Source organism: Schistocerca nitens, chromosome 5, assembly GCF_023898315.1.
Source record: "Schistocerca nitens isolate TAMUIC-IGC-003100 chromosome 5, iqSchNite1.1, whole genome shotgun sequence".
Taxonomy (NCBI): Eukaryota; Metazoa; Arthropoda; class Insecta; order Orthoptera; family Acrididae; genus Schistocerca; species Schistocerca nitens.
In genome coordinates, this window is record NC_064618.1 from 729,246,572 (window position 1) to 729,318,660 (window position 72,089).

Here is a 72,089-nt window from a genome sequence, read left to right on the forward strand (position 1 = left end):
TGGGCGGGGACGTCGTGTCGGACCCGCCCACCCCCCGGAAATAAAGTGGTTCAAAAATGGTTCAAATGGCTCTGAGCACTATGGGACTTAACATCTGAGCTCATCAGTCCCCTAGAACTTAGAACTACTTAAACCTAACTAACCTAAGGACATCACACACATCCATGCCCGAGGCAGGATCGAACCTGCGACCGTAGCGGTCGCGCGGTTCCAGACTGAAGCGCCTAGATAAGTGGGTCTGACAATATGTCTTCTCCGTGTGCGCTGGTTCAGGCTGACGTTCCAGCTCCAGTAGAAGTGTTGTAGCGGCGCATTTGTTTTTGCTCCAAAAGTTTGATTCAGCCAATGAGTTTGCATTGGTTCGCCTAGTACAGGGCGCGGACGAATCGACCAATCGAAAATAACTCGGTGTTAGTCCAGTGTAGGACTGCTGATATTTTTAAAAATATCGTGAATCCGATTTAAAACGTACCACTTCAGTCTCCCGATGTATCGAGACGATATATCGATATACTGCAGTGGCGGACACAGAAAAACCTCAAGGAGGGGGCGCTAAAGATATCTTGAGCTACCTTTACTTTTACCGTAATAAAAAATAATCAAGTCACATGCAAGTACGTGTTAGCTATCTATATGTCAGACAGAAACGTATAAAATACGATGACGGGGACGCGTGTGCTACATAGGAAAGTACAACTATTCGATAACTCGATTCAGTCGAGTCGACTAACGAAAGAAACGAACGAATAGCGTGCGGGCTGAGTGGCGGGGGGCGGCGCGGGTGGCCCCGCAAGGGAAGGGTGAGCGCCCCGCGCACCCCCCAGATGTATCCGCCACTGATATATCGTCAGAAAAGGTATTGACGTACGAGCCTATAAAAATATCGGCTGCACATTGTAAATATACTGCCTTCTTTAGAGCTGTATGTTAAGTATTGATTTATTATTAGATATTCTGTGCATCAACAAGTTAACAGCTAGCTTATCCACCTTAGAGCAAGAATTGAAAGGAAAACGATGCACGTTCACGCTTGGCGATAATTACATTGCTAACAATGGTCTGGACTCGCATTCGGGAGGACGACGGTTCAATCCCGCGTCCGGCCATCCTGATTTAGGTTTTCCGTGATTTCCCTAAATCGCTCCAGGCAAATGCCGGGATGGTTCCTCTGAAAGGGCGCGGCCGACTTCTTTCCCCGTCTTTCCCTAATCCGATGATACCGATGACCTCGCAGTTTGGGCTCTTCCCCCAAACAACCCAACCTAACAATGGTAACAACATGTATGTGGCACAATAAGAGGTGTCCGATGTGTACGTCGTTCGGTTTCGTCACATATCGAATTTGTCCTGAGCACTTCATGTCGACTTCCCCGTGTTGCATTTCTGAAACACCAGCCAACTAGCAGTTGTGGTGTCAAAATTGCGTGGTGAATTTAAACGTTGCAGTTTCTTTTGGTAGCGCCGAGCGCCGAATACGTCAGCGTTTCCCCTCACACGTTTCCGCCCACCGCAAGACCAACCTCATCATTCAGATTTTTGTTCATCAGTTGCAGCAACTGTTTTTCAAGAAAGCCGATGTGAAGTCATAGCACACTATTTGTCTTAAAAACTGTTTTTATCGCAACTGGTGTGCTATTTTTTCACATCGGAAATCTTGTTATTACATTCACACTGCCACCCCACAATGCAATCGGAGTTCTTTGTGGCACCTACACTTGCTTCACACAGTCAAAGAGAAAGACGCGATAAAAGCTCAAACGTAGTAAGACTTCTAGTTAAATTATGTTCTATTACAATTTCAAAAGAACGAGTTCAAATACACTCCTGGAAATGGAAAAAAGAACACATTGACACCGGTGTGTCAGACCCACCATACTTGCTCCGGACACTGCGAGAGGGCTGTACAAGCAATGATCACACGCACGGCACAGCGGACACACCAGGAACCGCGGTGTTGGCCGTCGAATGGCGCTAGCTGCGCAGCATTTGTGCACCGCCGCCGTCAGTGTCACCCAGTTTGCCGTGGCATACGGAGCTCCATCGCAGTCTTTAACACTGGTAGCATGCCGCGACAGCGTGGACGTGAACCGTATGTGCAGTTGACGGACTTTGAGCGAGGGCGTATAGTGGGCATGCGGGAGGCCGGGTGGACGTACCGCCGAATTGCTCAACACGTGGGGCGTGAGGTCTCCACAGTACATCGATGTTGTCGCCAGTGGTCGGCGGAAGGTGCACGTGCCCGTCGACCTGGGACCGGACCGCAGCGACGCACGGATGCACGCCAAGACCGTAGGATCCTACGCGGTGCCGTAGGGGACCGCACCGCCACTTCCCAGCAAATTAGGGACACTGTTGCTCCTGGGGTATCGGCGAGGACCATTCGCAACCGTCTCCATGAAGCTGGGCTACGGTCCCGCACACCGTTAGGCCGTCTTCCGCTCACGCCCCAACATCGTGCAGCCCGCCTCCAGTGGTGTCGCGACAGGCGTGAATGGAGGGACGAATGGAGACGTGTCGTCTTCAGCGATGAGAGTCGCTTCTGCCTTGGTGCCAATGATGGTCGTATGCGTGTTTGGCGCCGTGCAGGTGAGCACCACAATCAGGACTGCATACGACCGAGGCACACAGGGCCAACACCCGGCATCATGGTGTGGGGAGCGATCTCCTACACTGGCCGTACACCACTGGTGATCGTCGAGGGGACACTGAATAGTGCACGGTACATCCAAACCGTCATCGAACCCATCGCTCTACCATTCCTAGACCGGCAAGGGAACTTGCTGTTCCAACAGGACAATGCACGTCCGCATGTATCCCGTGCCACCCAACGTGCTCTAGAAGGTGTAAGTCAACTACCCCGGCCAGCAAGATCTCCGGATCTGTCCCCCATTGAGCATGTTTGGGACTGGATGAAGCGTCGTCTCACGCGGTCTGCACGTCCAGCACGAACGCTGGTCCAACTGAGGCGCCAGGTGGAAATGGCATGGCAAGCCGTTCCACAGGACTACATCCAGCATCTCTACGATCGTCTCCATGGGAGAATAGCAGCCTGCATTGCTGCGAAAGGTGGATATACACTGTACTAGTGCCGACATTGTGCATGCTCTGTTGCCTGTGTCTATGTGCCTGTGGTTCTGTCAGTGTGATCATGTGATGTATCTGACCCCAGGAATGTGTCAATAAAGTTTCCCCTTCCTGGGACAATGAATTCACGGTGTTCTTATTTCAATTTCCAGGAGTGTATTTACCAAAAATTGCGAAAAAAATATAATATAAAATAAAAATATCGGCACTCGATATTGCTTCTTCAGTGTCGATATATCGATATATCGTTGAACTACCGACATATTTAGGGGAAATATGAATATTGTAAGAAAGTACCAACTTCGTGAAGGTTAAATGTGACAGAGAGGGGAAATCTGCTGTTCTTTTCTCCCATTTCTCGAAACTTTTGAGTCATTTCTCGGCCTTCATGTTGGCTTTAGTACAGAGTCAGCCCCTCCATTTGCGATTTTTGAGAGGTTGGTAGCTTGGCAGGAAGAAGTAATGTTTTGCGGTAACTGGGGACGGAGGTTCGAACCGCGCGGTCGATAGTTGATAGAGGCGGGAGCCATTTGTGGCCGTTTAGCAGCACTCTGCTGATTTGGAGCCAAGGTAAGTTTCTGCAGTCTGCGGTAGCGCGATCTGTAATCTGAGTACTTCGCTTCTCAGCTGTTTTGGATGAGCAACCTAAGTTTCTGACATAGCTCAGTTTGAATTTGTGTTCTCTACCCTTGAATGAACGAGCAGCACAGATAATGATATCTTGGTGCTATAGCGTTTGTGCAATCTTACTTCCATAACGTTCCTCCCACATTGTTAGTCTGACCCATTTTTCTAACCAGATTCGAGGTTTAATTGATTTTATTTCACTGCTAAATTTTGTCTGATATTTCCATTATTTAAGAGGGCCAAAGATTCTGCGAAAGGCACATTACTTTTTAGTAACTTCTGTGTCAAAAATAAAAATTCCTTTAAAGACAAATAATCTTTTACTCATCTTGTTCAACTTTAGGGTAAATAAATATTTTGTTAAAAGCAGACTTGACTTCCATTACAAGATCTTTAACTTGTCTTTAGGTTTCCTGGTTAGGCAATATGAAGGGAACCTAGTATACTGTCAAGTTATGCTTTCGTGTATCTGTGTCGGCCTTTGAGTAGAGTGGACGTATTAGACGAGTGGACATTATTGTTTAACTATAATCCGTTCACTGTAATAATAAAACTGAAACAAACACGGACGCGGTGATTGGTCAGCAGCCGTAGCAGAGGTATACTGGCGTAGTTACGCTCTTGGAAGGAGGTCCAACTTGTATATTAGATATCCTACTATTATGTCACTATACATGAAACTTTAAGATATTCTAATGTATTAGCAGCAATCAACGTTTTTCTTAATCGTAGTTTAGCTACATATTTTTTATTCCAAAAATCATGTAGAGTCACAGTCTCTGTAAACGCTAGTAATGCACAGATTGTCGCGCCGGTAACAAGTATTGTGAAAATGGCTGTCACGGCTTCCTGGTTCGTAGTGAAACACTCAAGCGGAACACCGTTAAAACTGGCGATAAACAAGTTATTTTTAATGTTTTTCGAAAGAGTACAGAGAAAAGTAGCTTTTAAGTTTTTCGAAAAGCAGTATTTACTAATTGTTAAATATTCGTGGCTATAAAAGCCGTGGCGCAATAGGTAGCGTTGGAGTCTGACACTCGGGTAATATGTGGAGCGCTGGTTCGAATCCCGCCCTGCTATTTTTTCTGTTCAGTTTTAACGCCTGCATCATTTAAATATGATGTTCATCAAATATATACTGACATATACATCTTCATCGTATTTTATGAAAAATGCACGTCTTCTTGTTTTGCAGTTACATGTACGCAAAATTCCCATTTTCATTGGAAACATAAATTTTTAGGATAAAATATTTAATAAGACATTGTGAAAGGTTGTTTAAGTGAAGGAAATATTACACAATTAAATTTTTGGGAAAAAATGAAAAATAGAATACCGATGTTCTTAATTTGGATATGTCCATTGTTTTATACCACAGGTGTGGCTTCACACGAGCTAGAGAAACATGGAAAACAATAATATTCAAGGCACTGAGCGCGCCGTACGAATGCTGCATTCTTACAGCTGCCACCGTACCACTGCATCTGAGCCCAGTACAATTGATCTAGAGCGAAATTAAGGGATTTCTCGTGAGAAAGGCATTAAACTGCAAACGTACTGGAACTAATGCAAGAACCTTTCTTACATGTCACTGCCAAACGCTGGCGAAATGGAGAACAGCACATCATAAAAGAAGGGGCGATACCTTTCTTCTTTTTTTTCCTTTTCTTTTTTTTTGTGGCTTTGGGGATTCTCTTGTTTATAGCCCCGTTATCAATGCAGCGGTGTCAGTTCCAGTACTGAAATGTATTCCTCGAAGTCGGATATGGAAGGAGTTCAGCACTTACCAGACGACTGACTGTAATTTCTTCAGTATGGCGAAATCCCTGCGTTATGCCTTTACGTCAGGCAAAGCTCACGCAGAAAAATTGCCCTTTGTTTAAATTAGAAATTTTCATTGCTCTTGTTCTTAATGACAATGCTGCGTTAGCTGAGATCGAAAACATGTTATTCAGCGTGTTTGAAGAAGAACTCCCTAGTTTTAATGTGTCCTAGAATATGTGCAAAGTGACATACACTATTCTAGTTCGTGGTGTTTGATTCATCAACTGTCCAAGATTGGCTCCCTTGCAGTCTGCTTGACCTTGAGACGGCACCAGTGCTGTTTTTTTTCCCCCCTGTTCTCTCAGTTCAGTCCAGGCATGCGTGCAGCGCAGAGCAACTCAGCAACAATGTGTACTCCGCAACAGAAAGCACAGTGCGTTATTTGGCTTGTGAAAACTGAGTCAGTTATAACAGTGCAACGTAATTTTAGACGTCAGTATGGTGGTGAACCACATACAGCCAAAACTATCCTTCATTGGCTAAAGTCTTTCAAGGAAACCGGTAGTGTCTTAAAAGCAAAATCACCAGGTAGACCTAGAACTTCTGAAGATGTTGCTGAAAAGACCCGTGTTTCGTGTGTTCGGAGCCCGAAGAACCTATTGGCCAAACGTTGTCTACAGTTAGGAGTGCCTAAAGGTACTGTGTATGATGTGCGTAAAAGACTTAAGTTGCGCGCCTACAAATTGCAAGTGTTGAATTTCTACACAGAATTGATGATGGTGTTAATTTTTTGAAAAAAAAAAAGATTCTCTTTTATGATGAGGCTACATTTCATGTCAGTGGAACAGTTAATCGTCATAACTGCAGAATTTGGGGGAGGGGGGGGGGGCAAGGCATTCACATGAAGTTATTCAGCATCAACGTGACTCTTCCAAAGTTAATGCCTGGTGCAGTTTGATGGAAGATCGTGTGATTGGTCCTTCCATTTTTGTAGCAAAAACAATAAACGGGAACATTTACTGTGACATGTTGACAGAGTACATCTTGCCCCCAAATGGACGATAGTGAGGCGGGAAAGGGGCTTGTGTTTTCCCTAAAAGATGACAAGATGGCGCCCCACGTCATTATAGTAACCATGTGCGTGTGGCACTTGACACTCGCTTTCCAGGAAGATGGGTATGTAGGGCCGGCCCAAAACCTTGGCCACTACGAAGCCCAGACTTAACCCCACTGGATTTTTTCTTTTGGGGCCACATAAAAAATGTTGCGTACTGTGAAAAGATCAGAGACATCAATCATTTACGGGAAAGAATGCAGTTGGGACAGTTACACCTGAAATGTTGGTGAATACGTGGCGAGAAGTAGAATATCGTCTCGACGTGTGCAGAGCAACAAATGGATCCCACGTTGACGTCTACTAACATTAAACAAAACTTGAAGGAATTCTCTTTCATGATATGTACTCATTGATGTAATTTTTCATTAATTTTGCCATTAAATTTATACTTAAAACTAGGGAGTTCTTTTTCAAACACCCTGTATTTTCCGTCTGGTCACTTAAGAAGTGTAATGCCGCAGTAATGCTACACTACTGGCCATTAAAATTGCTACACCAAGAAGAAATGCAGATGATAACCGGGTATTCACTGGACGAATATATTACACTAGAACTGACATGTGATTACATTTTCACGCAATTTGGGTCCATAGATCCTGAGAAATCAGTACCCAGAACAACCACCATTGGTCGTAATAACGGTCGTGATGCGCCTGGGCATTGAGTTTGGATGGTGTGTACAGGTACAGCTGCCCATGCAGCTTCAACACGATACCACAGTTCATCAAGAGTACTGACTGGCGTATTGCGACGAGCCAGTTGCTCGGCCACCACTGACCAGACGTTTTCAATTGGTCAGAGATCTGTAGAATGTACTGGCCAGGGCAGCAGTCGAACATTTTCTGTATCCAGAAAGGCCCGTACAGGACCAGTGACATGCGGTCGTGCATTATCCTGCTGAAATGTAGGGTTTCGTAGGGATCGAATGAAGAGTAGAGCCACGGGTCGTAACACATCTGAAATCTAACGTCCACTGCTCACAGTGCCGTCAATGCGAACAGGAGGTGACGGAGACGTGTAACCAATGGCACCCCATACCATCACGCCGGGTGATACGCCAGTATGGCGATGACGAATACACGCTTCCAATGTGCTTTCACCGCGATGTCGCCAATCACGGATGCGACCATCATGATGCTGTAAACGGAACCTGGATTCGTCCGAAAAATTGACGTTTAGCCATTCGTGCACCCAGGTTCGTCGTCGAGTACACTATCGCAGGCGCTCCTGTCTGTGATGCAGCGTCAAGGGTAACCGCAGCCATTGTCTCCGAGCTGATAGTCCATGCTGCTGCAAACGTCGTCGAACTGTGCGTGCAGATGGTTGTTGTCTTGCAAACGTACCCATCTGTTGACTCAGGGATCGAGACGTGGCTGCACGATCCGTTACAGCCAAGCGGATAAGATGCTTGTCATCTCGGCTGCTAGTGATTCGAGGCCGTTGGGATCCAGCACGGCGTTCCGTATTACCCTCCTGAACCTACCGATTCCATATTCTGCTAAAAGTCATTGGATCTCGACCAACGCGAGCAGCAATGTCGCGATACGATAAACCGCTATCGCGATAGGCTACAATCCGACCTTTATCCAAGTCGGAAACATGATGGTACGCATTTCTCCTCCTTACACGAGGCATCAAAACAACGTTTCACCATGGAACGCCGGTCAACTGCTGTTTGTGTATGAGAAATCAGTTGGAAACTTTCCTCATGTCAGCACGTTGTAGGTGTCGCCACCGGCGCCAACCTCGTGTGAATGCTCTGAAAAGCTAATCATTTGCATATCACAGCATCTTCTTCCTGTCGGTTAAATTTCGCGTCTGTAGTACGTTATCTTCATGGTGTAGCAATTTTAATGGCCAGTAGTGTATATATTACTTCATTCTGTTGCTAAATTAAATGGCATTCGAAGCTGCATTGTTTCTATAGTCACCTCTTTCTACGTCGTAATTGCGACTGTTCACAACACTGCAAGTTAGATCACTTGGCTTACCAGAGCTGTCCAAGTTAATTGTACCGGTCAAACTGTAGCCCTGTGTCATCGCTGAGTCGGTGTGCGCGTAACGCACAGCATAAAACGTATCCTTTTTATCGTATTTTACTGTACGCGGGGCAGCTTAGGTCCCTGTCCACGTAAACGAATTCCAGTGAGTTTCCACTTAACGCGGAAGAATGCATAGTGTAATATTTACGCCAGGTTTATGAATACGATGAACGAAGTTGGCTGCAATAGGAGCAGCATGGCCACGGACGCTCTACCGTGTATTCAGAAACTTCAAAGGCGACCGACCTTTAATGTAACTTTCTTTTCTCGAGGTGACAGGTAAAAGTTTATGACTACCCCTCGTAGACGTATATGTAGATGTTGAGAAGCCGGGTCAAGCAGTGTGTGTGTGTGTGTGTGTGTGTGTGTGTGTGTGTGTGTGTGTGTGTGTACCTGTAGGTGCCCACAGGCAAAACGGCGGAGGCGTGGCCGCGGTCGGGGCCCAACCGGGCCGGGAGGTGGCAGGCGCCAGCTGGAGCAGCCGCGGCACAGGAGGTGGGAGACGGGATCCGCGAGCGCAGACGGCGGCCGGTAACGAGGTAATGATCCGGCAATTGCGCCAGTGTCGGCCGGGCATCCTGCCGCACCCAGCCAGCGCGCCGACCGACGCGCATGCGCGGAATTGCCTGCTGGAGATGCACCTAGCGCCCTTGCCGCCACTGTTGGACGCAAACGGCGCATGTCATTAATGAACCTGCTCGTACGTAGCAGCTAACAACTAGAAAAAAATGGTTCAAATGGATCTGAGCACTATGGGACTTAACTTCTCAGGTCATCAGTCCCCTACTTAAACCCAACTAACCTAAGGACATCATACACATCCATGCCCGAGGCAGCATTCGACCGTAGCAGTCGCGCGGTTCCGGACTGAAGCGCCTAGAACCGCTTGGCCACCGCGGCCGGCTTAACAACTAGATTTCCTGATGCGTCCGATATGGTCAGTACCGACAGGCAGGGACTGAAACAGTGCGGTTGTTTTGTCTCATTAAAACATATTTTCTTGGCACTCCCATTATTTCTCAAGATTGAAATTGCAAGTTGCTCTGAACCATTTTTCTTATGTCAGTCCAAGTATTACTTTACCCGGTTTCCACGGCGGTAACCTAGTTCTTTTTTGTTACCTCGTCGCTTATGAGTGATCATAAGGAATTGCAGTTTATCAACAATTCCATTAGTTATAAGCTCTTCCCGCCCCTATAATTCCTTCGTTACAACTGTCCGTCACCGTGCCATGGTGTGTCAGCATACAATAAGCTCAAGTGTTTGAGGAATCTCACGAGAACACTCTTCGTTCGTGCGAAACTCAGCTTACCCCCTTCTTATGTCATACACTGATAAGCCAAAACATTATAACCACCGCCCATCGCAACGTTGGATGCCGCCTGCTTGCGTTGCGAGCACGTGACGCGGAACGAAAATACACTACTGGCTATTAAAATTGCTACAACACGAAGATGACGTGCTACAGACCGAAATTTAACCGACAGGAGGAAGATGCTGTGATATGCAGCATTCACACAAGGTTGGCGCTGCTGGCGCTAGTGGCGACACCTGCGGCGTGCTGACCATGAGGAAAGTTTACAACCGATTTCTCATACACAAACAGGAGTTGTGAAAAGTTGTTGTAATGCCTCGTGTAAGGAGGAGAAATGCGTTCCATCACGTTTCCCACTTTGATAAAGGTCAGATTGTAGCCTATCGCGATTGCGGTTTATCGTATCGCGGCATTGCTGCTCGCGTTGGTCGAGATCCAGTGACTGTTATCAGAATATGGAATCGGTGGGTTCAGGAGGGTAATGCGGAACGCCGAGCTGGATCCCAACGGCCTCGTATCAGTAGCAGTCGAGATGACAGGCATCTTATCCGCACGGATGTAACGGATCGTGCAGCCACGTCTCTATCCCTGAGTCAACACATGGGGACATTTGCAAGACAGCAACCATCTGCACGAACAGTTCGACGACGTTTGCAGCAGCATGGACCATCAACTCGGAGACCATGGCTGCGGGTACCCTTGACGCTGCATCACAGACAGGAGCACCTGCGATGGTGTACTCAACGACGAACCTGGGTGCACAAATGGCAAAACGTCAATTTTTTCGGATGAATCCAGGTTCTGTTTACAGCATCATGATGGTCGCATTGTAAGTAGGCTGTTTAGGTTTTTATGTTGGTTCAAAATGGTTCAAATGGCTCGGAGCACTATGGGACTTAACATCTGAGGTCATCAGTCCCCTAGAACTTAGAACTACTGAAACCTAACTAACCTAAGGACATCACACACATCCACACCCGAGGCAGGATTCGAACCTGCGACCGTAGCGGTCGCGCGGTTCCCGACTGAAGCGCCTAGAACCGCACGGCCACACTGGCCGGCTTTTATGTTGGTAACGTTACCTAGCGCTCTGTATGAAAATCACTGGCTGTGCTGTGTGCAGTCTGTGGCTGGTTGGCAGTGTTGGAATATTCGCCATTGTAGTGTTGTGCAGTTGGATGTGAACAGCGCGTAGCGTTGCGCAGTTGGAGGTGAGCCGCCAGCAGTGGTGGATGTGGGGAGTGAGATGGCGGAGTTTTGAGAGCGGATGATCTGGACGTGTGTCCATTAGAGAGACTAAATTTGTAAGACTGGATGTCCTGAACTGATATATATATATATATATATATATATATATATATATATATATATATATATATATATATATATGATGACTTTGGAACATTATTAAGGTAAATACATTGTTCTGTATCAAAGTCTTTCATTTGCACAGTCATTCATAAATTTTTCTAAGGGGACGTTTCAGCATCCGTGTTTGGCGACATCATGGTGAACGCACATTGGAAGCGTGTATTAGTCATCGCCATACTGGCGTATCACCCGGCGTGATGGTATGGGGTGCCAATGGTTACACGTATCGGTCACCTCTTCTTCGCATTGACGGCACTTTGAACAGTGGACGTTACATTTCAGGTGTGTTACGACCCGTGGCGCTGCCTTGCATTCGATCCCTGCGAAACCCTACATTTCAGCAGGATAATGCACGACCGCGTGTTGTAGGTCCTGTACGGGTCTTTCTGGAAAATGTTCGACTGATGGCCTGGCCAGCACATTCTTCAGATCTCTCACCAATTGAAAACGTCTGGTCAATGGTGGCCGAGCAACTGGCTCGTCACAATACGCCAGTCACTACTCTTGATGAACTGTGGTATCATGTTGAAGCTGCACGGGCAGCTGTACCTGTACACGACATCCAAGCTCTGTTTGACTCAATGCCCAGGCGTATCGACGCCGTTATTACGGCCAGAGGTGGTTGTTCTGGGTACTGATTTCTCAGGATCTATGCACCCAAATTGCGTGAAAATGTAATCACATGTCAGTTCTAGTATAATATATTTGTCCAATGAATAGCCGTTTATCATATGCATTTCTTTTTGGTGTAGCAATTTTAATGGCCAGTAGTGTATGTAAACGGAGCAGACAATAGCAAAAGTATGTAAGCGGAGCAGGCACGGACGGGAGATCACCCTTGCAAAGATAAGATCTGCAAATGGGGAAATCCAGTGAGATAAGTGACTTTGACTCGGGTAGATTGTTATTACGCAGAGCATGTGAACGAGTAGCTCGAAAACGGCGAAGCTGGTCGAATGACGTCCACGACTCTTTACAGAACGTGGGGTTCGGAGACTAGTCTGCTCTGTAAAGTAGGATAGATGGTGATCTGTGGCATCTTTGCCGAAAGAGGACAACGCTAGTGCAAGCACAGGTGTTTCGGAGCACACCATTCATCGTACATCGTTGAACATGGAGCTCGGCAGAAGTCTATGCCTACGTGTTCACATGTTGACTCAATGACATCGTCTATTACGATTACAGGGGCATGGGACCATCGGGTTTGACCTTCTATCAGTGGAAATGTGACGCGTCTTCGGATGAATCACATTTTTGCCACACTAGGTCGATGGTCCCTCGGCAAACGCCGTCATCGAGGTGAACGGCAGCTCGAAACGTGCAGCGCGCCACGGATGCAGGCTGGTGGGAGCAGTACTATGCTGTGGGGGATATTCTCCTTGCGCTTGCGTGGGACACGCTGACAGCTGCGAGCCATCTCTATCCCTTCATGCTTGATGATGCCTTCCTCGACGGCGATGGTATCTTTACTGACTGTGTCTCACAGCCAGAATCGTCCTGCAGTTGTTTGGGTAGCGTTATAGTGAGCTCATGTTTATGTCTCGGCGACCAAATTCGCCTGATTTAAATCCTATGGAACCCACCTGGGTTGTTATCGGGAGCCATCACCGCGTACGCAAAGCAGCGACCCGTTATTTACGCGAATTGCGTGAGCTGTGCGTAGACATCTAATGCCACACACCTTCACAAACCTACCAAGAAACTGTCAGATCCCTGATACGCAGAATCAGTGCTGTATGTCATTCCAAGCTATTAAAAAGATGGTCGTAATGTTTTGGCTCTAGCAATGTATACTGCGAACTATAGATGAAGGGCAACAGATTCCGTACTTCCAGATTTCCGAAAAGCATTTGACATGGTACCCCACTGCAGGGTGTTACCGAAGGTTCGAGCGTTTGGAAGAGGTGCCCAGATATCTGAGTGGCTCTAAGATTTCTTAAGTAATAAAACCCGGTATGTTGTCCTCGACGACGAGTGTTCATCAGAGACAAGGGTATAGCTAGAAGTTCCCCAGGGAAGAGTAACATGACCGTTATTATTTGCTATATACATAAATGATCTGGTAGACAGGGTGGGCAGCAATCTGCGGTTGTTTGCTGATGGTACTGTGGTGTACCGGAAAAAGCTGAAGCTAAGTGACTTTAGGAGGATACAAGATGGCCTAGACGAAATTTGCCGTCGGTCCCGTCAATGAGCTAGCTCTAAATGCAGAAAAATGTAACTTAATGGGGATGAGTGGGAAAAACAAACCCGTAATGTTCGGATACAGCATTGTGTGATTCACCTGCAAAGGAGATCGCAAATAGGACGCTAGTCGACCTATTCTTGAGTACTGCTAGAGCGTTTGGGCTCCGCACCAGATCGGATTAAGGGAAGACATCGGAGCAAGTCATAGTTGGGCTGCTAGATTTGTTGCCAACTGGTTCGAACAACGCGCAAGTATTACGGAGATGCTTCGGGAACTTAAATGGGAATCCCTAAAGGGCAGGCGACGTTCGTTTCTAGAAACTCTGCTGAGGAAATTTAGAGAACCGGCATTTCAAGCTGACTGCAGAACGATTCTACTGCCGCCAACATACATTTCGCGTAAGGAACACGAAGGTGAGATACGAGAAATTAGGGCTCATAGTCATTTTACCCTCGCTCTATTTCCGAGTGGAACAGGAAAGCAAGAGTCTAGAAATGGTGTAGGATGCCCTCCGACACCACCGTACTGTGATTTGCAGGCTGGGTATGTGGAGCAGATGTCGATGTAATATCGATAGACGTTGATAACAATGACGCTGCGAGAAAGTCGGTGAAATGTTACTTTGCATTGAAATTATTAAAGAAGAACCAAAGTCGGAATACACAATGCAGATCTACAAAAGACGCGTGTTCAAATATGAAGCCGTGTTTATAAAAGCAAGACCAGAACTTTGTTTTTGTGTACATGACGAATTGGTTCAAATGGCTCTGAGCACTATGGAACTTAACTTCTGAGGTCATCAGTCCCCTAGAACTTAGAACTACTTAAACCTAGCTAACCTAAGGACATCACACACATCCATGACGAATTCACAAGTACATAAATTCTAACACGTACGCTACATTCCATCACACCTGCAACAGTGCAAATGGACCTAGAATCCGAGAACCCAGTACAAAAGCGAAAATCTGTTTCCGAAGCAGTATCTGAGTAATCTGTACAAAATGGTCCAGAAAAATTCTTTCAGTTAACGGACAGTACGACTCCCCTTTACACTCTCTCATAATTCCTCGAGTCTTTCAGAATTTTGTTAAACTTTTCCATTAAATTCGATGAAGGCCCAGCCAGTCAATTGCAGAGGAGTCACGCAGATGTAGATGAAAATTGTAGTCCGTGTGACGGTCGCAGTTGGACATCAACGCATCGGAAAAGGCCGCAGGCGTTCCGTAAATTGTAGTAACCTGGCCTCTTCACTCCAAGTGGTTTGTCGTAGTGCAGTGACAGCGGCGCGTCGGTTGTCGATCAGATACTGCTGTGTGAAATGGGCTGTTACCGTATGTGAATCAGGTATTCAGGCTTCAAGTGAAAAAGACGTTACTTTATTCGCGACGTTTGGTGAAAATAACAAAGGTTGCATCACGAACCCGTATGCTTGCAACGATCAAAGATCTTCGATTCACACTAAAACATAATCCACATACATTACAAGAATACTTTTAGTGCACAATGGGTAATGACTGTCATTACTACTATCTAATTAGTCTGCATTGTTCGCAGACTCGCACTAACACAGCAGATCACTTTCTGAGGCTTTGTTTGCGACCACCCGATGTCGCACGAAGTGATCCGGCTGTGAAAATGGTTTCTTAATTAACAAGAGTTATCGTAAGGTTATTTTACTAAGTAGATTCTAATGAGTTCATTGAAAAGACACTATTTGTCGTTTGGTAATTTTTTATTTCACATCTTGTTTAAATAATTAGTGGTATTGAAGCTATAGGTTTAGGCGCGCAAGCAGTATTCAGTCATGGCGTAACATGCTCCGCTGCTTCCTCATCAGCTAACAGCGGGAGAATACTGAACTTCAATACTGTGTGGAGACCTTCAAGTGGCAACTTTTCTTGGTCGCAAACACCAGTCCATACTTCTGTGACATGTCAACTGCCTGATATAACGCGTAAGATGCTGTGGATAACAATAAAGCAAAAGCCAGAAACGTTACGTAAGGTTGTAGCCGACAGCCGATGTTTTTTCTCTGCACATTCAGCAATATACAGTTAGGTTACAATTAACCTCATGTAAAACTAGTGATCGTAGTACAACGAAACTTTGTAGAATTATTTGTAAGGATATGCGGAAGAGAAATAACGAGTAAAGCATTGAAAGAAATACATTTTAATTTCCAAATGAGAGGTTAACAACTGGTAATTGCGTAACATGGGTACGTGCCATGTTGCAAACGTCACGTGGCAGAAGTTGGTGAGTATGTGAAGTTCGTGCGGATACTATTTCACAGTTGTTCGCAGCATTTTTCGAACGGTGAACCATGGTGCGTTCAGCTCTCGTAATACACATCGTGCACTGCTTGAACATCACACATAGCGTCCAGCATTCTCAGCCATGGCAACAGTAACTTTTTCAACAATTTGTGGTGCTAAAAAATGCAGCGCACAGTCTGGACGTCATTCCTATAATGTTGGGTGCTCGTAGGGTAAATAGTTTTTAGGCTACACTGACTCGAGTACTGAAAGTTTCATTATAAATACCCTGTATGTTGCGTTTGCAGACGTGATAAAATCGTACCTACGGTCTTGTTTTATTGAGAAATAGTAGTAACTGTAGTCATCAGCTTAATCTTTCGGCATCTAGACATTTCTCTGCGGCCAATAAAAATGAAACATAAAATTACGTACAACTTTTACGTCGAACTTTTTCTTGCAACTACCGAATAAAACTTTTACCGCTGCTCCTGAAACGTATTGCACATTTACAAACAAAAATGTATTAAATTATGCTTCGCAGTTTCAGTCAGTTACAACACTTTTCACAACGCTAGCTAGAGGTACTTGTTTATTATAATTGGCGATAAAATGAAAACGAGACAGATTAAAAAACAAACAAACTACTTACTTTTTCAAAAGAAATCGCCGTAATTGTTAACAGGTTCGTCCCACTGTCGGACAAGGTGGTCAGTGCCTTCATAATAAATGTTTGCGGCTGCTTACGAAAACATGATTGTATCCAAGAATGCACCTTTTCGTTCGAAGCAAATTGATATCTACGAATATCTTTCTTTAGCCCTCCAAAAAGATGGAAATCGTATAGGGTGTATGGAGGATGGAGGGGACTGTATAGAGAATGTCTAAGGGCTCCCCAGCGAAACTTCTACGGCGCAGTCTTAACAATCTTGGCAGTATGTGAGCGGAGATTAGCCTGCGACAGAATGATGCTGTCCGTCATCATGTCTGGACGGCTGGACTTGGCGCACTGTAAGTTTTGCTTCTCGGCGCTGTGAAATGCTGTCCTGGACGCGGGAACTTAGTGCCTACTTCTCCGTCGTGCCGCGTGAAATCACGGTTACTGCAAATTTTGCTCCGGATCTGTTGTTCTCTATTGCTGACTTAGTCTCCTAGCTTCTGGATGTTCAGTTGGTGGTGTTTACCGTCATTCCTGGTGAAAATAGGTGCCATTCTTATTCACTGGAGGCATTTATTTTATACAACTGGGTTGTCATTTAACTGGCAGGCTAATCTCGGCTCAGGAACAAAGGTAGCAGCGTTAATCACATAACTTTAACGGATATATATTACTAAAAATTAATAATCGCCTTCAAGAATGAGTGAAATGATAATAATAAAAAAACCGATGGGTCACTCTGCCCGTGATATTAACAGAACTTGCCCAATTGTCTGTAAGACGACTATCGGCTGTGGCTGTGTGTAGAACATTCACCGAACGGAAGCTGCGGCAGTTTGCAGCAACTAAGCTGTTACACCCAACAGCCAACATACAGCAGCTGGACAAAAACCCATCCCGTTTCGAGCCGGCTCATCAGTCGGAGGCATCGAGCATAAAGAATGAATTGTGTGACCTGAACGCTGGAACATGTGGTGAGTTTCCACCTCCCTGTGAGGTCTATGACCCCTGATACGCGACGACAGTGTTTTTATGGAACACGCTTTTTGTTCCAGCATATGTCGCTAGGACAATCTACAGAGAACGGCAGAAAGAGGATGTAGATCAATTACTGCTCGCTGTAAGATAAAGGTACAGTGCCTAGGTTAATATTTGCTAAACACACTGAAGAAGTGTTCCAAAACTGCCAAGGTCTCGATCACCCACCGCTTGCGTATATTTGGTATCTCCGTACGGAGGCTTCTGCATTGATTAATATTTAACGTCTACAGCCCACGAATTCAGAGTTAGGAAACGGCCAATATGGTAATAGCATTAGTTAGATGCTGCGTCACCCGAGAGATGCTTCAGGGACCGACATGTATACTGAGTGTCACATAGTCAGTGCACCAACAAGTGACCAAGCTAAAATGCAGTTACCGTTGTTGAAAAACCACGCTTTTGATGATCTCAGGAAATAGTAATTTATTCCCACAAGAGCGCATCCTCCAATGACGTCCTAAATGATCAAACATAGTTGTCTAACAAAAGTTTTATAAGAAATTTACATAAATTACTTATGCAACCCACACATCACGTAAAGTTCTGTAAAAATCATAAAAATAATAATGCTCTTCTTCCCAATGTGAGAATTTAGTCACTTTGTACTATGTATCATTTCCTTCTTGCTTAACCATTCTAAAGTTTTAGTCTAATGTTTCAGTCTATTTACTGTGTATAAAATATGTGATGTTACCACTTCCATAATTTAGTTATCATTATATCAGTGCTAACCTGTCACTACTCCACGAGGTAAAAAACCATTCACATTAACTGATACTCTACTGATTTTACGTAATTAAAAAAAAGCTACCCTTAAATTAATCTAATTTGGCTCATTACAGTGCGTACGCTGAATATTAAGCAACTATAATCACACAGAAGAATGTATCAAATTTGTGATCAGAAATATTAAATCTGTAAACATGAGTGACTTCAAATGTGCAAGAAAATTGTAACTTCAAACACAATTTCCGATATAAACAAGCGCATTAGTAGGCAGCGTGGCGAATGCTGCAGTGTATCAGTGAATCGCGAACCTAAAAGTGTTTGCGCTATGCACGAAAAAGCGGAAATAGGAGATACAAATTGCAGAACAATAGGACACCGTAGTATTAATTAAACGTAAATACACGAGTACCATTCGAAAAGAATTGTTACTTCGCACATACCAGCGCAACGTTCAAAATGCAGTCGACAAAGACGCTGAAGACATAAATGTATTGTGCTAACTGAAGATGGGCGAATGTCTGCATAAATAAAGCTCTACAAAGAAAGTGGTTGGTTTCTGTATTTCTTGAACAATGTAAACTTCAAATCTCTCTGAGTTACGTAAATGAGTTGCAAGTCCTTAAGCTTGTTAGTCTACTCTGGAATACGGTATAACTCGGTCATTATGAACCGGACAACATGTATAATACAAATCGTATGCTACCGTGGACGATGCTGGCATCTGACATCGTGTACATCTGTATAGCGGAGAAAAAGTCTGAAATGTAAATAATGAAATAATTCATCGAATGATAATGACTGAATATTCAAAACGCGTATTCTATCGAATAAAAATGCACTTTGTCATTCATGTAACAGATTAGTGATAACGAAGATTATGGTGTGCTGTGTTACGCGTCAGGTAGCGCGCATGCGTGCTGCTGACTCGGGCGCCTATGCAGACAGCTAGACGTCTGTCAACTGTCTCCACTTGAGCCTCGTTGACCTAATTACGCATCACCGTGTTAGTCGTTAGCGGCTGCCTGAATTCGAGACGCAATGGGACAGCGCGCTACATCCCATCACCGGCAATTAACGACAATAGGCCCGAAGTGAGAGCAAGTAGAAGTGGTTATCTGAGGAGGTTATAACCCATAGACTTTTCATGGAGAGACACAGCACGTGGCGAAGCCACCCAGATCTCCCTTGCTAGTACCAGAAAACAAAGAGAGAAAGAGTGAAATAAAATTAATCCAGAAAACTCAATTACGGAGTCATCATCCTGACGAGGTAACGAGCTCATTGGCAGAAAACAGGGATTTATTAATTGCGTAATTAAATGCCTCACTAATTAACTCAGTCAGTTTGAGTATCAAAACTAATACTCACCGGCCAACAAATAGTACCATGGCGGACCATCGGTTGTATGGCACTAAACAATTTTCCCGTTTACCATTCAATTTATTTATTTATTAATTTACATAGTTTACACTCACACATTGGAGCACTAAAATCCAACATAATACAACAGAGTCTACAATAGAAAGAAAGATCCTTTATCGTTTAGCTACAATATAGCAGGTCAGCAAATGGAAGCAGTTAATTCCATAAATTATCTGGGAGTAGGCATTAGGAGTGGTTTAAAATGGAACGACCATATAAAATTAATCGTCGGTAAAGCAGATGCCAGTCTGAGATTCACTGGAAGAATCCCAAGGAAATGCAATCCGAAAACAAAGGAAATAGATTACAGTACACTTGTTCGCCCACTGCTTGAATACTGCTCACCGGTGTGGGATCCGTACCAGATAGGGTTGATAGAAGAGATAGAGAAGATCCAACGGAGAGCAGCGCGCTTCGTTATAGGATCATTTAGTGATCGCGAAAGCGTTACGGAGATGATAGATAAGCTCCAGTGGAAGACTCTGCAAGAGAGACGCTCAGTAGCTCGGTACGGACTTTTGTTGAAGTTTCGAGAACATACCTTCACCGAGGAGTCAAGCAGTATATTGCTCCCTCCTACGTATATCTCGCGAAGAGACTATGAGGATCAAATCAGAGAGATTAGAGCCCACACAGAGGCATACCGACAATCTTTCTTTCCACGAACAATACGAGACTGGAATAGAAGGGAGAACCGATAGAGGTACTCACAGTACCCTCCGCCACACACCGTCAGGTGGCTTGCGGAGTATTGATGTAGATTAAGATGTAGATGTAAATTAAGTTTAGGTCTTAGCAGTCAGCAATTTCTTCGTTTCCCAAAACTTCTTCATTCGCTGTGATCTGGCTGCTCGTCGTTCTGCAGATATGATATACTTCTTCCGTTCTGATTGAATGTCAGCCGTGTGTATTTGTTCTTCTCTGTGTTGAATTCAATTAATATTAAAATCCACCAGGCTTGCGAGTTTTCTTGAAGTTGTAGCCGTTACTTTTGAACTGGACAAGAAAGAATACCGGCGCATCGGGAGACCAACTGTCCGCGCATTCGAACAGGCGCGCAAAAAAGTCGCCCTGTAACCTAAATTTCAAACGACTGAGCTGCCCTCCGAATCTGAGGGCACAGGAACTATCTGTGCCATCTCCTCCGGTTTTGGTGACATCGGGCAGCCCTTCATCTCCCACGGTGGTGTAGTATGGGCTGGTGCCAATGTAAAAGAAGTGCGGGGTCTCAATTGTATGTGATTGCTTGAAGATGCTGGACCCGTCGCTTCGTAAGTAGCTGCAAAGTGGAAGTTGCCATCTCTTATAAGACGGCTGTCCATCATCTTCAAAGCAGCAACGTATATGGACCAGACAAAAGTCGAGAAACAGGACAGGCAGCCAGGAGCTCACAGCAGCTCTCTTAGCTATTATGGTGAAGTCACACCCGATTGCTTCGCTCGCAAGCATCCTTGAGTCGATCAACAGTAATATAGTAACCTTCAACGCAGCGCCCCTGTTCCTGCAAACGTATCTCGATTTACATGACTTGCATTTTTAGTTTTCGAGGTTCACCTCCCACAGGTAGCTCTCATTCTCTCTCTTGGCACTGGTCTTCGTTTTCATTGCCTTTATTCAACGTTTGAACGTCTTGATACGTTTGTCAAGGCCACTACCTGGCAGCTCACCAAATCATCTGCAGTTGTGAATGGATAATCGTAATAACGTGAAAGGGCTTTTTCGGTTTATGCTCCTTTTGGCTTACAATATACTTTCGTAATTAACTTCACTGAAGGCGTTTTACTTACTGTAGCTTGCCGCTGTCCCTTCTCTCTTGCTCTCTCTCCTTCGTTTTTTTTAAGTAATGATATCACCGACTAGGCAACAGACATCTGTTAGTAGATGACAAAACGGATGCCTTCGCGGTCTTGGGACAAATCAGCAGGTGAGTGACACTATCGCTGTCTGGTGGCGAAAAGTTGATAGATCATCCTTAATTCTTTTAATCTCAGTCGCCACATGAGAAAAGCCCCTGGAATGATAAATATAATAAATATATTTTTACCCCTTGAGTAAAATACAATTTCTCGCTCTTCACTATTTGCGCAGAGTGTTTTGTTCAAGGTCGAACACTCACAATTTGTTTTTCTCCTTTGCTAAAGCAAATAAGCAACAAGAAAATCGTCCGCAGCTCGTGGTCGTGCGGTAGCGTTCTCGCTTCCCACGCCCGAGTTCCCGGGTTCGATTCCCGGCGGGGTCAGGGATTTTCTCTGCCTCGTGATGACTGGGTGTTCTGTGATGTCCTTAGGTTAGTTAGGTTTAAGTAGTTCTAAGTTCTAGGGGACTGATGACCATAGATGTTAAGTCCCATAGTGCTCAGAGCCAAAAAAAAAAAAAAAAAAAAAAAAAAAAAAAAAAAAAAAAAACCGAGAAAATCCATAGACAATGAATAAACGGTTGAATTTATTACATAAACGGTAAAGAGCAACAGACGAGGGTAATTTAGTAAGTTAGTTACATTTCCAGGAAATTTTATTACTCTGTCACAGTGTTGGTACGTTTGACAGGTATATACCTTTTTTGTTGTTTTTAGCTTCAAATGGATGCAACATGTAGTTGTATTTTGGCCAGCCATATGAAGTGGTCAGAGTGACGGGACACATAATGAATATAGAAAAACGAGTTTGGTTCTTCTAAGTGTTTATATTCGGAGGCTTCCATAGATACGCAGAAAGCGTTATGGGATCGACCGCCATTTATTTGTTAATATATGAGTTGAACGTGGTTGTAGTAGTACAGAACTTCAAGCACGCCCGAAGGATTAGTAGGTGTCGTTACACAAGAAACCACCGAAAGATCTAAGACTCGAAGTGCTCGAGATTACCATCGTTGAAGGTGCTTCAGCTAAACGACTACGCTATGTCCCGCGCTTAAAACTACGCATGCGAGAGGTGCGTACGTCGTCGCTTGTGCAAACTGAGAGAGGAGGTACACCAATTGCGGCCCTGGAGTCATATTTGAAAGAGCGGAATTCTCTTATTCGCCCACCCATTGCGATTTTGTTTCTCTGCGGATCCTTAAATCGCAGCAGTGATTCCTTTGAAAGGTGGTTGATTATTTCCTTCCCCATACACTTTGTGTTCAATCTTATGCTCAGATTCTAATGACCTTGTCGTCGACTGGATGTTAAAAACTAATTATCGTTCCTTCCACTGCACCATTTACCGATATTTTCCTAAAACGGATACAGAAGAACGTATCATTGGAGAATCTAATAGCGCTTCGATGCAAACCCCAAGATTTTTTTCCACATATGCCTTATCCTTGAAGATACCTGCAAATGTTATCACTCTTCAGTGACAAATCAATAGGAAAATAATTTTAAAAAATTTTAGTGAAGAAGCACCAACGAGGTGAGGGACTTTTTGTTTACTGGAAAGCTCTTGCCCACCGCTGTTTGGTCGTGGAGATTACTTGATAAAAAATGAAACCGTAATTGGAACCTTCAATGATTTATTACTTAATCGTTTGTAGCCGGATTATTTTGAGAAAATAATAAATTTTTCACATAAAATAGTGTTCTCTTCCGTTACACATAGGAGCCATCGCAATGGAGAACCTGCGTCAGTCGGAACTTTAATGACTTCCTCCTCTACCTATTTTTTTATTGTCCTCTCAGTGCACAACTCTCATGTACCTTAATATTTTAATTTGCCCCCAAGGGATTTTACTCAATTCCTAACTTATCAGGCAAAATTTTCATTAAACAAGTAAGTTATGGCTTTTGTACTAAAGCCAGAGTTTGACAAAATTTATTTGTCTGATGGAATAAGAAAGGGGAATCACACTGGACAAACAGTATAACCTCGTAAGAAAATATATTGTTAAATGAAGTGGTTTCTCGTAATTATTCGTTAAATGTGTGTAAGACTCATCAGACGTTGCACATTCCAAGGGATTTCACTGAAGGGATGAGAGAGTCAGTAACCACCGTTACTTAATTTAGCATGTGTGTAATCAGACTTAGGCGAAAGGCGCTCTGCAGTTATAATACATCACTACTGATAAAAATACATATCTGTCTTCTTTAGCTTATCCATGACGAAGTCCTTTAGATATCAAGTACCAGCCAGGCTACACGTGCTGCTAGATTTGTTACCGGTAAGTCCGATCGACACGCAAGTATTACGGAAATGTTCCGTAAACTCAGACGGGGATCCGTGGGCGGAAGAAGACGTTCCTTCCGCGAAACACTACGGAGTAAGCTTAGAGACTCGGAATTTGCGACAGAGTGCAGAACGATTCTAGTATCACCAATGTTTATCTCCCTTAAGGACAGAGAAGACAAGAGAAGAGAAAACTGAGCTCAAATCGAAGGATGTTTTTTCCTCGCTCCATTTGCGAGTGGAACAAGAAACGGAATGACTAGCGGTCCAAGGTACCCTCCGACATGCACCGTAAGCTTGCCTTGCAGAGTAAGTACGTAGATGTAGGAACGGTACTCATGAACGTACGTTTAATGTTCCACAGCTGCACCCATCGTATATAAGACATTATTACTCCTGACGCCAACTGTTGGCTTATATAAGAAGAAAAAACATTAACGATCCGTCAGTACGTAAATTGTGCGGGTGGCATAATGATATGCACAAGTACAATTTTCGACTGACAATAGAGAGAGATATGGTCCCATCCTTGCGAAGTGATTTAATTTTTTCCTTTCGTAAGTTACCTCTAAAATGATGTACCAGATTACGGCGGATATAATCCAAGCCCTCGTCACCTGAGACAAAGTGCTTTGTAGTGATGATAACTTCAAACGATGACGGGTCGAAAGTTTTTGGTACTCCCATGCATATCATCTCAAGCAACAGTTGTTACGGCATCCTTCACTCTGATTATCTTGTGATCTTTTACTGGTAAGAGAATGCTGTTACTTCTAGAGTACGGCCTATGGCATTTTCCGTAGACTTTCTGTCATGCGAACTGTTGTTCAGAGCAGTCAAATGGACTGTGGGGGACATTAAGAAAGCATAATCGTGAGCATTCGCTCACGCGTACGCCGTATCTAAACTGATAAAGCGCCCGCACACTGCTCCATCACTCCTTTTGAGTATTTCATAGTTTATGGAACCGGGTATTAGTTCGGTTCCGTGGTGTAGTGGTTATCACGTCTGCTTTACACGCAGAAGGTCCCCAGTTCGATCCCGGGCGGAACCATGGTTTTTGTTTTTTTTCGTTCTCCTTTCATTTTTTTTTTCTTTTCTCATATATACATAGAAATTAGTTACACCGATACATACTCAGCATTAGATTATGAAATGGTACTGGTATCGCTGATTTCTTCGTACTACTTAGGAAATACACTCCGTGATACGTAATGGCGCATTCTTCTTAACTTAGCAAGTCTCTGGTAACTGCACGGAAGAAGATACGCCATGCTTTGATTCCATTCCTCCCACAGTAACTACTGTAACTTTGAGTAAAAGGTCAATGGACTTTAATGGTGAAAACACCTTCCTGCCGCGTTCAGCACTGTGTTATCCCGCCATCATGGATAAAAATAAATCATCTTCTTGCTATGAGTGATGACATTCGTATCGCCTGCACGGAAAGATGCACCATGTTCTTCCGTGTCTTATACTTTACGTATTTCTTTCTGGGGACGAGAAACAGTTCAGTGCTTCCAGAATAAGTGAAATCGCGCTTCCGAATATTGTCTGGTTGGCTATGGTTAGTTTCGCTTATCGAGACGAAGTTCGCTTTCTCTATTATGATGAATTAATTAAACTTTTTCTTTAAGCCCAAGACTGGTTTCTGATAATTTTGCCCCGAAACATGGGAATCACAACCAGACTTCACTAAGTTCAAGCCTTTCACGTGGACTGCTGTAGAAAGCCATGAACAGCGTTCCACGCATTACTAGCCTACTGCTTTAAGTGGCGCAATGACTCGCATTTAATACAGCTGGTCGCGCAGCTCGAGAAAGTCAGCCAAGCGAACCAAAAGACGATCATGCTTACCTGAAAAATGAAAATAAGTGGAGTATTTTTTATCTGAATTCAGAATCTTCAAGTTACTGTAAACTGTGTACCAGCGAGACCTCACAACTTCTTTCGCATATTGAGACGTCGATACAATGTTTACGCGAGCATTGTACAGATATTAGTAAAAATGCAGCTTAATTAATGCTAGTTAGTTTTTAAAATACAGTAAATAATAGTCGGGGAATTAATCAGTACCCTTAGTTTAGCGTCTGCCGATATTATATGCTTTCACGATTTCCAAACGGAATGGTGCACAGCCGCAAAAACGGAAGAAACTTCTGACTGTTTCTGCCATATTTTCCACCTGTGCGCATTATACATGTGCTAGCATTGCAGTAGTCTTCTGACCTGTGCTCCCCGCCTTAGCGCTAAGTGAAATACAGACAGTGGTGGGTGGACACTTCGACTTTATATCGTATAAATTATGAAATTGTGAAAGTTGTGAAACTTTGTTGATTAGTATGGTTTTAAGATAATTGCTTGACAAAAGTACTATTCAAATTTTTGAACAAATGTTTTTCAGATGATGTGTTTATATGAACTGCAATTTCTAGCAAGCTATGCTGAAGATGAACTAAGCACTGATGTAAACAACGAATACGAATGTTTTAAGACAATAATAATAATAATGTATTGTTATTATTTCTAACATCTTAGCCTTCTGCAGCTCGTTAAAGATGAAGGTGTTTTTAAAAAAGCGTCACATATTCCTGCAGGACGTAGTATTGGTCAAAATTAGAAGAAGAGTCCTAAAATTGTATGTCCGGAAACGAATATCTGTTCAGATACGTCTCGTTTTACTTGTGAAGACTGACGTGCAGTATCCGACAGTGTAGGTCGTCTTACTGTTGCAGTTCATTACGCGATGCAGAAAGTTAAACTTCCAAAAAGACAACGGCTCTGGTTTAAGCACGACAGGCTAATTTTCTATGGATCGTGCGACAGTATCTCACCGTAACGTGTCACTGGTGATGCATTGATTGATCGGGAAGTCCAGTAGCATCGCCTCCGCGTTCATCAGACATGAATCCGTTGGATTTCTGGCTGTGGGAACATCTGAAGATATGCCCAACCCGTCGACAATGTGCAGACATTGCAGGACATGGGATCTGTGTGAATCACTGCGAAGAAAGGCTGAAGGATATGTCAGGAGGCGTGGTAACCAATTGCAGCACTGTGTGTAATGTCTACCTGTATAAAGAAGACAGATGAGACCCATTTCTCAACATGTATCGGGTCCCGGGAATACTCTCGAACACAGAAAGAAAAAAAAAAAAAAAACAGCGAGGCACCACGAAGTAATTATCCAAATTGGTCGAAAATCGGTAGATGTCATGTAAGAGCTTCACAATTTGAGCAAGTGAGTAATGCGCTGGCCCACCTCTGGTCCTTACGCAAGCCGTTACTCGGCTTGGCTTTGTTTGATAAGAGTTGTTGGCTGTCCTCTTGAGGGAGTCGTGCCAGATTCCGTCCAATTGGTGCGTTGGATCGTCCAAATCGCGAGATGGTTGGATGGCCCTGCCCATAATGCTCCAAACGTTCTCAGTTGGGGAGAGATCCAGCGATCTTGCTGGCCAAGAAGACGAGCAGTAGAAATTTTCGTTGAGTTCGCGCGGACACTATCTTGCTTAAATGTATGGCCAGGGTGGGTTGCCATGAAGGGCAACACAATATATGTGGTCGATGTACCGCTATGCTGTAAGGGTGTCGCGGATGACAACCAAAGGTACTACTACGAAATGTCATCCCAGACCATCACTCTTGGTTGTCGGGCCGTATGAGACAGTCAATTCACTGCCGTCTGGGGTTTTTCCTGACAGGTCGTCGTTGGCCATTGTGGCTTAGTTCGAAGTATGACTCATCACAATTCTGCTCTAGTCAATGAGGTTCCAGGCGAAGACGTGTCTGGAGACGCCCTGGACAGTGGTTGGGTACCGACCTGACTGTCATCCGTCGTACGGCTCGACAACCAGGTGGCCTTATTCTACGCCCTCTTTTGTTGTCCTTCATGGCAAACCATCCTGGGCTTGCACTGCAGCAAGCTAATGCCCGTCCGCACACGGCGGAAGTTTGCACTGGTTGTCTTCATGCTGCCAAAAACTACATTGGCCAGCAAGGTAGGCGGATCTCTCTCCAATTGAGAACATTGGGAATATTCTGGGATGGGCCCTTCAAACAGCTCCGAATTTTGACGTTCTAACGCACCAGTTGGACAGAATTTGGCAAGATATACCTCAGAAGCACATCCAACAGCTCTGTCAATCAGTTCCAAGTCGAATAACACCTTGCATAAGGGCCAGAGGTGGACCAACGCGTTATTAACGTGCTCGACTTGCGAACATCTTTCTCTTGAATAAATCAATAATTTTTTCTGAAACTGTAATCATTTGTTGTCTGTATATGTATATCACATCTAACAATTTCCGTCCCATTCGGATAATTCCTTCTTTACGTGTCGTTCTTCTTGCCTCAGAGTGTGTCATCACGGGAATTTTCCTTCTATACTTGACGTCTAACTCCTATAGGAATATGCGATACTTTATTTTAAACCCTAGTATCTGGGAAAAGATGACAGTCAGTACAAAATCTGTGACCAACCCCAAAACCGATCTGCTCTGAAGGGTGTCGTAATGGAACAGATTAGATGAAATAAAATTTCTAGAAGCCATTTGGCAGTGCAGAGTTGAACATAGGTTGGAGAGATCTGCATCCAGCAATGGATGTCACATGGCTGAGGGTAACGAGTGTAGACGATTAATCACAAACTGTGGATCGATGCTTGGAGACCAGAAAGTGGAAGTTTATGGAGGATCGTGCTAAACCCTTTGCTCGCTTTAGTAGACCTCTGCAGCCTCCGAAATTAAGCAATCCTTCACAGCGCCGCGGACTCTCTTAGAGATTCAACGTGGAGACCAGCGGTCTGGCATTAGCATCGGCGTTCGCCGATCGGAAGCGTAAAAACTTTCGGCCACTAGGAGAGTCGACGCTGCGACGGCCAAAATTGGAATCAACTGTGCTGCGTTTAGCGGCTTTCGGCGTTTGACGACATATAAAGGCACGCGGAGCGACGACGTCTCAAAAAGACGGGCCCTCTGCTGATGCGGCCATAAATCTTTGCCTGGTGGCGACGACAGCCGTCGATGAAGCTCCAAAGGCCAATGTGTAGGACCATCGGACCGTGTGCCATTACCTTAAACGGCGTTTAGGGAATGTGATGACGACGTGATGTGCTACAAATTTATTACTGATAAAAGACAGCCTTTTGAGGAGTGCATTTATTTGTATTGTTGTTTCTACTGGGTTTTGTAGGGTTAAAAATAGCAAAAAAAAAAAAAAAAACTAACTGCTGTTTCGCAAATGGAGCTGATAAGAGAAAACATTATGGGCACCTCTTTAAAAGTGTGTTGGGCCCCATTTCAAACGCAGTACAGCAATGATTCTACGTACAGTGATTCGACAAGTCTTTGGTAGATTTCCGGGGATACGTGGCACTAAATGTATACGGACAGATCACGTAATTCCAGAAATTACGAGACAGAACTTTCTGCGCGCGGAGCTGGCACACGACAGCAATCCAGGTTTCGTCCCTCAGGTTCGGATGACGCGAATTTGGTGGCCAAGACATCAACGTGAATTTAGTATCATCCTCCTCAAACCACTTTAGGACGATTCTGGCGTTGTGACACGGTGAGTTATCCTGCTGGAAGATGCCATCTAAATTGGGCAAAAATGGCTCTGAGCACTATGGGACTTAACATCTGTGGTCATCAGTCCCCTAGAACTTAGAACTACTTAAACCTAACTAACCTAAGGACATCACACACATCCATGCCCAAGGCAGGATTCGAACCTGCGACCGTAGCGGTCGCGCCGTTCCAGACTGAAGCGCCTAAAAACCGCTCGGCCACAGCGGCCGGCTGCGGACGTACTAAGAAGAGTCAGGAGGTCCATTACATTCCCATCCGTACATCCTTCTAAAAGATAGTGAGAGTAAAGAAGTAAAATTCGAGCTTGTCTTTTATCAAGTGTACCGATATAGAATTTGGGCTGTACCACTGTGGATTTTTCCTGTTCGACGACATCTAGTAAAGTATGCTACATGATATGTTACGTATGAATGTTAACGGTTTTATAGTGGTAACTATTTAATACAAAACCACAAAGTGTTTGTTTTGTATTATCTTTGTTATATGAGCGACGCAGAGATCGGACGAGAGTTGTCGGTTGTTCTTCGCGCGACACGGGAATTTTGCGTCATGGATTAACTCTTCACCGGGTCGACAGACATCTGCAACAGGAATCCCGAGGCTACGCAATATCTCCTGCAGAGATTATTAATAAATACACACTGTAAAACTAGTAACGTTGCTGTTAATATCATTAGCTGATGCTCAGACTACGATGAGAGTTCCATCTCTTCGCAAAATTCGAAAGTCTTCCTTCCTGGCCAGCGTTGTTCTTCCAACCGTGAAGCGATTGCTGCTGTAGACGAGTATTTTGGAGCTCTTCCATAGGAATACTGCAAATATGGATCAGTGTCACTGGAAAACCGCTGGATGAAGAGTATCCATGTCAAAGGAGAAAATGTTGGAAAATAAAAGTTTTTTGAAAATATAAATCTCATTTGCACTATCAGGCCGATAACTTCTTATGACAACTCTTCGTTGTCTGCACTTAACTGCTCGCCCATCGTCACTGGTCGGTATTGACGAAACTTGTCGAAACTTAAGTGCACTGCTGAAGGTCCAAAAAGTGTCACACACTTATACGTGAATTTGCTGTTAAGTAATGTGATGTAATCAATAGAGCTAGACGTATTTCTGCGTCTGTATACCTTGACTGCACAACCAGCCATTTCAAAAGCCATACGTACTTGCAAAGCTATCTATTAACCACAGACTCACACGCTGTAAATCGTTTCATTGCCAGCATGATATACATAATGAGCTGAAAAGTGAAGTAGAATGCTGGTGTTCGTCTCATTTAATCGAAGAATAAAAGCTATTTTAACAGTTTAATCTGAAAATAGTACGGAAGCTGGGCTTCTCAAATAGTGCAAAAAGTCTAGCAGGAATTTTATATTCTAGATACGGAGGAAGCAGATAATTTATCGGGGACAACTGTCATTGTTCATTCCGTAGGAGACAAGAAGGGCAGTACAGATGCCACGTGTATTTAATTACGTCATAAAGCGCGTTTTTATGGTGCGTATAATGTTGATTTACTTGAGCCTGGAGGCGTGCCGCCCCCCTGGAGAAGACAAAAAGCACGGACCCGCCGCCACTCACGTGTGGTGTCGGTACTCGGTAGCTCACCACCAGGGGCGTTGTCCCACACTGTGAAGCGCGGCACACTGCAGCCAAAGAACTGATACATTCTAGCGCTGCCTCAAGGAGCTTCACAGTGTGATAGCAGTGTAGGAAAATTATTTTGTGTAATGAAGTTTCATGTAGGAGACTGGCGGTGACCTACACGTTTTATCGAATTACATCGGCTGAATCGTTACATACAGATACAACCCGGGGAGACCACTTAACACGTTCTCGAGCCACTGGCCGAAGAATTGACGACACAACTTGTGATGAATTTCAACGACAGTTCGGTGGTGAATAATGTGGATTATGTTTTGTTTCTTTTCCGGAACTATAGACACTCGTGGTTAGGTTTACAGATAGGAAAGTCGGCGTTCTTTAGACAGTAAGAAGAAGGATTTTACTGTGGCTCTCGATCTGATTATATCGTGCTATTGTTGAATAAGCTCGGATGATGGAAAGCTGTGGCATTTCTCTGATATCTTAGGTGGAGTCTTTTAGCTATATCATCAACCATTTCCCTTTCTTTGTTTATGCAGATGTAACAGACGAAAATGTTTGAAGCTGTATCATGAACGTACAAGAATAAACGAGTAGGAGGAAACAAAACGAAAGCTCTTGCACTACTAGAAAAAAGTAATAGGAAATCACCAGTTATGGAAACGTAAAGATGTGATGACTAATTACACTCGTAATTCTTGAGATGTGAAACTTACTGACAGATTAAAACTGAGTGCCGGGTAGAGAGTCGTACCCGGATCTTGACCTAACGCGTTTGTATGACTTTTTAAAAGGGTAGGAAAATGAATGAAACTGTCAAACGGGCCCCGCAGTGCAGCAAGCAAGCTCAGTCGATTGGAATATGATTCAAGTTTCGCTCTAGGACAAAGTTTCAGTCTGGGAGGACGTTTAATAAAAGCCTGAGTGGAAATGTTCATTCCATAGACATCTTTTATGTTGTTGTTGTGGTCTTCAGTCGAGACACTGGTTTGATGCAGCTCTCCATGCTACTCTATCCTGTGCAAACTTCTTCATCGCCCAGTACTTACTGCAACCTACATCCTTATGAATCTGTATTCATCTCTTGGTCTTCCTCTACGATTTTTACCCTCCACACTCACCTCCAATACTAAATTGGTGATCCCTTGATGCCTCAGAGTATGCCCTACCAACCGACCCCTTCTTCTAGTCAAGTTGTGCCACAAATTTATCTTCTCTCCAATTCTGTTCAATACCTCCTCATTAGTTATGTGATTTACCCATCTAATCTTCAGCATTCTTCTGTAGCACCACATTTCGAAAGCTTCTATTCTCTTCTTGTCTAAACTATTTATCGTCCACGTTTTACTTCCATACATTGCTACACTCCATAGAAATACTTTCAGAAACGACTTCCTGACACTTAAATCTGTACTCCATGTTAACAAATTTCTCTTCTTCAGAAACGCTTTCCTTCCCATTGCCAGTCTACATTTTATATCCTCTCTACCTCGACCATCATCAGTTATTTTGCTCCCCAAATAGCAAAACTCATTTACTACTTTAAGCATCTCATTTCCTAATTTAATTCCCGCAGAATCACCCGATTTAATTCGACTACAGTCCATTATCCTCGTTTTGCTTTTGTTGATGTTCACCTGATATCCTTTTAAGTCACTGTCCATTCCGTTCAGCTGCTCTTCCAGGTCCTTTTCTGTCTATACAATGTCATCGGCGAACCTCAAAGCTTTTATTTTTTTTACATGGATTTTAATTCCTACTACGAATTTTTCTTTTATTTTCTTTACTGCTTGCTCAATATACAGGTTGTATAACATCGGGGATAGGCTACAACCCTATCTCACTCCCTTCCCAACCACTGCTCCCCTTTCATGTCCCTCGACTCTTATAACTGCCATCTGGTTTCTGTACCAATTGTAAATAACCTTTCGCTCCCTGTATTTTACCCCTGCCACCTTCAGAATTTGAAAGAGAGTATTCCAGTCAACATTGTCAAAAGCTTTCTCTAAATCTACAAATGCTTTTATGTAACAATTCCTTAAGAGAGATACGTGTAAGTTGATCGTGACTGAATATTTATTACTCTTTAGACATTTTCTTGTCGTTATAAGCTTTGTTTCCAATGACGGACTAACTTGTACTACAGAACAGGAGTCCCTTTATTTTCGTCCTATCACCCAGCCAAGTTTCGACTATATGGCGTGTTCCCCCTGCGAGTCTATTTCGGAGATTGTCCCTACATGTCTGAAGTCCAAGGCGTTGGCTGGAGGTTTAGCTTTGACATTCCTTTCCTTCCGAGATGGTGGCAGTTGCGGTAGTCTACAGCAGCGGACTGCGTCAGAATATTTCTTAATTAAGTCGAAGCAAGGCACCTATAACAGTCAACATTCTCTCAGAACTATTCAGATGATATCATGATAAAACTGTTTCAGCTGTTACGCAAGTTGTATGAGACAAGTGAAATAGCCTGTGACTTCACAACGAATGTAATAGTTCCTTTTCGAGAGAAGATGGCTGATAACATTTATGAGTATTGTCAAACCATCAGTTCAACGTCTAGATTGCAAAACACTGACATGAATTATTTACGGAGGCTCACCTCGGGGAAAATCAGTTTACGTTCCGGAGCGAAGAAGTATCACACAGGATTATTGACAACTTGAACAGATTCCAAACTGCAGCAATGAGAGTCTAAGGACATGAAAGGGAAACAGTAGTTGAAAAGAGGTTTAGACTGAGTTGTAGCCTATCCCTGATGTTGTTCAATCTGTATTTTAGATTAATAGTTAAGGGAACCAATAAGAAATTTGTAAGCGGGATAGAAATTCTGCGAGAAATAAATTTTTGAGGTTGTTTGTGGCAGCGTAGTTCTGTTAGAGACGGAATATAACTTGGAAGATCAGTTGAAGGGAATGGACAGTGTCTTGAAAGAAGAATATCAGATAAACATAGACGAAGCAAAACACAGGAATGGAACGTAAACGAATTAAATGAAGTGATGCTGAAGGAATTATGTCTGTGCTGCTGTTTGGGAGACAAAGTAAATGACGATAGCTAAAGTAGAGAGGACATAAAGCGCAGCCTGGCAGTAGCAACAAAAGCATTCTTTAAGTTAGGAAGTCTTTTCCGAAGGAAAAGTCTTTCCTGGAGTGTAGCCTTATATCGGAGTGAAAGATAGACGACAAAACATTTCAAACAAGAAGAGAACAGAAGGACTTGAAACGTGGTGTTACAGAAGAATGCCGAATATTATATGGGTAGATTGGATAACTGAGTACGAGATGCTGAATCGAACTGGGGAGATAAGAAATTTAAGGTACATCTTGTCTAAAGGAAGGGGTTGGTTGATAGGATGCGTTCTGATGCATCAACGAATCAGCAGTTTGATAACAGAAGGAGGTGTGGGTTGTAATAATTGTAGAGGGGGACCAAGATTCGAATACAGTAAGCAGGTTTGAATCTAACAGATTGCGGGGATTATGCAGAGATTAAGAATTCTGCAGGATTGATTGGCGTGGAGAGATTATCTAACCATTCTTCGTACTGAAGACCACAACAACACCGGAAGATTGACTAGCTACTCTTGTGCGGAGACCTTTGGTGTAGGGACAGAGTGCCGGGCGTGGATCCCCCACGTGGGGCCACACAGCGGGGGTGGTGCCCTCTCAAAGGGAAAGCTGGAACTGGGCGCACGTGCAGGCCAGGACTCCGCCAGCTCTGGGGATCCTGGTACTTGACCCGCGCTGCCACGCCCCGAGCCCTTCTCCCTTTCATGTCCGCCGCGACACGACACGCTTTCGTAGCCAACAGCACTGCCACTTTGTCCCTTAAGGCTGAGGATTGCCTACATTGATGGCTTAACAAATGGTTGGTTCACGTCATATTTAACACAAGGAATGCCGAAATATAAACTGAATAATTGAACTGAGGACGGTTTGCGACTACCTCCTGAATGTGGCGGTGGCCTACAGCGACAGACAGATGTTTCTGAATAAACTTTCACAGAATTCAATTTTTGACATATTAGCAGGTGACCCTACAAATAACTCATGGGAGAGCCCTCGATACATCTTAAAGAAGATTAAAGGGACCCACCAGGGCACATACAAATTCCAACAGAGACGTTCTCGTTGGGATGCTATTAGCACCCTTACAGTAGCTATCTAATTTCTTTGTGGAGAACAACTATGTATTGGCTGTTCGCCAACCTGCTCTCTAGAAAGCGTGGTGATTCGATGTCTCCAGTCACTTTCTGCAACCTTACCATAATGTTTATACGTGAACATCAATAACTGAAATACCGAAATTTAATATTATTATACAATGAAGCCAACGAAACTTATATAATTTGAAAAGTACATTGCCATAGATGTGCATCAAGAAAATGATGTGTCTAAGTAGCCGTCGAGACAGGTTAAAGCAAGTAGACATACACACATGAGAGAAGGCTTCCTCTGTCTTGCATCGCTATCAGCTTCTATCCTCTTCTCGATTAGGTACTTTGGTAGAAATGACACATGGAAGTAACAAAATTTCGAGAAATTTCATTCTAGGGACGTTCGTCTTTAAATATTGCACATGGTTAATTTGCAGTAACACATGCAAACCGGGCAGCTACAATGTCACAAGTCCTAGGTCGCTGATACTGTCAACAGTGCCAAACAAAATACCGTACAATCGAAGCCTTCTGGGCCAAAACAAACTGTACGTATCGATGTTTATTGGTGTCGCTTTTTCGCTTACTTTTGTCTAAAAGTAAACGTGTCTAACTTTGTGCTCATTTCTCGCCGTTACCATAAAATATGAAGTAAATTCCCTACATTCAATTTCTTAATTTTGATTAGCCACGGCTTCCCTTATTATACAGAAACCGTATTTCCTCCAGCCTATGCCTTAAAGAATAACACTAAATGGTTGGACTGAAAGACGAAGAGCTAGAGAGACAGGAATAAAGTGGACAATGATAATGATAATTCTATTGTTGTTTTGAAGGAAACATTTAAATGGGCACTGAAGGAAAATGCAAATAATTTTGAGAGTTACAATTGCGGTGTGATGAATTTACAGATTGGATTCTGTAATGCTAAACATTTCGCATCAGAGGTTACTTTACGTGACACAACGGCATTCTCGTGGTGTTCGCTGCCGTTAACACAAAATTTATTTTTCAACGCACTGCATCAAGGACGCACTTGAAATGATCGAACAATTAAAAAGAATTCAAAGAATTATTTCAATAATATTTGTAGCTACAATGCAGCATTCGTTATGGTCTGTTCTGAGGCTTATTTCTTACTCTTTTCCTCATAGCGTTCGTGTAAGGACTAAAAATATGCGTAGTGTTCCGGTAAGAACTAAGAAATCGCAAACGAATAAATTCCAATTAATCTCATCAAAAAACTGACTTTCGTTACTTTACAAACACAACTGGTCGAATTTTCGATCACATGCGATATTAGTGTACTTGAATACTTCCCGAGTCTCAAGCTCCGAGAGGTAGAAGCACTCAGGCTTGGGCTGATGTGAACATCGCTCTACCGAAGTTTAGCACAGTTCACGTGTCTCGCCAAATTCTTAACGTCCTGACAGGCTGTTCCAGTGGACGAGTAAAGATTGGAAGAATTCTTGATTCCAAACCCTTTCACTCGATTGACAGATTTCTTAGTGTAAGCAATGTACTCAGAAAAGAAGTCGCCCTCAAGAACCTCCTTTAAGCAGTTTCGATTTGGGATCCTTGCAAAGTAAAGTTGGATTAACGAAAGAGAGAGAGAGAGAGAGAGAGAGAGAGAGAGAGAGAGAGAGAGAGAGAGAGAGAGAGAGAGAGAGAGAAAGGTCAAAGAAGAGCTGCACGTTTCGCCACGGGTTTGTTTAGTCAGCGTGAGACCGTTCACCGGCTGAGGGTGACATCACAAGAGGCACGTTACGCATCGTGGAGAGCTTTACTTAAACTTCAAAGACTCCATGTTCCAATAACAGTCGGGAAACATAGTAGTCACTACAATGTACATCTTGCGAAGTGAACACAACACTAAAATTACAAAAATTCGGGCTAATACAGAGGGAACCAAAAGTTAATTTTCCTGCGTACGATCGGCGAATGTGTGGGAAGGAAGGGGGGGGGGGAGGGGAGGCTTTAACAAAGAGGTGGTGCTGGTTCGGGTGTATCCTGTTGTACAGACACCTTGTGATGACTAACGGAGTATAGACGTAGATTTAAAAACAAACGATGACGTAATGGGAGGTCGGTTGATGCCATTTGGAAACATGAAAGAGAAATACGGATACGTTTGGCTGCAAACTGTAATGAATAGCGCCGGCCGGTGTGGCCGTGCGGTTCTAGGCGCTTCAGTCTGGAACCACGTGACCGCTAACGTCGCAGGTTCGAATCCTGCCTCGGGCATGGATGTGTGTGATGTCCTTAGGTTAGTTAGGTTTAAGTAGTTCTAAGTTCTAGGGGACTGATGACCATAGATGTTAAGTCCCATAGTGCTCACAAGGGAACCTCCCCATCGCACCCCCCTCAGATTTAGTTATAAGTTGGCACAGTGGATAGGCCTTGAAAAACTGAACACAGATCAATCGAGAAAACAGCAAGAAGTTGTGTGGAAGTATGAAAAAAATAAGCAAAATACACAAACTGAGTAGTCTATGCATATGATATGCGACATCTCGGAGAATCTGAGCTCATGAGCGCCGTGGTCCCGTGGTTAGCGTGAGCAACTGTAATACGAAAGGTCCTTGGATCAAGTCTTCCCTCGAGTGAAAATTTTAATTTTTTATTTTCAGACAATTATTGTCTGTCCGTTCGTTCATTGACGTCTCTGTTCACTGTAATAAGTTTAGTGTCTGTGTTTTGCGACCGCACCGCTAAACCGTGCGATTAGTAGACGAAAGGACGTGCCTATCCAATGGGAACCGAAAAAGTTTGATCGCAAGGTCATAGGTCAACCGATTCCTCCACAGGAAAAAACGTCTGATATATTCTATACGACACTGGTGACGGCATATGTTGTCGACCCGCCTAACTTGTACACTTGGCGAATGGGTAAGAAGATTCTTCTACCTTGCCCGATTTAGGTTTTCTTGTGGATGTGATAATCACTCCCAAAAAAGTGATCGCATCGGACGGACAGATAATAATTGTCTGAAAATAAAAAATTGAAATTTTCACTCGAGGGAAGACTTGAACCTTTTTTTTGTAACCATATATATTTATTTAAATATATTAACAACGATACATTAAAAAAAAAGACACTTTATTCTATTCATCTATTACATTCCTAGCATTGGTTAATATTACTGACATTTTATATGTTTTCGTTTTTATATTTTCCTTTTTCGTTTTTCTCTTATTGTCGTTCCTTAAACCCTTTTACATGGCCATTTGTCGTCTTTTTTTTTTAGGGGGTGGACATTGCAGGACAGGCATAACAGTTTATATTTGGCATCGATGCATTGATTTTGAGTTTATGTTTCTGTATGTGATGCACTTGTGATGCCACAGGCACATTGTGTATTCTGGTTTGAACTCTTCCTCTAGTTACACTGTTAAGTGGGACAGTATGAGGGAAACGTCACCATGATAGATGGAGCAGAAGTGGAAGAAACTTTTTTTACATATACTACAGAATATACCTAAATTGAAGAAGATAAAAAATTTTGTGATATTACATAAGAGAAGCAGAAAGGATAGTGTGAGTAATCAATAGAATTTTATAGGCACAAAGTAAAGGAAATCATTTTAAAAAAATATCTAATAATAATAATGAGTAGTTGGCACTTTCCACTAAGTAATGCTTGTTTCCTATTCAGTATGGTACAAATAATAGAAGGAAAGTTAATTAAAAAAACTGGTAGTACTACTGTGCATACTTTTGACACTGTTTTGGCTGCGAGCGTGACAGATGTTTGGTGAGAAGTACTTTGTATCACTGATTTCACTAAGAAGAAACACTATACTACTATACTTCACTATTTGATGCGAGAAGAGAAGCACTTTATCTGTTGTGTTGCACTTATTCACTATCACTGCACACGTTATTCTTCTGGTGAGTGTGGTGAGGTGGCTGGTGGCGGCGCTGAGGGCCACAGGCTGGGAAGGACTCTGGCGATTGCTGTCTGCAGTGGAAACCAAGGACCTCTCGTACTGCAGCTGCTCACGCTAACCACGGGACCACGGCGCTCGTGAGCTCAGGTTGTCCTTGATGGCAAATGATATGCATAGACTACTCAGTTTGTATATTTTGCTTATTTTTTTCATACTTCCACACAGCTTTTTCCTGTTTTCTCGATTGATCTGTGTTCAGTTTTTCAAGGCCTATCCACTGTGCCAACTTATAACTAAATCTGAGGGGGGTGCGATGGGGAGGTTCCCTTGTCATAGCCATCTGAACCGTTTTGTAATGAATAGCAGTATGATAAACAGCTAATTAAGATGGTGCCTGTTCCTCGTATGCATTGAGGAAGATTTCTAGAGTATGTCAAGTCGTTTAAATAGTTAGGGATAATAATAAGGGATATGAAATGAGATGAAAGTGTTAAGGTCTGTAGTGGGAAAGGCGAATAGAAGACAGATTCGTTGTAAGGATTCTGGGCAGGTGCAGACCATCTGTAAAGGAAATCTCGAAGAAGACTATATGAGACCAGCTTAAAGTCTTTACGAAATAGGCGTGACACCTGTCACAGACGAATTCAGAGGCATGGTTGTAGGATCGTAACAGTTTGGTATGCTCCATACAAAACGGCAGAGATGTTCGCGGAGCTTACAGGAACATTCTCGGGAGAAAAACGACTTTGTTTTCAATAAACGCCATTATGTAAATTCAGAGAACCGATTTTCGAAAAAGACTACTATTGTTGATACGAAGTACCATGTGCTATGCACCACTCTACGCAAAACAGTGCTCTTTTTTCCTTTCTGCTGTTTCATACGAGAAAAGCTTTGGAAATGATGTTTCTACAGTAGACTATCTGTAGATAGGGTCTTGAATTAATGACTGTCGTAGCTCTTATAATAGAATGTTTTAACTGAACTAATCGCTAAAGCTTCTTTCCAACGGAAACTGAGCCGTCATAAATAATACAAATCCTGTACTGGATTGCGAAATATATATCTTAATATGCATCGCAAGCGAAAAATGAACTATTAAGACATCCACTAGAGCAAGCGGATAAAGTACCACGCGTCAGAGTAAGGATGCTAACAAGCACTTTGCGCTCTCGAGGAAATAAAACAAGGGATGGACGTACTATAGCACTTGTAGTGACACGCTCGTTGAACACACCGCAGGAGGCGCGCTAAGCTGCCAAGGAGAAGAGCCACAGAAGAATGGTTAACATTTATGGATGTAGTCTGGCAGACAGATAACACATACAGGACCTTGTCCGACAAACCGAAGTACAAGAACTAGACAGTAATAAATGACGTCTCTTACTCGAACATTTCCCTATCGTTATTTGAAACCAGGTACACCACGCTGACTCCAGTTAACTGTCTTTCAATGCCAAAGCTCTTATACCAAGTCATTTGAGAAAGTTATGCGTTACGAAAATTATTTTCTCCCGTTCTTCCCTGGGTCTAGAGCTTTTTTCCTCTTAACAATTGCGTAGCACACTGTATAAACTCACTCTAAATGATGTTCATGTTTGAACGAAACCTTACTTTCAGAACATCTAGGTCTGCATAGACTACGGAAGCTATTATACAGGGCGTGTAAAAGGTTTTTTTTCTAATTAATAAGTATTTGTTTCACATTATTAATTTGTTTCACTCTTTAATGATAGGAGGAGTATGTGTTCATTTAATACATTTCCGCACATGCATAATAGGAAAATAGTATATCTAAAGCACGAAGGGAGTGCGTAAGTGATTTTTATTAACAGGAGGTTCGTGCAGAACTAGTTACTAGGTTACTGTAACACAGGGAAGGTGAACCAAACAGTCATAGCCATCACTTAAAACACTCTCGAGAAAGAAACTTGGTATGAACTCAACAGCCACCACGAAACCTTTTTAAGCACTCCCATCATTCCCGCTGTTTTTGAGGGACATGCATTCGTTGTTTTATGTTATCGGACTCTTCACACTATATTGCACTGATTTTATAAATTATTTCGCCATAACAATTTCGGTTAACCCTGTTCCATCATCGGGTGTGCCTGAAAACTCGATCACATCAATCGAAAGAAGGTACACCCAAGGCGGAAATCCGTGTATAGATCTTCGCCATTCGTAGACTGCATCAAAATACAGTACTCCTCCACCGCGAAATGTAACTGTCCCAGCTACAGGTTAGAGGAGAGGTCGATATAATCGTCTAATAAAGCACCCGATACAAAGGTATTTTTCGTTCTAAACTTGTCTTTTCGGAAGTTTGGTATTTTGTCATACATTTGAGTAGACAGTTAACAATTCTGGTTGCCAATAAGAGAGCTTTGCGTTTCCTTGAAATTATTTTTCGTCACTGCAAAAGTTGATAATGTAATATGAAATACGCAAGTACGGTATTCTTTGTTGTTTACGTACTATAAATTCATAAATTTTACACAAGTTTAGATATTCAGTAAAAACTAAAATTGATTACAACTTAAGTTATTTCATAAATCACTGTATACATACGGAAAAATGCTGAAACACAGTACTAGCCTCTAAAAATGAATATGAAACCAAAATTGGATGAATGTATAAAAGAGCAATTTTTGGCAATAAATACGCTGTTTTATAAAATAGTATAATGTTAGCAATTTTAGACGAAAAAGTATTTTTAAAAACATTCTTTAATCATAACAAAGTTCATCATACATCAAAACCCACCATCTAACCAATTAGATTGTCCTACAATTTACTACAGTGTCACATGCAGCTTAACATACAGTAGTGTTTCTTAATTCTGATGAGCAAGCTACCTTCTACATCTACATCTACATGTCTACTCTGCAATTCACATATAAGTGCCTGGCAGAGGGTTCATCGAACCACAATCATACTATCTCTCTACCATTCCACTCCCGAACAGCGCGCGGGAAAAACGAACACCTAAACCTTTCTGTTCGAGCTCTGATTTCTCTTATTTTATTTTGATGATCATTCCTACCGATGAAGGTTGGGTTCAACAAAATATTTTCGCATTCGGCAGAGAAAGTTGGTGACTGAAATTTCGTAAATAGATCTCGCCGCGACGAAAAACGTCTTTGCCTTAATGACTTCCATCCTAACTCGCGTATCATATCTGCCACACTCTCTCCCCTATTACGTGATAATACAAAACGAGCTGCCCTTTTATGCACCCTTTCGATGTCCTCCGTCAATCCCATCTGGTAAGGATCCCACACCGCGCAGCAATATTCTAACAGAGGACGAACGAGTGTAGTGTAAGCTGTCTCTTTAGTGGACTTGTTGCATCTTCTAAGTGTCCTGCCAATGAAACGCAGCCTTTGGCTCGCCTTCCCCACAATATTATCTATGTGGTCTTTCCAACTGAAGTTGTTCGTAATTTTAACACCCAGGTACTTAGTTGAATTGACAGCCTTGAGCATTGTACTATTTATCGAGTAATCGAATTCCAACGGATTTCTTTTGGAACTCATGTGGATCACCTCACACTTTTCGTTATTTAGCGTCAACTGCCACCTGCCACACCATACAGCAATCTTTTCTAAATCGCTTTGCAACTGATACTGGTCTTCGGATGACCTTACTATACGGTAAATTACAGCATCATCTGCGAACAACCTAAGAGAACTGCTCAGATTGTCACCCAGGTCATTTATATAGATCAGGAACAGCAGATGTCCCAGGACGCTTCCCTGGTGAACATCTGATATCACTTCAGTTTTACTCGGTGATTTGCCGTCTATTACTACGAACTGCGGCCTTCCTGACAGGAAATCACGAATCCAGTCGCACAACTGAGACGATACCCCATAGGCCCGCAGCTTGATTAGAAGTCGCTTGTGAGGAACGGTGTCAAAAGCTTTCCGGAAATCTAGAAATACGGAATCAACTTGAGATCCCCTGTCGATAGCGGCCATTACTTCGTGCGAATAAAGAGCTAGCTGCGTTGCACAAGAACGATGTTTTCTGAAACCATGCTGATTACGTGTCAATAGATCGTTCCCTTCGAGGTGATTCATAATGTTAGCTCTACTGGGAACTACAAGTTATTCCTACTATTCTACTGCACTACGTTACTGTAGTGTTACAGGTGTGCCAGCAGAAATGTAAACGTACTTTTGTGGCTGTACCCACCGAGCTAACGCCAGTGGGCATGCCGCTGGCACTGGCCTGGCCCTAGAAACTGTAGTATCGCTGCAGAATTGCTGCGGATTAATTAGTTTCAAGAACGTTATTGTAAAATTCTCCTTGTATGATAAAGTTAACTGCAGCTGAAAAAGTTACTTTATAAATTGAATCGCGGCTTTGATCGTGTGTCTCAGTTATCGCTCAGTATGTCTTTGTCAGTCGCCGTTTTACGTTAGTTTTGGGTCAGTCTTTGTAATTGTGTCTGTCTTGCTCGCGAATATGATAAAATGAAAAAAATAAAAAATTAGCACATCATTTTCAGTTCATAGTCGAAACGAACCTGGATCTGATAACCGGGGACCAAGATGAATATACATGTTCATTTAAAGACGTGTATGGCTCAAATGGCTCTGAGCACTACGGGACTTAACATCTGAGGTCATCAGTCACCAGAACTTAGAACTACTTAAACGTAACTAACCTAAGGACATCACACACATCCATGTCCGAGGCAGGATTCGAACCTGCGACCGTAGCGGTAGCGCGGTCCCAGAGTGAAGCGCCTAGAACCGCTCGGCCACAGCGGCCGGCTTTAAAGACGTGTAAAAATTCTATGTCTCTTGAACATTGCTATCACTGGCATGTGGTATTACAATATGGTTTATGCACACTCAAACTCACCTGCTGAAACATTTCCGTAAATTTATTCGGTTTTGGATACGTTATTGTTAGGTTGGAAATGTTATAATCACACCATCAACAAGAAGATTATTTATGGATGAACTCATTTTTAACATGGTACCTATGAACTATTTTGGTGGAAGAAAAGGAAAGGTGTTTCTAATGTGGGTTGCGAATGAAGCAAAAGTTACGTTGTTTTTGGGCGAACATGGAATATCTTGATTTAATTTCCCTTCGACAATGATGGCAGTAGAGACGATGCACAAACCGATTGGACGAGAACATGAAGAAACTATCCCAAAATTTGCCTCGAGCGATTCTGGGGAAAAATCACACTGAAAGCCTAAAAGTAGATAGTTGGATAGGGGTTTGAACCTTCCTTCTCCCGAATGCGAGTGCTGATTCTTAACCACTGAATCACGTTGCTCGTTATAGTTTTCTAGTTTTACATTTAAGCTAATGGTTGAATACACAGTAAAATGCAAACATGGCTACAGATGGCAGCAGAATGCCGAAAGGTACAGAGGGGAAGAGAATCCAGTCGACACAGAGAGTATTGTAGTAAGACAGTTGCAAAATAATTGGAGAAGGAGCCACCACACATTCATCGCATTTTGTTTAGGGAAATCACGAGATATCCAAGTCACAGTGGTTGGACGGAAACTTAACTCCTGGAATCTATTCCTGAATTCCAACTCTTATATCTTGAAGCTAGATCGATGCCCTTCCTCTCCCCTTTCCCCCCCCCCCCTTTCCTCTAGGGCTCCCTCTCTCTTCTATCTCACCATCCTTTCTTCCACCCACCCTCCCCTCTCCCATTTTTCCCACTTCCTCCCCCCCTCCCCGGGCTTCCACTCCTAACCCTACCCTCTCCCCTCCCAGCTCCCTTCCTTTCTCCCACAGGCTTCTTACCCCCCTCCCTCCACCCCCCCCCCCCCCCACCGCTGCCCGTCACTTACACTCGGTGACAGGATTCCCCTCCCATCTCATCAAGTGTGTTCAGTGTTTTCTGTGTCAAATATCGTCACCAGTGCTTAGTGCAACGGTGTTTTCTTCATTTCTGTGCAACAGTGTTATCTTCGATGTGCTCCTTCGTTCGAGTGTAAAACTGATTACCTTCGTTTGTGTGCACTGCCGACCTTGTTTCTGAAACCAGTGCCTTCCTACGATGCCTTCGTTACTATTCTTCTGTGTATCTTCTGTTTTTACCATTCATGTATTTCTGTTTCTAGGTCTCCATGTTCCCTATATGTTTTTTCCGTTGGCCGAAGAGCGGCATCTGTACGCTGCTGCTGGCCCACCTTTGTATAAAGGGAAAATACAATAAAGGAAGAAAAAAACTAGATCGAAACTCTATGGTACGTGCTTCCAATGACAACGCCATTATGCAGCTCAAATAAAATCAGTTTACTTTCTTATCGATAGATCTTGTTAAGCAATAAAAGCACAGTACCAAAGGCAGTATACTTTTGTCAAAAATTAGAATTGATTGGTACATCTCTTTCGAGTTTCTGATTTAGATACCATTGTCAAGTTACGCATAGATACAGTTAAATGGAACAATATTAGTAAAAAGTGGTGTTATCCGCGACATTGTAACGCTATACATAAATCGTCGAACATGCAATGGGTTTTTACTACAGGACCCGACACCGTGCACTTTTTCAGCATCTACTGTCCTCAAGACACGACTCTGCGGTTGGCGTGACCACGAGGTTAAAGTTATCTATGTGGCATTACTGTCAAATGTATTTCACTAGCGTTCCAGTGAATAGCATTCTTACAAGACACCAACAATATTGTTTGTGACCATCCACTACAGAGAACAGTGGTATTTACCATGCATAAAGCCAGTCGGAAATCGTTTGTCTTTGGAATAGCAGAGATTCCTCTTTTTTTATATGGTAGTTTGTGGCGACTAGAACAACAACCTCGTTTCTGTCGCCAGCACGATTTACACCGTCGTTTTGTAAGTGGGCAACCGTCTTGCATAGCTGAGGGAGACTGGAATGGCCTTCTTTGCTTACCAGCGTGCAACGAGGCCAAAGTTACCACAAAACGTAGCGACGCGGCGCTAGCATTTTCCGCGTCATTTGCTCGATGCCGTCAACGCCGATAAATTTCTTCTGATGGGTTAACGTCGTATCGGATATTCTGCCTCAGAAATAAAATAACGGTTGTTGTAGGTTTGAATTTTACACGTAGATTTGAAATGCTGTGCTACTACTACGGTAAACGTGAGATGCGGGCTGTATTGTTCTTTAATAAGTTGTAAGTAGCCACCAGACTATATGAATCGCTTTCAAATAATAAAGTTTCCTGCAGATGTTGCCCAAATATCAGCCGTGTTACATTATACTCAATGCTTCCAGATGGAAAATGTACAGTAGATTGCCAAATTTAAATGCCAGAAATAAAAGAAGTGAAGTGAACCTTTCACATTTTTCGCAGGTGTTTATAGAAATGAATCGGCTAGAAAAGAAGTTTAGGGTGGAAGTTGATTCGTCAGCACGATGAAGTAAGATTATCACAATTCCTTCACATTTTTAATAAAGAGAGAGTACAATTTTCCCTTACGGTTGTTAGTGAAGCAGGAGGAGATTGTTGAAAAAGAGATGTTTAAAATTCTTGCCCAGTCGGTTAGCGTGTGCGACAACTGCCTACATCACGTGTGTTGTGAAAAAAAGTGCGAAATGATCACTGATGCAACACTCTGCAGTCTCGAAATGACAAGAAAACTTCCAAATAAGTAAAGATACATTCCTAAACATGAAACAGAATTAGCGAATTGTTTGTCAGCAGGCATTAGGTACGAGAGGCTTTGAAATTAAAAGACGGAGTGTGCTTAGCACTTTACAAATCAACCTACTGTGCAAGTATGGGGTTTTTAGAAAATCTGCTTAATTTTGCTAATTTAGTAAAGATGTCTGCATTTCTGTAAAATGTAAAATGTTCTGCTTTTCAACGAAACAAAGAAAAGTAACAATGTGCTGGTCAGTCAAATACTTATTTTTTGCTTCACAACACACAAAATCGCTTCGCCTAGATTCACCAACATTTAAAAACGCAGGTACCAACCTGACGAACCGATCACGTTTCAGATGTGGCAAGTAGAGCGTTTACACGTAATGAATGTCGACTGTGAGCTGAGGTCCTGCAGTCCAATTCACGTTTGCAGAATATGTATGGTATTTATGTTATCGGCAAATCTGTTTTCCGAACGTCAGATTTGCTATCTCATAAAAACGTACAAAAAGAGTACGCTCGATCTATAACGTCTTTCCAGGCATTTCTCCTCTGCGAGGCTGAAACGACACAAAGAACAGACTTAAGACTGTTGGCTGGGCCGTCGAGTCTCTCACCGTTTCTACGGTTGTCTCTATTTCCTGAGTCCTCCTCAAGCTTTTTTTTTTTTATCTTCTTCGTCTATGATGTTTCACATACTGTAAATCAGTGACGAATGTAAAATGGATTGGGAGTTCTAAGAACCTTGTTGTCTACAACATACTCATCTCTAAAAGCCGGCTGGAGTGGCCGTGCGGTTCTAGGCGCCGCAGTCTGGAACCCAGCGACCGCTACGGTCGCAGGTTGAATCCTGCCTCGGGCATGGATGTGTGTGATGTCCTTAGGTTAGTTAGGTTTAATTAGTTCTAAGTTCTACGGGACTGATGACCTCAGAAGTTAAGTCGCATAGTGCTCAGAGCCATTTGAACCATTTGAACCATCTCTAAAAGTCGTTTCTCTTGGCGGGACATCTAGAACCGTTTCTCATCATCAATGATAAAATCCGCTACAGCTGTAGAAATTATTTATTTCTAAAAAGCAAAGTACAATCCCGTTTCAGTATATTATGTCCCATCTTCAGGTGCATATTAAGACGTAAGTCCACCAAGGATGCATAACTAAGCTTAAAATATGCAAAAATATTGTACCACAAATGCAAAATTTTTAGCTATTTTAACCTATTCGAACCTCAGTTATGCATCCTTTGGGGATCCACGTTCTAATATGCACCTGAAGATAGACACATGTGCTGAAACTGGTTTATGCTTTCCTTTTTAAAAGTAAATAACTTTACAGCTGTAGCAGATATTATCATTCATGACATTTCAAATTACCAATTGCCCTGACCATTTAGCCTACAAACAAAGTGATCTCCCGTCACTAACTATCGACACCTCGGTAACAGCAGAACGCAGAGTGTCCTTGTAAGCGATTGCGTAGTTCTTCCGCTGTGTCGGCTGCGGTGTCCGAGCGGTTAAGGAGTTGGACTTGAAATCCAATGGGTTCTACCCGCACAGGTTCGAATCCTGTCCGCAGCGAACATTTTAATTCGCGTCTACATAAGCAAATATTGCGACATTATCAGATAGAAGATGTATGTGACAGACACTGAAACCAAGGAAATGGAAATGTCTTTACATCGTACACGTGTAGCCAGCGACTAAGGCACCCTGCCGTATGGGGGAGACCAAAACATTGCGATTAAAGAGGGTGCAGATTGTTGTGTTATTCATAGAAATAATAAGTAACATTTTTCTCAAAAATTTACGTTATGTTACCTACAGATGCAGAAACAGAAGGGAAATGCGCTGTTACTTTCTACGGATAAATATTTTAGCTAAACTAACACTTTTGGTTTAAATATGGGTTGTAAGTTTCAGTGGCTATACTCACCGACTTCAAACTTTTATTCCGAAGCACAGCGCAAGGAAAAACTTGGGGATCGAGACACTGCGGAAATAATACCGGGAACCAACAAAATATAGCAAAATATGTTCACAGCGCTTCCGAGAAGCTGACATCAATGCATGCGCATCAGAGACGACGCAGCGCATTGCATTTTCCTATCATTCCGCTCATACATGCATGTCAGTAGTGCCATATGTTTCATAAATGATTATAATGTTTAAGTGCATGATACCTATTTACATGACTCAGTTTGATGACAGTATATTTCCCTGTGCTATTGCCACCCGGTTTCACAGTAGCAATCTGTGCCCTACGCACAGCGTGACAATTATTGAGCTATACGTAAAAACGTAAATTAGTTACAAACTACGGCGTGCACACACTGCATCCAACATCTAAACATCACTACAGATATTCAGATTTAGGTTATGACATGTTCGAAATGCCTGCCGTCATTGGCGATGATGTGGCGCAGACGAATAGCGAAATTTTGCATGACCCGCTGAAGTGTCGGAACATAGATGCTGTCGATGACCTCCTGAATGGCTGTTTTCAGCTTAGCAGTGGTTTTTAGGATATTGCTGTACACCTTATATTTAATATAGCCCCACAAAAAGGAGTCGCATGTGTTCAGATCCGGAGAATATGGCAGCCAACCGAGGCCCATGCCAGCGACCTCTGGGTACCTCAGAGCCAGAGTGCGGTCCCCAAAGTGCTCCTTCAGGACATCAATCACTCTACTGGTTGGATGGGATCGAGCTCAGTCTTGCATGTACCACATCTTGTCGAAATCAGGTTCACTTAGGACAATGGGGATGAAATCATCTTCCAAAACTTTCACGTACCGTTCGGTAGTCACCGTGCCATCAAGGAATATCGCACAGATTATTCCGTGACTGGACATTGCACACCACACAGTCACCCGTTGAGATGGAGAGACTTCTCGATCGCAAAATGCGGATTCTCAGTCCCCCAAACGCGCAAATTTTGCTTATTGACGAACCGATCCAAATGAAAGTGAGCTTCGTCGCTAAACCAAACCATATTCACATACTAATTCCCATCATGCTTCGCGGCCAACCGTGCAGTTTGAACGTCCTAACGCAAACCGTTCAGAAGTTAGGACGATATACTTCACTAATTGTCAGCCTGTATCTTTCACTTCAATGTTTACGTTTGAGGCAATCCAGTTAGTGAATAACATGATCAGGAAGGAATCATTCATTTGGAATGTTCAACATACGGATTCTTTATCTGATGCATATATGATTCTTGTGTTCTGTGCCAGTCACTGCGTTGTGAAGTTTTGTGCTTCTTGGGAAAACGGTGTACACTGACATTTTCTGCAATATATATGTTTACAAAAAAATTGATAAGATGCATTTTTGAAAAGTGATTTATAAAGGCTGTTGCGAATAGATCGTATGTACTCTGTTCTACAGTGTATATGTGAAGCTGTCATTCTGTAATTGTTTATGCGATGCACATTGTGATGGGATGACTAGTGATCGCACGCTCCTTTTATAACAATATAATTGGTTTGATTTAATTTTATTTCATTTAAGAGTGCATTTTGCCTGTATTTGCTAATGCTTTCAGAAAACGCCTGACAGTGCTAAATTCTACTAGCATCCTGTTATCAGGCTGAAAAAATATTAGCTGGTTCTAGATTTGTTGCTCAAAAGGGTTACACGAAGCAGTTATGTGTATTGTATTAACAAATGGTAGTTTAGAATAAATTTACAACTGCTGCTTTAGTTACCATACCATCCGAGGAAGCTTAGTTAACAAATATTGTCCTATGCATCCCTGGCAGCTGCAAATAATCAACGTACATGCAGCAGTTGGAAGAGATTTAAATGCCTTACTCTACTGAGGAATGCGTCTTCAGTGGACTGGTCTCCACGTGAACCACTCAACTGCTCCTACAAGATTGTTGTTACACAGATGTCTTCTGACTGTCTTATAAATAACACAATCCCACTCTATTCAAAAATCATTGCAGTTCCAAGACATAGAACGTGAGAATAGCCTGTTAAATATATGCTATCTTTTTGAGTAAGTGTTGTTACGTTGCAGGTTCCAAATTAACATTATTTTGCAGAAACTTTGAGAGGAAATCATCTTACGTGCGATAAGAGATGAAGAGATGGATGAGCAGACGCCAAGTTCCCAATAAAATATTATGTTTTACACTACAACAACAAGAGCAACGAGTTCCAACCTTTTCCTCCTGTGAATTTCTTAGGTAGAATAAATTTGTATAGCAGGGGCTTATACCTTATCTGCTAGCAGTGTTTAAGATTCGTGTGTAGAGGAGGGGAGTTAAATGGGATTAGGTTTTTATTTGTTTGTAGTGGCAATAGAATGGCAGTGGTGCTATAAGGGCTAGAATGCTAGACTCCAGTCGTAAAGGTCCTGGGTTCATTTTCGGATATGAGCCAGGAATTTCCTCATTGCAGTCCCTCAGCCGCAGGTCCACCAAGCCTGCTATCAAACTGAGTATCGTGGATGTTCCCAGGGGTAAAAGGCGGCTCACCTCCCCCTCCTAGTCCACACTCTACCTGCAGTCAAACCAGAAGCCTCTTCACAGATTGAGAACCACAGACTTTATCTTTTACTGGCTACACGGTTCATTGGGGTCAGGGAGAGTAAGTGTATGGAGAATATTTACGAATCTATGAATCACAGAGTAGGGATTGACCACCACTGCTCCAAAAAGTAAATATAATTTATGGGCTCCGAATATTTGTGGCATGTGTTGATTCTTCTGTAATTTCATGAAACTGTTTTTTAGTGCCGCCAAAAGATGTTCCCCTCAATCCAATCACACTGCATGATGGCTCTATTTTTCCTATCAAAAGATAGTTGAACACTGTGTGCGAAATAAACATGCAATACTGGGAGAAAACCAAGCTTCTTCAGCAAGCAACCCATCACCTCAAGAAGCGAAATGCTGCACTGAATAATGTTTTAAACGCCTTGCAGAAAAAAGGTATGTAGATGAAGAGTGTATTTCAGTGTTTAAGAGTGTGTGACAGTCCCATGTCACTAAGCGACGCTGTTTCATTTTATGCCACTGTTTAATTGAGGTTACTGGACATGTGGTCTTGGGAGGAAAGCTTTGTATTTTTCATGCTGGGACGTCCATTCCTGGTGTGGTCTCGGGGTCCTATTGTCAGGAGAAGGCAGTCAGTGAATCTCATTTGGAGAGGCGAGCCTCCTCAGGGAAACAGTTTTCGCAGAATGGGGCTGTGGGCAGAGACGACGCACTCCTTAGCTGAGGTCAGAGGACACAGTGGGACACTGCCGTCCTCAGAGAACAATTGAGTATGCCTTTCTTGCACTATCATGAAAGGCTGAGACACCTTGGCGCCGGGGAACAATGTTTCGGTTGCTGTTTGTATTCCGGCAGCCGCTTTGCTGTTTTTGGGGAAATGTAAGTTTCGCAATCTGTGATAGTGCATCCATACTCTGAGCAGCTCACTACTTACTTGTTCTGGCAGGTAGCTTTACTTACTTATTTGATTATAAGCTCTGTTTATGTCTCATTTACTTTGAATGTGCGAGTTGCCCAGACAATGGTATCTTGTCGAATTTTCTTCATGCAGTATTCCATATAATTGGTATTTCTCATCTACATCTACATTTATACTCCGCAAGCCACCCAACGGTGTGTGGCGGAGGGCACTTTACGTGCCACTGTCATTACCTCCATTTCCTGTTCCAGTCGCGTATGGTTCGCGGGAAGAACGACTGCCGGAAAGCCTCCGTGCGCGCTCGAATCTCTCTAATTTTACATCCGTGATCTCCTCGGGAGGTGTAAGTAGGCGGAAGCAATATATTCGATACCTCGTCCAGAAACGCACGCCCTCGAAACCTGGACAGCAAGCTACATCGCGATGCAGAGCGCCTCTCTTGCAGAGTCTGCCACTTGAGTTTGCTAAACATCTCCGTAGCGCTATCACGCTTACCAAATAACCCTGTGACGAAACGCGCCGCTCTTCTTTGGATCTTCTCTATCTCCTCTGTCAACCCGACCTGGTACGGATCCCACACTGACAAGCAATACTCAGGTATAGGTCGAACGAGTATTTTGTAAGCCACCTCCTTTGTTGATGGACTACATTTTCTAAGGACTCTCCCAATTAATCTCAACCTGACACCCGCCTTACAAACAATTAATTTTATATGATCATTCCACTTCAAATCGTTCCGCACGCATACTTCCAGATATTTTACAGAAGTAACTGCTACCAGTGTTTGTTCCGCTATCATATAATCATACAATAAAGGATCCTTCTTCCAATGTATTCGCAATACATTACATTTGTCTATGTTAAGGGTCAGTTGCCACTCCCTGCAGCAAGTGCCTATCCGCTGCAGATCTTCCTGCATTTCGCTGCAATTTTCTAATGCTGCAACTTCTCTGTATACTACAGCATCTTCCGCGAAAAGCCGCATGTAACTTCCGACACTATCTCTCCACAGTGTTCATTTCAGTTAGTGTAGATTCTATCGAGATTTTGGAACTTTGAATTCTACCAATTGCTTATGAAGTATGTCCAACAATTAGAGGAAAAATAAATATCTGTTAAAATCAGACGTTATTAAAATTTCGAGATCCGTTAAATTGTCCTACAATCTTTCTCGCCTTGAAAGCTTCCATAGTCAGTTCTTTTCATACTTTTACCGGGATTAGAGTCAGCGATTTTGAGGCAACTTCATTTTGTCCACTATTTCAGGCCGTTTATGTTCCCTACACTGTTGTTAATGACTGCACTATTTTCGTCGTATCGGAAGCGACGCCGGTGTGTGTAAACAGTGGCCGTGAAATGTTTTCTAGAGCCGGAAATAGCAGATATTGGGGCGGCGGCAGGTGGCGACTGTCGGCCCATACGGGGAGCCGGCGGCTATACTTAGGCGCAATTAGGAACGCGCCTTTGGGCCCTTCCGCCCTTCGGCCCTTCCGCCCCGCGCCTCCTCCTATAAATATCGAAAAGCGCACAAAGTGCCCCGCACCGGTCGCGGCAGCCAGAGTTTACTCCGCCGACGTCTGACGCAGTGCAGACCAGCCGCCCCAAAGGGCAGACACCCAAACACCACCAGAAGCCCCAACTCTGCTCTGGTCCCCTCCCCTCGGACATTAAGTGCCAGTGGCATCGAGTTCCTGGCAGCCCTCACGATAGAGAGCGACTAGCACGAGCGTCAGCAGAAATTTATCCAAGAGGGAGCAAGATAATCCACTGCAATCGTGACGTGACAGAAAGGCCTCTCCACAGGTCTCAAAGCGCTCCAACAAATCAGATTAAATGGCCTTTCTTTGAATCTTGCGGTCCGCTGTGAGCATTCGTGGAACCCATCCTGAGCACTTCTTTGAATATCCGAGAGTCTCGATCATTGCAGACGCACTTCCAATGCTGACTGACAACTGTAGAGCCATCCACACGATTCAGCATATTTGGAGCAGTGGCTGCGACAGGACGTCCTGAGCGTGGCTGATCATGGTGGAGCTCTGTTTCTGCATTTCCTAGGGCTGTTACTTTCTTTACCCATCGCCCAGCTAGTACATTAATAGCCGGTGTAGCCGTCAGAATGATGAATGCAAGCATGCAAACCAAAATGCATTCTACAGGTACCGTATGTCAGTTTGAGGGATGAAGTTCCATGCCTGATGTATTTGGTCGGTCAATACAGGGACGGCTAATGCTGGTTGTGGATGCCGCTAGAATTGGCATTCGATGATGTCCCCCTGTATGCTCCATCGGAGATAGATATGGTGATCGGAGAGACCAAGGCAACATCTCGACATTGTGTAGAGCAGGGCTTCACAACATACGTGCTCGCGGAGCAAGCTGTGAGCAGCAAGGCGCGAGCACGGAGCAGCGCGAGCATGCTACCCCCACTACCGGACCAGAGCGGAGAGTGGGAAGAGTCACGTGGGGTACACAACAGCTGCCGCCAGTCGACGTAAATCCGCGGCCACCTGCAGGGATATAACTCACGAATTATTACTGCGACAAATGAAACAAATAAAGGAGAATGTAGACGTGCCACATAATTTTACTAGCTTAGTGTATGCCTCTACCATCTGTAGACACTGAAACTAAAGAATTCCACGAAAATCCTATATTTTCAACACTTTCTTCAACGAAACTTAAAATATCACCTCCGGTTGTAGTGTTCTTCATGGCTACTACATCGAGGAGCTCCTCCCTCACCTGAAGATCTCTATCAACACCTCTAATAAATATGGCAAGCTGCGCTGTTCCAGTGATATCAACACGTTCGTCCAGAGCTAGAGAATACGCCATAAAATCTTTACAGATATTTGCAAGCTGGCTCTGGACGTCGTCTGCCATGTCCTGTATGCGACGCATAATGGTCATGTTAGATAATGGCACAATCCGAAATTGTTCAACTTGAGATGGACACAAATGCTCCGCTGCAACTACCAAACATTCTTTTATTAAATCGCCATCAGTTAAGGGGCGCAGGGATTTTGCTAAAAGCAAAGCAATTTTGTAACCCACTCTGAGAGCTGCCTCAGTTGATTTTTCTTCGTCGTCCAGATCTTCTTCGGATAGCTTCCTTTTAAGTTTAATAACTTCCTGTGCACGGTCTGGTCAATCACATTGTCCACGTCCGTAGTCTTTCGCGTGTCATGACATATAATGTCGCTGCAAATTAAATTTCGTAAAAGAATTCAGCGTTTTGTGACATACTAAACATTTTGCAACACCATCTTTTTCTGTAAACAGATACAATTCCTCCCAATTGGGGTTGAACTGCGAAAGCATGGTTGGGGTTACACAACGGCGACTTCACATGATTCTTAACCAGCGAAGTGACTGTTAAGAGCTGATCGTAGTACTTTAAACGTTACACAGTCGGCGCGAATTCAATAGGCACGCTGCGGCCCTATTCAAACGTGCGCGCGCATTTCCCCTCCCTCCCCTCCCTCCCTACTCCGCGACCTTGCAGCTGCTCGCGAGCATGTGCCTGAGCAGACGCGAGTACTCGCGCTCAAAACCGGCCAGTTGTTAAGCCCTGGTGTAGAGCATGTTGGATTACAACAGCGATTTGTGGGTGAGCGTTATCCTGTTGGAAAACATCCCCTAGAATGCAGTTCATGAATGGCAGCACAACAGGTCGAATCACCAGATTGACGTACAAATCTGCAGTCGGGGTGGAATAACCGCAAGAATGCTGCTACTGTCAAACGAAATCGCACCCCAGACCACAACTCCAAGCTTGCCACTACTGAAATCACAAATGGCTGTGGTTTGGGGTCAGTGGAACGCACACTACAGGACGTCTGGCTCAGAACTGTCCTTGACGTGACCGACTTGTAACAGTTTGTTGTGTCACTGTGGTGCCAACTGCTGTTCAAATTGTTGCTGCAGATGCAGTACGATAAGGTGCAGTCATACGCCGAACGCGATATTCTTCCCTCTCCTTAGTACCACGCGGCCGTTCAGAACCCGCTCTTATCGCGATCGTACATTCGCGCGACCACCGCAGCCAGCAATCATGTGTAGTGGGTACATTGCTCCTAAGGCTTTCTGCAGTATCACAGAAAGAAAATCCCGCTTCTCGTACCCGTATAACGTGATGTGTTGATAACGGCGTCTTTGTCGCCTTAAGGGCGTTCTTCAGTAACTTCAACTCACCACGTCCAATCTCAAAGGTAACTAACTCTCACGATCGTTACAGCGCATGTATAAGGCAGACATGATCTGATCCCATACTGGCGTTACTAACGCCGCTCTTCTGCCTCTGGCGTGAAATTTGAACAGACATCATCTGTCAGATGTGGAAACACGCCTACCAACTTTTGCTTGTGTCGCAAAACTTCTTTTTGGCAGTGCAGTTCTTTTTTTGTCAGTGTTTATTACTTTAATACCGAAATGATAACCATATTTCTATATTATTAAAGTGAATATCAACGACACCATTTTGATTCAGCTATCTGAAATTACGTCCGTATTGCTAAATCCAGGGCATGCAACGAGATATTCACAAGAAATATTTTTATTCGTAGGCTATACCAATAAAGTTATGTTGTCACTGAAAATTAAACATCTGAAATAGAAAAAAAAAACCGATCGGAATAGTTGAGAACATCCTGTCGAATACCAACAGAAACAACCAGGGGAAATGGGAAATTAGTATTCGTAAAATTGGAGAATCGGAAATAAACCACAAAAAACCACAGTACTTTCTACCGTGCTCGACAATGCTAAATGTACAGTGTAGTGCGATTGCAGTCGTTGCTAGAAATTCGATAGTATTTCGTAACAAATCCAAAGTATATTCCTCCAGATTCCAGGAGGGGGCAAGTGTCACACATCAGACATGCTGAGATCAATGTAATGAATATTTTTGGCAGTTAAGAGAGTCCCCGAGCATTTACATTAGAAGATTCAGAATTTATAACTCCAGCTTTGTTGGCGACGTTGGTTTTATCTAAAGCTTTAGGCCCAACGCTTCTCTTGACGTCTGATGTTAGTTTTATATGGAATAACGAGAAAAACTTTAGGTTGTGTTTATTTCTGTCATTGGCAGCTCAAATAAAAACATACGAATCAATCAGACTGGCACGAATTCCAAGTTAGCACATCCGTGTTTCCACCGTAAGATTATTTAAAACGAAAATGCTATTTTAACTGACAATTCCCTCGGTTCATACAAAAAAACTTCATATTTGTAATAAAAGACACAGAAACGTGGATGTTCTACTGTATTCATTTATTTAGTTAACAGGTTTGCGGCTTGCAAGGCCACCATCAGACTACATCTGACTGCTGCAGGAAACATTTTCATTTATAAATTTTTCCTAATAATGAAGAAGATCCATTGTATTGAAGAAGAAAAATACACTCGTTTCCGACTTTATTTGGTACTTAGAAAGAAAACAAAACAATGATTTGGATAAAAACTGTTCGTTATTTCAAAACATTGTTTTCTGTGTATGTAAGTTTATATTTACTTCAACAAAAAAGTCTCGGTGTATCTGCAGTATTTGGATGACAGTTCTCCTTTTACTTTCCAAGATGCTGCTCCAGGCGGGTGTAAAATGAATGTGCGCAACGGAAGAGACAACACGAAAATGAAGATTTGGCCCTGTCTGACTACCCCCTGAAGCAGATCTTAGGATCTCTTAATTGTGATATTATTTCTTCCTTCTTGCTCTTTAACATATAAATTACAACCTAAACATAAATGAATGATTAAGGGAACTAGTAACTACTAAATGATAAACGTTGTTTCTGCTTATACATTTATAGTAGATTAAAAACCCCTTTATATTACAAATGCTATTTCCTAACTGATCAATTGCCAAATCCGCCCCTTTTTTATGGCTACACGATCTAATATAAATAACGCGAGATGACTGACATCATCGACGTACCAAACACTAGAAGACACTACTTTCAAAGATGATCTACAGTGGTGTGCAACCTCAGTGGAAATAAAACTTACGTGATCACGGCTGTTTAGCCTTGTAGCCCTAATAAGCCGAAGCAGTTAGTAGAATCACCGTATGTACTGCTTCCGGTGCGTCGGAGTGATGGTTCTCGTACACGTCTGCGACGATGGAAGAACTCCGGCCACAAAATAAACTCTTTCAAACCCTAGGACGGCAGAAGGCGGTCCTCTGACTAGTATAATCTAATACTTTCTTCTCCTCTCTGTGTTCTACAGACAAGAAACGCGAACTCCCAGCCACAAGGACGGAAATTCAGATAACGTTTCTACGTGAGTGTAAACAGAAGAAGTGCTCTCAAGCTGAGCTGTTTACTGTCATTACGTTTGCATTTGTCTTTTTTTATCTAATTTGCATACGAAAAGGTGTAGACTTACTCCCTTAAGTATTTGCTGCAGAAAACGAAAGAACATTTGAGGACAGAGTACTGGGGAGTGAGTGAATCATTGCGTTTTAATTTTTTGAAATTTCTCTCGTGTAAAATCTGTGCTCATGGATTTATCCCCATTTTCCTCTGTGGTCTTCAAATCGCTTAAATCAGCTGTCGAGATCGTTCCTACGAAATGGACGCTGCCATTGTTCCTCGCTGATCCCAGTTTATTGCAATGCAACGCTCTCCAGAGGTGATAAACTGCTACCGCTACATCTGAATTTGGTTAATTAGTATTTAACAGTCCTTCGAATCCAGAAACGGATTCGTATATGAAGTAATGTATCTTATTGTAATTGATTCACAAATTTGTGCGTGTTGCGACGGGAGACAAGAGATATCAAACATATAAATGGTGATGTCCGGTACAGTGGAGGTATTGACCAAAATTTTTGCCGGTTGTAATTACAATTAATTCGGAACACATTAATTTTCGACAATATGACGTTTTCCGCTGTAAATTTGTTGCTAAATTTAAACGGTCCTTCGCGCTTGCATACACCAAGGGCGACAGAGAAACGGTTCTGGCTGTTAGAAATAGTCAGTGTCTGCCAACCTAACGTAACTGAGAAACCTGTCCAAATTGTGCAAATGAGAACAGTTAGGCTGTGTATGAAAAGTAGAGCCCTCTTGCAGTTGATCGTTTTCTTACGAAGCTAAACCCACAGCAACAAAAAATGGCTCTGAGCACTATGGGACTTAACTTCTGAGGTCATCAGCCCCCTAGAACTTAGAACTACTTAAACCTAACTAACCTAAGGATATCACACACATCCATGCCCGTAGCGGTCGCGCGGTTCCAGACTGTAACGCCTAGTACCGCTCGGCCACTCCGGCCGGCCCCACAACAAGAGCTCTGCCTCACTGGGACATGGGTTATTCTGGCGTCAAGACGCTTTACCGTGCTTAGTACAGTTTGTCTCCAAACCACATGGTCCTGCCATTTAGGTGCCACATTGAGACAGTTTAATGAGCGCTACGGACACCAGAAGGTCGTAAAAGATTGCCGTTTGGTCGGAGAAACACTTAATGATTCTGCTGTGTTGTTTCACTTGATTGACAGCGCGTCATCACAGAGTCTAATAATAACTACCCCGCAACAAGGCACTTTGCCACCTGTTTCAGTGCCTTTCTGAACAATTTTTTGAGAGTAACGAAAATAAGATTCAGTAAAAATTACGTAATGGGTTTTCGTCCTGATTTTCACAGCCAGACAAAGAGCGGGAAATGGACAAGCGAGGCACTATATGTATCAGCGTTACCTCTAGTTTTGAAAAAAAAGTTAATTGCCTGAAAGCAATCAGGATAATTAAGAAAAACTTAAATAGTGATTTGAGGGGGAAATTTTGTCTGAATTTTCGTAGCCAACAGATGTGTGGGAAGTAGACAAATGCGGTGTGCTGTTTTCCGAAACCAAAAATAAAAAAATTGACAAAACCGGTCAAATGTTTTGTGAAATGACATGTCTAAAAGGAAGAAATAACACAGATAAGAGAAATATTTGGTGCATCTATGAATGATCTCAAGGCAACACAACAGCACATTGCACGGAGTACGTAATCAACCAGAGAAACATCCTACCGTAGTATTTGAAATTCTAAGTTAAACATTAAACTTTAAATTCTCAATCGGCACCTCATTTTCTTGAAGAGATTTCATGCATCAGTCAATGATGCATCAAATGTTCCACTAATCTGATTTGTTTCTTACTTTTATACAAATCATGCCACATAAAATTGACCGTTTGAAAAAAAAAAATTATACCTTGTACAATCGTGTGAGCTTCATTATTAACGTATCTGAGGGACTTTTATCAAAATTTGACACGTTTGTCTGTAGTGATGTTGTGCTACCCCTTTCCAACCTTAATAAGCAATGCAATGTTTTTATTCTGAAAGCAGGTTGGTTTTATTCAGGATCCCAATATAACAGTTATTCTCCACTCTTAAGGCTGTAAAACCCTATTTTTCCACATAATTTCCGTTCAGTGCAACGGCCTAACGCAACCGTAGTGGGAAGACCTGCATGCCCGCATGGTGCCACTACTCTGCTGATCGACGTCGGACCCAACGTATTGCTGAGTCAATAATCTCCTATTCCTTCACCTGCTGCATCCTTCATCTGGCTGCCAATCACCTCGAAAGAGAGTGTCCGCACGCCCTGACACTGCAGGAGCCACACAGCTGCTTGCGCCGGCCGGCACGCGGGACATCGGACAGGTTTGCACTGCCTTGTTACGATCATGACAGTCACCTCGTCCAACGACTCACAGTACTTTTGTTCACAGTGAGTTCTCCATACACATTTTGCAAAAGCCTTTGAATATCTACGATGCTCTGGTTTTTACCCAAAAGAAACTCAATGACTGGTCTTTGCATGGAACGCACATCCGTTATAGACGCCATTTTGTATTCTACCTATTGCGCCACTATCTATTGCAGCTTCATGGAATTAAAGGGGCTGAAACGGAAATACTCCAGGATCTCCCACAACAAAGTCTGCGAAACATCTGGTTAAATCCGCAGGACAGAACAGGTAGTTGGAATTGTGGAAAGGGACCAAAAATGAGCGGTTGTCAGTTACACTCGAACACACATAACTTTATTTAGTTGCCCAAACACTAGAGCGCAAATTTCCGAGCTTAAATATCGATTGAAAATGTCACACAATCTTATGGCTTAAGGGCATAACCTCTTTAATTTTTAAAACGGCTGAAGGCCCATGATTTAAAAACACAACTACAATAAATTTTCAAAGGCAGAAGGCCCAAAGCTTTATCCTTAAATAATTTTTCTTAATGAGGCTGAAGGCCCAAACATTCTAAGATTTAACAAGTAAGGAATTTAAATTTTAAGACGGCTGAAGGCCTATGAGTGAAAAACACAACTACAATAAATTTTAAAAAGGCAGAAGGCCCAAAGCTTTATCCAGAAAAAAAAATTTAAATAAGGCTGAAGGCCCAAACAATGGCAGACGTGACAAGTAAGGAACTTTCAATTTTAAAGCGGCTGAATGCTCATTATTTAAAACCCAACGAAAAGCACACAAATTCAAACCATCGGCTACGAGCCATTAAAATACACAGTCAAATATCAATAAGAAAAGGCAGTAGAGTCAGTGGCGCTCAGAAGTTTCTGGGGGTCGGTCTGCACTTGAAATATTAACGTTCACTTGAGGCGAGACAGGTAGTCGGCCCAACTATATCCGATCCGCTGGCAATCCAACCAAGAGACAGTCAACGGACCCACAGACAAGACGACCTGCTTTCCACGCAACCAGTACACAAGGAACTCCAAAGCCAAAACGTAAAAGACGTAGCCGCCCACAACCAAGTATGAATAAGCTGTCAAAACTACACACACGTGTTGGACAGCGACAACACGGTGAGGAAAGGACACTGCCTGAATTTTACGTCAGCGGCCAGGGCAGGTAACCGGAATGCTAACGGCCACAAGGCAGAAAATTCCTCTGGTGCACTTTGACTTCAAATAACCAAAATACAGTTAAACTCCACGGGATGGTGGCCAAACTTTCGCCAACTCGAACACTCGCTGTTGCTCGCGGGAATGCCCCCAACAGCCAACCACGAAAATCAGCGGCACAATGTGAACAGACTGGCTTCGGTAATTAAATCACCACTCTGATGTCCTGGGTCGGTGAGCCACGAACCTCGTAGCAATGGGAACAGCTCCCACACACTGCGACACTACGTAGAGACCGCCAGCGGGCCCGGCCCACTGCGCCGAACGGAGATTTCCTGGCTGATCCACACCAACCGACCGACTGCCACACATCGGCACGGAGACGACACGAAAATAACTGAGCAGTCGACATCACAACCTACACACAGTTTCACGAACACTAGAACGAAGAACGGAACCAATGCTTAAAGCAGTGACCGAGCAATGACACGGCCGAACCACGAGTTGAGCCACACACCGTCAGCCCACAACCGATAGGCGAGCAAATACACGTCGTCCGGTAAGACGATCAACCAAGACCGTCCCCATTTCAAGTCATGTGTGCTATCCAAGCCTCACTACTGCTCCAAACTGACCGACTTTCACCGCGTCACAACTCTACGACTGCCGGGTCCAAACTGCCCTGCAGGCGCGTTCCAACTTGCTGGCAGATACAAACTAACTCCGAACACACGACAACCGGGAAGTAATTGTTGTTGTTGTGGTCTTCAGTCCTGAGACTGGTTTGATTCAGCTCTCCATGCTACTCTATCCTGTGCAAGCTTCTTCATCTGCCAGTACTTACTGCAACCTATATCCTTCTGAATCTGCTTAGTGTATTCATCTCTTGGTCTCCCTCTACGATTTTTACCCTCCACGCTGCCCTCCAATGCTAAATTTGTGATCCCTTGATGCCTCAGAACATGTCCTACCAAACGGTCCCTTCTTCTTGTCAAGTTGTGCCACAAACTCTTCTTCTCCCCAATTCTATTCAATACCTCCTTCAGTCAGCAAAGATAATACACCAGGGTTTATATCGATAAGCGCCACTGCTGCCGCTCACGGGCAGGCAATGCGGCAACTCAGTGACACCAGTAATTGAAATTAACATAACGATGTGGTAGTATGGTAAAAACAGGATGTCAAATGAGATATGGCACGAACACTAGCCACGCACGGCTCAGTCTGCATTTTTTAACCAAAACTGGCCGAGAAAAAAATTTTTTCATTACTTACTGAACACCCCTCGCACTATCACACCTGATCTACTCCCCTGAGAATGTGAAGACAAGGTAGAATTATCCCTGTAGTACGAAATAATTCGATGTTTTAGGCAAGGTCAGAGCAGTTTCTTCACCTTGCTGCAACGATTTCGTCTTCGAAGGGCGTTAAATTGTTAATCTTCCTCCCGTCCTCTTACGCTACTGTCGAACAGCACCTACCGTCTTTCCAAACTCATACAGTGGCACTCGGCGGCAATCTTGGGATACGCGATAATGATCGTCTGTAGCACACTTCGAGGACAATTCATCCGCGGCGCGCGATAGCATGGGGTCCAGATACTTCACCCGGCGGCTGTGATTTACGGTCGTGCGCGACAGACGTAGGGAACGCCCCCAGCCTGTAGATGGCTGTCCACAGCCAGGGATGGTGCCGACGCCGCGTCGAGGGGCGGCCGGCGGCCCGCGGCGCCCCGTGGCCCTAATGACTCACGCGCCGATGCCTCACGGAGCCCCGCCCGAGGGGAGGGCGGCATCTGGGCCGGCGTCGGCGATCGGTGGCCCAGATACGCCTAATTACGCTCGCTATGAGCCCCACATAAATAAGCCGGCAGCCCCAGGCCGGTACAGTCGCACCCTCCACCACCGGCCTCACCTGTAAAGAGGCCAGCGCCGTCACCTTAACACTCTACAGCCACGGTGGCACAGATTCGTCCTCCGCGATAATTGTGGCACTTTCGCTATGGTTTCGTAAATTCCGTAATTAACCGTAGACGAGTGATGTTAGGCTATCCCAGCGTATGATGATTTTGAAATTTTCTCGGTTTTCTGGCGGGTGGCGCCGTCCAAATGGTACAATGTTTCACCAAGCTGACTCTTTGCCATCTTCAGGTGCTCCTGATGACTAACCTGCTTCCTGTTGGGCGCTGTCTTACACAGTATGAACGTTAATAAAACCGCCAAACAGTAGGGATGGATTCCTGAGTGGAAATGGAGGAGGAAATGTCCTATGAACATGTGTCCGGAAACGGATGGCGTGGGAGCAACGACAACAAATCGTCCCGGAACACAATACAGAACTGCATCGCATCCACGTCACAACAGATGTTCAAAGTGGCCTCCAGGGGACTGAAGGTGATAGGAAAGAGCAGCGTTTGTCATGCAGGAAATAATCTTGCTTTGGATTACAACACGTTGGCGGGCCACTTGCCTGGAAATTGCACTATCATTCGTCTCAATGTCCTGCAGAACCCGCTTCTCCAAATCTGGTGCATGCACAGTCTCTTTGAAAGGACCCATGGTCACAGGAATGTCCAGAAAGGGCTTTAAATGTTTTGTGATGAGGTTGGTGTCTGTGAGGATACTTGTTCTGGTACAGCCGTGCTGCCTCTCAACCATTTACATTTGGTTGGCCGTACACAAACACCATCTAGATCTCACCTCACACAATTTCACAATATTCAGGAAACCGACAACCACAAGCACAACCATTCACAACCTATCGAACCACTCGTTAACACATAACCAAGTAGACTTCAGATTCATGTTCCACAGATTAAACAGAACACCCATGAACGAACAGAACTACACACAAGAACTAAACACAATAAAACAAATAGCATTAGAAAATGGTTATGATAACCATATGGTAGACAAATTAAATCAAAAAATATGTAAACAGCACAAAAATGAACATGCCACACACATACAAGTCCTCACCCAACAGTCAACACATAACAAGAGTAACAACACGCACACAAAACGAAGTGGTACATACTCACCTACAATAGCAAGATTGTTCACAAAATAGACAACATATTAAAGAAACAGGGACGCCAAATAGGATACAGAACAGAGAACACAACGCAGAAAAAGATCAGAACACAAGGAACACCCACAGATAAATTTAACAGATCAGGAATATATGAACTCAAAATGGTTCAAATGGCTCTGAGCACTATGGGACTTAACTGCTGAGGCCATCAGACTCCTAGAACTTAGAACTACTTACACCTAACCAACCTAAGGACATCACACACATCCATGCCCGAGGCAGGATTCGAACCTGCGACCGTTGTGGTCGCGCGGTTCCATACTATAGCACCTAGAACCGCTCGGCTAATCCGGCCGGCTATGAACTCTCATGCAACACTTGCCAGTCAGTGTACATAGGACATACTGCAGAAACTTCAAAACCAGATATTCAGAACATCCGAGAGTCTTAAAAAGCAACAGCTCCCATAGTACATCTGCTGACCACCTAATAGCCCTCAATCACCACCCAACTACAATAGAAACAGACTTAAGAATACTAAAGGCCAGTCACAGCCTATACAGCAAACTGACCCTTGAGCAAAACTTCCACATACGGAAGGCAATAGCAGAAGGAAAAAAATACGTGTTAATTTTACGTGTGGTTCACAACATCTTACTATGATGCTAAGAATAAAACGGCTTGCCACACAAAAACGTAAGTAAAAACGAATATAGACGCGAAATATCACGACAAATTAAATTCCGTGTAGAGCATAAAATGATAGGTTAACTCCTAACAGAATTTCTCATCAACATCGTTTGGTTGCAGATGACAAGGTCCTTGTAATAAATAATACACAAGTGGTCCTGAAAAACCATGCAAACCGAGAGTAAAGGTATTAACAAAAAGAAACGAATTGTTTGTTTGAACTAAATATCCACATAACTTTGTAAAAATGTTCACATTACAGATTAAATAAAACAGAAACCCACTGATGATGGCACAGGGTTGCTGAAACATGTTTGGGAACTTGGTAAAAACGGTGTTTTGCATAACTGGCGGACCTTACATCCAACAATTTTAACTGCAAACACGGTAAACACAAGGAGCTGCAAATCTAAATGATGAATATCTGGTTCTAGATCTTCCTCAGATTTCCCGATGGGTCTAGTACACCAGATGGAGGGCGTTTCGTGTCTTCAGGGACGCTACCGGGATGTCACAGTACTTTCTTCGCCAAGGCGGAAAGCTCGCACAACAGATATATTCGGTCATTAAGGTGCAATACCCCAGTAATCGCTGGCTCGACTTGCTATCCTTCTAGCGTGCTGCCAAGAAAGTACTACCTGCACGACATCAAAAGAAGAGGACCGAAATGACAACCATACGAAACTATATATAAAAAAGAAACAGTCTGAAGATTGGAGGAACAACCAAGCGGTTAGCCTCCTCCAAATTCTGGGCAAATACATCCCAGCACGATCTCACTGCGCGCGACTGCTACGGTCGCAGGTTCGAATCCTGCCTCGGGCATGGATGTGTGTAATGTCCTTAGGTTAGTTAGGTTTAAGTAATAAGTTCTAGGGGACTGATGACCTAAGATGTTAAGTCCCATAGTGCTCAGAGCCATTTTTTTGAAACGATCTCACTGCAGCAGCAAAACAAACCACTCATCATTGTCGCTTGAAGAGGAAAACATGTCAGCTTACCGAAATATCACTCCACTGGAATGACGCTACACGGCTAAATACTCGAAAACATTCCAAAATCGTAGACAAAATTACCTCTTACTCCCCGACACCAACATTACTTAACACGTTCAAGGTTTCGCGTGGGATCACTCTGGTAACCATTACACTGGACCAGATCACATTCACTAAGCAATTTTTTTTCCCTGACATCTCTTGAGCGGCCGCGCGGGATTAGCCCAGCGGTCTTAGGCGCTGCAGTCATGGACTGTGCGGCTGGTCCCGGCGGAGGTTCGAATCCTCCCTCGGGCATGGGTGCGTGTGTTTGTCCTTAGGATAATTTAGGTTAAGTAATGTGTAAGCTTAGTGACTGATGGCCTTCGCAGTTAAGTCCCATAAGATTTCACACACATTTGAACATTTCTTGAGCTGATTGTGTATTCTCCGTGGTTTGGAAAAGTAACGAAATCTGCGAGCAATCTGCCTCAGTTCAGTGGTTTGTGGAATCTCTCCGCACAGAAAATTCGGTCGCGTTTTCTTCTCTACGTTACTACGACGCTTAAACGTACAGAAATCCGAAATACGTTGGTTGTTGAAAACGTCATTACTAGAACACTGGACAGTATATGTTACCTGCGACGCAGTTAACACCAAATGACAGTCTGGGTAAAAGCTACTTAGTGCAGCCTTTGCAGTTTTCGTAGTTTAGGTACGATAAATGTAAATATATGCGTCAGAATACTCGTAAGAGATTTGTCCATTATTTAATACAGGTTTTCCGAATTTACCTTGAAGTCTTGGTTTTAATGACAAAAAAATGCGCTGAACGTAGCAAAATTCGTTAAATATGCCATGAACGTAAACACCAGGCTGCGCTACAGATCAGCCTATTAATGCTATAATATTTATTTGGCGTTCACGTACGCCTTCTCGCAACCAGATTATCATCTTGCAACCTAACGTAAACCTTGGGCTAAGCTCCTAGATGGACAGATTAATATGTCACCATGACAGAGATTTCATGCTTGGAGGGCGGCCGCAAGCTAACCTACAGAAAATATCGTGCCCATTTATTAATTTCTTAACCCTTTCTTCAATATGACCCCACAATTACATTGGAAATATACAGGGTGGTGAGAAACAGTCTGAAAAGCTTATAAGGGTGTTACAGGCGAGGTTTTGCTGAGAAACAATTGTTAAGAATAACATTCGGTACGTCGCACCTTTTCTGAGTTATTTAGTACTGAAGTTAGCCAGCCAGGTCGCACCGCGCGCAAATTCAAGCAGCCTGCCAAAGACAGTGTCGCCAAACTGTTCTTCGTTTCCTCAGACCGAAAAAAGTAACTTTTGGTTACATAGCTTAAATTTATCGCTTTCGAGAAAGGCACGTTTTACCTGATATTGAGCATTTAAACAAGTGGTAATTCAGGGACCCCACAAATGTATGTGCATTACCGTATATTAGCTCGTGCAAGTGCTTGAAATTTCGCGCGCAATGCTCTGATTGTCTAACTCCCGTGCTAAATAACTCGGAAACAGCGCAACGCATCGAATTTTTTTCTTAACAGTTATTCCTCAGCACACCCTCCCCTGCAACACCCTCAGAACCTTCTCAGACTGTTTCTGATAATCCTGGAATACTCCCTTGTTTTCAAAACTATTATTTTCAAAATATGTGACTTTCTACCTCTGAATCAGTTGTATCCAGTGATGTTTTATTCGTTTTTATATTTACAACTCATTAAAATTTATTCATGGTTTTTGCACTTGGTATCACCGGCGTCAGTATAACAGCAATTTTAATTGTTTGTTTGTTCTTGAACGTAACACTTATGAAAATAGCATCATGATCGTTACGTTGAACAGCCGTTATATGAAATGCAATAATGAAAATGTTATTTCTTGCTTATTTCCGTACCTACTGTCAGCGTTTCTTGCCTCAGCTGTTGTACCCTTCCTAGTACCATTGGGTCAACATGATCCTATTAGCCCATTGTCTTCAAAGCTATTATTTATAAAAAAAATCACTTTCTCCTTCTGAGTCAACTACATCCAATGCTATTTTATTCAGTTTTATATTTACAATGGTTGGTTGGTTGGTTTGGGGAAGGAGACCAGACAGCGAGGTCATCGGTCTCATCGGATTAGGGAAGGATGGGGAAGGAAGTCGGCCGTGCCCTTTGAAAGGAACCATCCCGGCATTTGCCTGGAGCGATTTAGGGAAATCACGGAAAACCTAAATCAGGATGGCCGGACGCGGGATTGAACCGTCGTCCTCCCGAATGCGAGTCCAGTGTCTAACCACTGCGCCACCTCGCTCGGTTATTTACAATGTATTAAAATTTATTCGGGGTTTGCACTGAGTTCTACTGGGATCAGTATGACCACAATATAAATGCCCTTTTGTTTTTTGAATATAACGTCCACGAAAACAGAATGATGGCTATCATGTTGATCAGCTGCAGTATAATATGTTGTGTTATTTCACTAAAATACTGCCAATATATCTCGTGTAAATATCTCGGGGTCTTTATGACCCTAGTGGTACACAGTAATAAATAAAATAAAATAAAATTCGCGTAGTAGGAGGATTAAATGTCAACAACACAGATTATTTAATCTTCTGCTATCGCTGCCAAGTGAAGCAGAGATGATGATAGACAGCGAAACCTGTTGGATAGATACCGTAATGGAGTCTTGTGCCATCGTCAGCTGCGGTGTCCGAGCGTTGAAGGGACACGCGGTATTTTATCTGCTGTCCAGTAAAGAAAGGAGCGAAGGAGATTTTTGGACGTACATTTCCGACCAGCATCACAAGCTACTACGCATGAATAATTATTATGATACATACGCCAACTTCCTCAGAAGAACAGTCATATGAACTCCATTTTCGATTATGCGATTCAGAACATGAAGAAACGAGAGACAATTTGATCTTTGAAAAACAAATACGATCGAGTGACGAACATCACTATCTGGTTTAGACTTGGATTTTTTTCTAAAATGCCAAGGAACCTGTAATTAATTTTAGTTTGTTTTATTACTTTTAAATGTCAGTTGAAAATTATGTACTACTGTGGAATGTTATGACTAATAAATTGAAAAAAAAAGAAGGTTAAGGAGTTGGACTTGAAATCCAATCGGTTCTACCCGCTCACGTTCAAATCCTGTCCGCAGCGAAAATTTTAATCAGTATATGAGTCAAAAGAGAAAGAAAACTGGCGTACTAAGGATCGGAGCGTGGAATGTCAGATCACTTAATCGGGCAGGTAGGTTAGAAAATTTAAAAAGGGAAATGGATAGGTTAAAGTTAGATATAGTGGGAATTAGTGAAGTTCGGTGGCAGGAGGAACAAGACTTTTGGTCAGGTGATTACAGGGTTATAAATACAAAATCAAATAGGGGTAATGCAGGAGTAGGTTTAATAATGAATAAAAAAATAGGAGTGCGGGTTAGCTACTACAAACAGCATAGTGAACGCATTATTGTGGCCAAGATAGACACAAAGCCCATGCCTACTACAGTAGTACAAGTTTATATGCCAACTAGCTCTGCAGATGATGAAGAAATAGATGAAATGTATGACGAGATAAAAGAAACTATTCAGGTAGTGAAGGGAGACGAAAATTTAATAGTCATGGGTGACTGGAATTCGTCAGTAGGAAAAGGGAGAGAAGGAAACATAGTAGGTGAATATGGATTGGGGGGAAGGAATGAAAGAGGAAGCCGCCTTGTAGAATTTTGCACAGAGCATAACTTAATCATAGCTAACACTTGGTTCAAGAATCATGAAAGGAGGCTGTATACATGGAAGAAGCCAGGAGATACTGACAGGTTTCAGATAGATTATATAATGGTAAGACAGAGATTTAGGAACCAGGTTTTAAATTGTAAGACATTTCCTGGGGCAGATGTGGATTCTGACCACAATCTATTGGTTATGAACTGCAGATTGAAACTGAAGAAACTGCAAAAAGGTGGGAATTTAAGGAGATGGGACCTGGATAAACTGAAAGAACCAGAGGTTGTAGAGAGTTTCAGGGAGAGCATAAGGGAACAATTGACAGGAATGGGGGAAAGAAATACAGTAGAAGAAGAATGGGTAGCTCTGAGGGATGAAGTGGTGAAGGCAGCAGACGATCAAGTAGGCAAAAAGACGAGGGCTAATAGAAATCCTTGGGTAACAGAAGAAATATTGAATTTAATTGATGAAAGGAGAAAATATAAAAATGCAGTAAATGAAGCAGGCAAAAAGGAATACAAACGTCTCAAAAATGAGATCGACAGGAAGTGCAAAATGGCTAAGCAGGGATGGCTAGAGGACAAATGTAAGGATGTAGAGGCTTGTCTCACTAGGGGTAAGATAGATACTGCCTACAGGAAAATTAAAGAGACCTTTGGAGAGAAGAGAACCACTTGTATGAATATCAAGAGTTCAGATGGAAACCCAGTTCTAAGCAAAGAAGGGAAGGTAGAAAGGTGGAAGGAGTATATAGAGGGTTTATACAAGGGAGATGTACTTGATGACAATATTATGGAAATGGAAGAGGATGTAGATGAAGACGAAATGGGAGATAAGATACTGCGTGAAGAGTTTGACCGAGCACTGAAAGACCTGAGTCGAAACAAGGCCCCGGGAGTAGACAACATTCCACTAGAACTACTGATGGCCTCGGGAGAGCCAGTCATGACAAAACTCTACCATCTGGTGAGCACGATGTATGAGACAGGCGAAATACCCTCAGACTTCAAGAAGAATATAATAATTCCAATCCCAAAGAAAGCAGGTGTTGACAGATGTGAAAATTGCCGAACTATCAGTTTAATAAGTCACAGCTGCAAAATACTAACGCGAATTCTTTACAGACGAATGGAAAAACTGGTAGAAGCTGACCTCGGGGAAGATCAGTTTGGATTCCGTAGGAATGCTGGAACACGTGAGGCAATACTAACCTTACGACTTATCTTGGAAGAAAGATTAAGAAAAGGCAAACCTACGTTTCTAGCATTTGTAGACTTAGAGAAAGCTTTTGACAATGTTGACTGGAATACTCTCTTTCAAATTCTGAAGGTGGCAGGGGTAAAATACAGGGAGCGAAAGGCTATTTACAATTTGTACAGAAACCAGATGGCAGTTATAAGAGTCGAGGGGCATGAAAGGGAAGCAGTGGTTGGGAAAGGAGTGAGACAGGGTTGTAGCCTCTCCCCGATGTTATTCAATCTGTATATTGAGCAAGCAGTAAAGGAAACAAAAGAAAAATTCGGAGTAGGTATTAAAATTCATGGAGAAGAAGTAAAAACTTTGAGGTTCGCCGATGACATTGTAATTCTGTCAGAGACAGCAAAGGACTTGGAAGAGCAGTTGAACGGAATGGACAGTGTCTTGAAAGGAGGATATAAGATGAACATCAACAAAAGCAAAACGAGGATAATGGAATGTAGTCAGATTAAATCGGGTGATGCTGAGGGAATTAGA

The 72,089-nt window shown here is 43.2% G+C and overlaps 2 non-coding genes across 2 annotated transcripts; both read left to right on the top strand.

Annotated features, from left to right (window-relative positions):
- Positions 1–24,742: 24,742 nt before the first annotated feature.
- Positions 24,743–24,815, top strand: Trnav-uac (transfer RNA valine (anticodon UAC)). Its single transcript has one exon. It is a non-coding gene; the product is annotated as a tRNA-Val (tRNA).
- Positions 24,816–48,116: 23,301 nt separating this feature from the next.
- Trnas-uga (transfer RNA serine (anticodon UGA)) lies at positions 48,117–48,198 on the top strand. Its single transcript has one exon. It is a non-coding gene; the product is annotated as a tRNA-Ser (tRNA).
- The last annotated feature ends 23,891 nt before the right edge of the window (positions 48,199–72,089 follow it).